The sequence below is a fragment of the Dromiciops gliroides genome, chromosome 1 (assembly GCF_019393635.1).
Source record: "Dromiciops gliroides isolate mDroGli1 chromosome 1, mDroGli1.pri, whole genome shotgun sequence".
NCBI classification, from domain to species: Eukaryota; Metazoa; Chordata; class Mammalia; order Microbiotheria; family Microbiotheriidae; genus Dromiciops; species Dromiciops gliroides.
The window spans coordinates 197,783,112-197,855,200 of record NC_057861.1 but is presented as its reverse complement, the minus strand read 5'-3'; positions in this window follow the sequence as shown (position 1 = coordinate 197,855,200).

Below are 72,089 nucleotides of genomic sequence, written 5' to 3'. Positions count from 1 at the left end.
GGTTCTACCAACAGTGAATTATTGTTCTATTTTTTCCTGCATCTCCTCCAATTTCCTCTTCAATCATCTTAGCCAATCTAATAGGTATACAATGATATCTCACTGTTTGAGTTTGCACTTCTCTAATCAATAATATTTGGAGTATTTTTTCATATGCCTATAAATTGTTTTGATTTCTTTATTGGAAAACAACCTATTCGAATCCTTTGACCATCAATTGGGTAATGATTCATATTCATATAGATTTGACAAAGTTTTTTATACATTTGTGATATGAGACGTTTATCTGAGAAACTTTATAAGATGTTTTCCACAATTTTCTGCTTTCTTTTTGATCTTACTTACATTTGTTTTCTTAGCAAAAAAACAATTTAATTTAATATAATCAAAATGATCTATTTTACACATTATACTGCTCTCTATCTCTTGTTTATTCATAAAGTGTTCACTAATCTATAAATCAGATAGATAATATATTCCATGTTCTTCAAATTTTCTTGTAGTAGCACTCTTTATATCTAGGTAATTTATCAATTTTTACTTCATATTGAAAAATGGTGTAAGATATTGGTCTATGGCCAGTTTCTCCCAGTTTTCTAGTTTTCCCAATACTTTTAAATAAATAATGAATTTTTATCCCCAAAATTTGTCTTTACATTTTTCAAATACAAGGTTACTATATTTATTTGTGTTGTTTAAAATCTAAATGTGGGTTCTAATCTTCCCCCCCCCAGTTTGGGGGGGAGAGCTGGCTAAAATCACTAATAAATTCAGCAAGAGTTTAGGCTTTTAAGGATTTATTAAAATATATTAAAAGTTAGTGAAGAGAGAGAGAGATTGAGAACAGATTCTTTATAGCATGGAAAATCCTAGCTTGGATCTATTAAGTATAGCCAGAGAGAAAAAAAAAAATCCTTTCCTAGCAGGCCACATGAAATCCCTCAACACTCCAAAAGTCTTGGATGACCAGGGGGACCCTCCTTTTAATCCTGTCTGCTCCCACGCTGGTTCCTCCTGTAACGATTGGAATAACGCCACCTGCTGGATACTTACTGTAGAGGAGTTCTGCCCATGAAGGGAAGGTCTTTGAGGGCAAGACCAGGAGTCAGGAAGTGACGCGGGCTAGTGGGAGGAGGAAGGAAGAGACTGGCGCTGAGTCTGGCGCTCTTTCCTCTGGACTCTGGCTGAGAAGGGAGCTAGAAATGTGCTCTCCCTTTAATAGATAGGAATCTAGGCCTTTTTCTCTCTCTTTACCAAATTCTTATTCTCCTTAATAAATGCTTAAAAGTCTAACTCTTGCTAAAGCTTATAATTTATTGGCGACCACTCATTAGATATTTTAGACAGACTAGCTAGAATTTTAACCCTTAACAGATGGCAACCACGAAGAGGAAAGGTAAACCTCAGTCTTCTGATCTTCTGGTTGGGTAAGAAATTTCCCCTACCCTTTAAACTGCTAAGTACTGGTGCACTGGCTGTGTTTTCCCTTTAAATTTTTTCGAATGGACCTTTTAAACTCCCTAATTACCCTATTTTTGATTTTAGTCTGTTTAACCAGACAAATGGGAGATAAGATCATGTTAATGCTTTGTTTTTGTGGATTTTCTATTTTTCTTTTTATTTTTGTTAAAAGAGCCAGCAACTTACTCACACAAGGAAATATCTCTCCCTCTCCCAACCATGCTTTTTCAGAGAAACCTGAAGAGATTCCTGCTGCTTTTCCCAGTTCCAACACTAATTGTTGCTCTAATTTTGCATGCCTGGAGGCAATGACCCACCCTCTAGAAGCTTTTAATCCCCTAGCACCTGGAGGCAAAGTGGGGGAAGAGGAATCCAGGCCTGAGTTCAAAATCAAGTCGGATTCAAATTGCGCTGGTCCCTCCCCTCCTCCCCAGACCCCACCCTCTACTCCTCCTATGGCCAAGCCCATAGCTTCCCCTGCCTGGGAAGTCCAGAGATCTGATGCGCATGCTCAACTTTTTCTACCTGCATTTGCAGCTTCAGGCTCAGCCCTTCCCCGGCCTGGCTGTGCTTTTGAGACAATCTTAGAAAACTCTTTAAATTCCAGATATGCTTGTTTTGTTCATAATTTTGCTAACCTGCTTTTGTCTTTAATTAGTAATCTTATAAAGCATTTGTATGGTGAAAAGACTGACAGACAATATAAAGGGGTTAAAGAAGAAAAACTTAAGCTGAATAAGAATGACAACCATCAACATAATTCAAGACTCTGCTTCTTTTGCCATGGAAGGGTATATATTTTAGAGAAATGTAGAAGTAAGCAGCAAGGTATTGATATGAGTGTTGGGGATTTTAGATATCGGAATCAAAAGTGTTCTGAATTCACTCAGAGTATTAATGTCAGTTCAGAGGTTACATAGGATTTCTATGCTATTATATATACATTTTGAAATTAATGGTATGGGTTTATTTTCATAGAGATTTTCATGCTTTTGAGATTGTGTCTTATACTTAGTTTTTAAAACAAGGAGAATATTTGTAAAAGCTTTTTATAGTCATGTGATCAAGTTTATATTTTATAGTACTCTTATTAATATTAAATTCATATTCATTTAGATTTCCCTAGTTTGAATTTCATTGTCTTTTATTATTCCACGTGTATTTTCTTCTATTCATTCATCTATCTAATTTTGAAACATGGTTTTGATTTCATAATACAATGTTAATTCTAGGAGTATTGTGCTCCCATATTCTGAGTTGTTTGTTTTTGTTATTTTTTTTTCCTCAACTGATTATTTGATCAAACTCTTTAAAGCATTTCCCTGGCAAATTGGTTGCCATGGCAAGTGTAAATTGATTCTAGAAGTATTATTTTTGATAAGCATATTCCCAAAAAAAAAAAAAAGAGGGGAACATTTGTAAAAGTTTTCTTTTTTCAAAAAAAAAAAAAGTTCTTTGAGATTCTGTTGTGCTTTAACTTGTATTTAAGTATGTTCTGATTTTTCACAAAAGTAATTGTATACTAAGTAAAAAAAAAGGGTATTATTTGAAATTGTTGCATAATTATATATTATATTTTTAGTCAAGATGTATTCACATTTTTGCAATCATTTATTATCCTCAATTTTAAATCCATATGAGACTTGGATTATGGGAACTTATCATTTAAGACATTAATTGCCTTTATTCTGAGTTATCAGATGCCAGTTGGCCAAGATGCCATCCAATCACAAGAGGAATACATGCAAGAGCAGACACTGAACTGTCACATGAGGGGAGACATGCATGAAGTCAAGGTATGGCCGAGGGAACGGCTTTTGACAAATGTTGAGGTTGGATTCTCTTGGTTTAATATTTTATTCTCTTTTTCCCCACAATATTGTACAGATGGCTGGAAGTATTCATCCCACCCATCTCACTTCTACACCTGGCTTCTATGCTCCCTCCTATATGCCTGATGCCATGGACATCTCAATCCCATGCATCTGATTAAGTCTGACTCAGTTTCTTCCAATATGTTCGGTGGCATGGACATATATTCCATCCACCTATTTTAAGCCTGGCATACTGTATGGGCAGTACATATTGCTCAAGTGTGGGAATGCTCATATCCCATCATTTCTCTGTTCTTTTATGGTAACCCCCATAATTATCTCAGGTGTCATGATAAATACAGTGTTGAATTTGGCCTTGACACCTGTTACCAATTATATTAGATTTTTTAATTTCTCATAATGGCATGAGGATAATTAGGCAGATGATGCAAAAAGTGATGAAACAAAGATAAAAATTATTTTAAAAAATTAATATCACAGCAATTGTCTTCTCAATTACCCTCCATAAGGGGGGACTATAGTAATATTATAATTTTAAAGAATGTTTCAATTTTGTTTTATTATATGTTTCATGTGTAACAACTAAGATTCTGAATTCCCTTAGACATGTTTTTGAGAAATTTCATTGTTTGATTTGATTATTGACAAAGCTATTTTAAAGTTGTGTTAAGCTCAATTTTGTAGGAAATTTTCCTGGCTGATTACCAGCATCCACACATCAACCCCTGAAAAGACTTCGATTCTATGACTACACCTAGAGGACATCTGAGAAAAGACTTTCAGAGACTTTAAATGAACAGTTTTGATTTGTTGTTTTTGTTGTTTTTTTTCTCTTTCTGTTATAATATACACCATCTGTAACATGTATTCTCTGCAGAGGCCCTCCCTTTGCAAGACTAATGTCAAAGCGTCGGTTCATGAGGACAAAAAAAATCGCCCCTCTGAACAAAACTTTCCTCTCTTCCTTTTCTATATTGTTGTTCACATATTATTAGTTAGCAATAGTTATCATATTGTTTTTACTGTTCCGTCAAGGAAACATTTTGTTTCTTGAGGAACAACAGGGGGGACTGTAACGATTGGAATAACGCCACCTGCTGGATACTTACTGTAGAGGAGTTCTGCCCATGAAGGGAAGGTCTTTGAGGGCAAGACCAGGAGTCAGGAAGTGACGCGGGCTAGTGGGAGGAGGAAGGAAGAGACTGGCGCTGAGTCTGGCGCTCTTTCCTCTGGACTCTGGCTGAGAAGGGAGCTAGAAATGTGCTCTCCCTTTAATAGATAGGAATCTAGGCCTTTTTCTCTCTCTTTACCAAATTCTTATTCTCCTTAATAAATGCTTAAAAGTCTAACTCTTGCTAAAGCTTATAATTTATTGGCGACCACTCATTAGATATTTTAGACAGACTAGCTAGAATTTTAACCCTTAACACTCCACAAAAAAAGAAGCTTCAGTCAGTGAGCCTCCATTTCCTAGTTCCTCTCTCCCTCTGCAAAAGGGGAGGTCCTTCAAGCTGATTGGTTGAGAATGATCTCCTGCTGACATCAGTAGTCCACAGCCTCTGAGAACAAGCCACTCAGGGCCAGCCAGGTGTGGTCTCCATCCAATCACCCTTAAGTAGGTACTCAGTCAGTTTCTCAGTCTCACCCAATTCAACCAATTCCAAATCAATCTTGAGTTGGGACCCCTGGGCATCTTCAAAATCCCATTATTTTATCACATTCTCCCCCTGTGCTTCATTAAGAAACAATTGTTTCCTTAATGAAGCAATAACATTAGATAGTTATGACTAACAAAGTAAAGGCAATGAAAAGAGAGAAAAGAAATTGAGCAATGCATTAACAAAAGCTAAAAGGGGGCACTCCCCTTTTATCAAGAGGACATTTTGAGTTCCATATTCTCTTCCTCCTTCCTGCCCCTCCTCCACACAATGAGAATTTAAGAAATATATCGCTTATATATGTGAAGTTATGAAAACATACTTCCATGGTAACCATGTTACAAAAGGAAACACAAACACAAATAAGAATGTTTTTTAAAGTATACTTCAATCTGAACTCAGAGCTCATTAGTTTCTTCTCTGAAAATGGATAGCATTTTTCATCATGGGTCCTTTGTAATTATCTTGGATTGTTATCTATCAGAGTGGCTACATCTTTCATAGTTCATTTTTACTATATTGCTGTTACTATGTACAATGTTTTTCTGGTTATATGTACTTCACTTTGCATCATTTCATATAAGTCTTCTCATGTTTTTTCTGAAACCATCCTGTTCTTTATTTCCTATAGCACAAAAGTATTGCATCAGTATCATATACTACAACTTGTTCAGCCATTCTCCAATTGATGGACATCTCCTCAATTTCCAATTCATTGCCATAACAAAAAGAGCTGCTATAAATATTTTTGTACAGATAGGGCCTTTTTCCTTTTCTTTGTTCTCTTTGAGATATAGAGATAGTGGTGGTATTGCTAAGTCAATGGGTATGCACAGTTTTATAGCCCTTTGAACATATACACCCCAGGCACAATCTACCTGGGAATAGCACTGCCCTGCACAAGTGCCCTTTTCACTCTGCCCTGAGTCTTCTGCCCAGGACTGGGTAGTGGATGACAAAACTACCATTTGACACCTATTCCCTTCATAGTGTTCCAGTGTGGGTGTGCAGGTGCTCTGAAATGGGTCTAAGACCTCTTCTTGTCCTGATAAACAGTCCCTTCCTAGGTTTAGCATGCTCCTGGCCCTACCCATCTCCAGTGTCAAAAAATCTCCCTGTCTGCTTGCCTATGCTCAGCTGGACTAGACAAAGGACTCACAGTGAGTTTTTCTGTATTGCTCCTATCAGAAGTCAGTCTATGGCATTTTCTAGATCTGTTATGCAATGTTTGTAAAAAGGAGCTTATCTACATTGTTTCCTAGTACTCAGCCATCTTAGTTCCACCACCCCCATCTTTTTATTTCACAGTATCTTACATATAATATAGGGAATGTTTTAATAAATGTTGGCTGCTTGGAATTGAATTTAATGTCCTTCACAATGTCTTATATGATACTTTTTACTTGCAAGTTTTTGTTGTTGAAATCAACCTGACACAGTGTATCTTTCCATTGCCCATGCACAGAATATGTATTACTTATTTTGTAGATAGCAAGAGTGGGCAGTATATGGAATGTCTATTCTATAGTATATAAATTAGAATATGCAGTTAGAACACAAACATAAATATGTAGCAGATGTCCCATTTGACAAAACAAATGTCAGATTCAGTGTAGAATGTCTAAGATAATCTTTTTTTTTTAATCCAGATCTATTTCTTCAGTGGATATTGCTTAGCACAGAGTCTGATCCATAATAAGAGCTTAGTAAATGTTTGTTGTTGTGAAGATGTTGGTGGTGGTGGTAGTGGCAGAAACTCCCTCTATCAATGCAAAGAAGAACTTATACTGCAAGTCATAGGTTTTTGAGAATTGCATATTAAAATGAGAGATTAAATAACTTGCTAATGGTCACATAGCCTGTTTGTGTCTTCCTGACACCAAGCTCACTTCTCTGTGTTACTAGTGCCTCTTAGAGGAAAGGAAATAAGCATACTTATGCCAACACAAATACTGAGAGACTAAGCAGCTACCATCAGTCTCAATCAAATACCATTCCACTGGGACAAAAGGAAAAGGTAAAAAGAAGGAAAATAAAAGAACCGAATAATTTTCGTCTCCTATGAACAAAGGGATTCAGCCTTCCACAGATATTCAAAATGGTAGAAAAGGGAGTTCTCTAAACAATTCACACTTTGATGTGAGGGAAAATCAATTCCAAAGTGACTCTCAAACACACACACACACACACACACACACACACTTTTAAGTTTAATCTGCATTAATAACAATTTCTCCATTACTTTATTAAGTCTAGACAACTGACAAAAAATAAATCAAACCCTAATTTCTAACAGTTGCCAGTTTCCAAGGTATAAATGCTTATATTTAAAACTTAACAAATGGCTCTCAAAAGTTGGTTGGAGCTGGCTCCAGCACACCACTGGAGTATATTTCATAGCCATAACACTACTGGAGCTAACCTCTCTCACCATTCTGTAGTGCCTCACTTTCACTTCACTCTATCTCTCATGTTGCTATTCACTGCTTCTTCTCTAAGATACTGATACTATTTATTGGAACTGTCTGCTATTAGAACTTCTTGGAGATGGGAGGTTGGGGTGAGCATGGGGTGGAGTTTTGTTATTGTTCTTTTGCAAGGCTACCCTAAGCCTTCATGCCTGGGAGTCATGTTTGCAGCCTGTTATTAAAAAGTATTTACTATTCCTGGCTAATAGGAAAAAGAGTCACTCAGGACTTTTCTGTTCAATGCACATCCATTCAATAGAAAGTACCTCAGTCTCCATTCTAGGTTTGTTTAGAATAAGTAAATGCCTTTCTGTTCCTATAAAATTCCCTAGCTCATAATTTTAAATTAACTCCTATCAGCTAATATCCAAATTAAATAAATTACTTTGAATCTTCTGTAAGCCTCAAGGAGACACTTAACAATGGAAATGGAGGGAACTCTGTTGACATTTGCCTTGCTTTTCTGATGCTCTGACAAATGCCCCTATACTTCTTACAAATAAAATAATTCAGAAGCATAATTAGGAAACAAAAAGATTATTTAAAAATAGGCTTGAAAGCAAGTGGAAAGCTCAATGCAGATAAGTCACTGAAAGATCTTGCTGATTACCTGAAGCTTATCTGACATTCCAAATGCTCAAAATCACTTCTTCCTCCATTTTTCTTTTTATGCTTCCCAGCTGAGCTAGGGGCATCTTGAAATATCACATGAGCTGAAATTTCCTTGGAAGAGAAGCAATTGAGAATACATCACAGACTCAGGTGAAAATCCAGAACAGAACACTGCAGATTTGACGACAGCCTTTCAGATTCATTAAAAACCCACTTGGACTATAGAAATAGAATGACTGGCCTAGAAGATAGATTTTAAGGACACTTTAAGCCACTCCTATTTTTACCAATCTCTCCTTCCTTTTGAATGCCATAGGGTTTATAAAGCATTTGTTGACAATGATCAGCGGCATTATGAAGGATATTAAAATGTTTACTTTCTCACAGTATTCATTCTTTCGATTTGGCATAATTTCTTCTAGGATCCAGCTTCATTGGTAACTGATATTTTACACAAAGAATAATTATGGCAGAGTTTTAAAATGATTGAAACAGGAGGAAGGAAACAAAAAAGAAGATTGTGTGACAAAAGAGTTAGTGAGAAATAAGGGAAATGTAAATGATAACATGAACTTCATCAGGTTTGTTTATTTGTTTCCTTCATAAATCAACATTTGTTTATTCAACAAATATTTTATAGGCACCTACTATGTGCAGAGAACTATGCTAAAGGAAATGAAGGGTACAAAGTTCATAAACTATGGCTCATATTCTCTTTTCTAGGACTTAAATTTAATAACACTTGTATAGCCATATCTGCATAGTTAGATCTCTCTTACTTTTATCAAACATAGAAAAACAGATGGTAGATTCTCTTTAATTCATCTGATCCAGATGCTATCTCTAAATAGTTGGAAAAAATAAAACATTATGGGTCATTTCCACTCCATTTTTTCTACAGCTAAAGAATCAAAAAGGGCATCTTTATAATGTTGGGGAGTCAGGGAACAAATAGTGGTAGGTGAATAGCGAAGGTTAGAGATAGAAAAAAGTGGACGTGGTAGGAAGAAAAGAAGAGGTAGAGGAAAAGGAAAAGAGGAAATGCTCAGAGGCTATTTCTTACAGGAAGTTGGTTTTTGTTTTGCTTTGTTTTGTTTTCCTGAGCCACTAGTTGCTTTCTGCCCTCAAATTATCTTGCATTTACTTATCAATTGATGTGTTGTATCCCACAGTTGAAATAAGCTGTTTTTAGGGCAGAGATTATTGTTCTTTTCTCCCTTTCACAGTGTCTAATAATATGTCAAAGGTAGTAGGTTAATACTCATTGAATGAAATCATTAAAAGAAAAGGTCAGAGAGAGACAGAGAGAGGGAATGAGAGAAAAAAAGAGAGACAGAGATCAAACAATATACTAATGGTAGTAGGCAAAGAGAGACATTATAGCTTTTCATTTGAGACATGGGGGAAAAAAATCAAATCCAAATTCAGTAATGAATCCTCATTCCAAACACCAGCATATCATAGATTTCTACCTAACAAAATGCAACTTAATCATCTGTAATCTCTATGTGCATGTGAGCATCCTGGTAGCTGAGAGCTGCTTTCACTTCCAGTATGTATTCTGATGGTCAGTTGGAGACAAGATTCTGCCCATTTTATTTGGTCACTTTGGATGTCAGAAAGTTCTGATGATATATACATAACCAGGTGCTGCTCTTAACTAGGTATCATTCTACACCTATTGCTCAAATAAATCTAAACGGCATCTTAAAGTAAAGGAGACACTGCCGCAGTAACATTGACAGAAGACCTAGCTATTAAGCTGTCTACAGACTCTAGAATCAGTGAAATGTTTGACAGCCACAGGGACAAATATGTATTAGCAACATTGCTTAATCCATGTTTCAAGGGCAGAATTTGAAACCATGCTTTTGGCCCACTGATTGTTGGAAGGATACTGTCATAAAAACAAAATGCCAGAGGCCATACTATTAAGTGCCTCCTCTTCCCCCTCATCTCTCTCCCCAACTCCCCCAAGCAAAGTATATCCCATGAAAGAGAAGAGAACCAAGTTCCTAGAACATATGAAGCAGAAGAAAAGTCATCAGAATGACAATGCCCACAGTTCTGGGGCCACCTATTATCAGCTCTTAGTAGAGCAGCAAAACTTAATCTATCCCATTGTTGGAAGTGTACTTTATACATTCACTACAATGGGAGATCTATAGGTTTCACAGCCAACAGCTGAGGCAATGACTTCTGTAAACTCATTCTTGCTCCTGTTCATGCCAACACAGCCCCTCCCCCATAAAACCCAAGCCACAAAGTTTTAATCTTCCCATTATTCTCCACAACCTGAAACGGCATGGTTATCCTTCTTGGGTTTGTGGGGAAAAGATTCATGATATTATTATTCATTGTGGGGAAAATGATTCAACATAAACAACAGAGGATAGATCTTTGTTTTCTTAATTTGTATTGAAAAGCAGAAGTTCTTATCCTAGAGTCTATGAATTTGTTTCATTTTGTTTTTAACATTTTGATAATGATATTTTAATATAATGGATTTTGTGGCTTAAAAATCATAAATATTTTTTGTTGTATTTAAAAATATTATTCTGAGAAGGGATCCATAGGCTTCACCAGACAGCCCAAGGGGTCTGGGACAGAGAAAAAATTTTCAAACCCTTGGTGCATCTCCAATAAGTTGTTGGTGGTGGTGTTGTTGTTGTTGTTGTTTTTCCCAGATCTAAATTCCATAGCAAGCTTCACATCGTCCATGAAGGACTCATATGTATGTTCGCTTAAACCTAGCATGGGGTATGCCAAGTGAATACTATGTTTCAAGGTGCTCTATCTTGTGCAATAATATGAATATCCTTATTTATAAGAATAATTTCAGAAGCTGAGAAATACAACAGTTTCTTTTAGATTATTTGCCACTATAGGATGTAGTTCTAAAAAGTCAGAAGGTAAGCAGGAATGGAGCAAAGAAGAAATTGTGGTTAATGCAATAGTGCTCTCTTGTAAGAGGAGAGTCTTTGCACAGCATACAGTATTTCTATTTTTGTGCAGTAATTATAAAAAAAATCCTCTTCTTGTTCTTCCTCCAATCATTTGACTGGCAAGCTGACAAACAGAGAATCAAACATTTCTCTGAGTCAGATCTCAGAGGAGTATTAAAGGAAACCTGAGGGAAAATGGAAATGGGGAAAGGATAAAAAGTGGGATCACAAAGGGGTGGGTGGGGAAAAGAGTGTGTGACAAACATGGGCAGCGCTTATCCGAGGTAATGGTTCAGAATAAAATCTGAACTTTTCAAAGAACACCCCTGCCTGAATCTGACAACTATAGTTAGAACAAACTGAAATGTAGTTGGTAGAAGAAACTTAGGGGTCCCAAAGGGTTGGTCCTCAGAGAACTAAGTCTACAACAAAGGTGTTAAAAAAAGACCCAGCTGACCAGCCTTTCCACAGAGAGCCCTTCCTGTATAAATTGCAAGAAAAAAACCATTATGGTAGGGATCTTAATTTGGATGTGTAGCTAGTGGCTCTGTGCTCTGGTCAGTGGCTTTTATTGGTCAGTGTGCCTTAAAATCAGTTAGCAAAATGATCATCCCTCTCACAATTAGAAAGTGCCTTTTTAAAAAAAAATCACGATGTATTCATTCTTTGTTTTATTTTTCCTAAAATGTACAGCAGCTTTGACAACATATTAAATAATTTCTCAATCCTGACAACAAAGTAATCCATTCAGTCACAAAGATATGACTAAATCTTTTCCAGTAGTGACTGGGCTATATTGACTTGCCAGCCCGAACAATGCACCTGAGAGACAATCACTTGACAGCACACTTGATGTGACACCACATCCCTGTCAGGTCTCTAAATATCATGTTCTCCTTGCAGTGTCACTTAACTGTCAGATGATATAGTCTGAGGCTTGTAACGACTTGCTTTTACCTGAGCAAGTCTTTGAAGACGTGCTATACTGTAGCAGACTGGCCAACATTTCATTCTCTTAGCAAATCTACTCTGTTTTCATTTCTGCCAATTATAGCCCATGCAGTAGATACACTCACAGTGGATAAGTCCCAATTCACCCGACGTGAGAATTGTAAGAGCACAGATTTAGTGATGGAAAGGACCTTAGATAGCGGCCATTCCAAACCCCTCATGATACCAATGATGAAGATGAACCCTGAGAGAGGTGAAGAGGCAAGCCCAAGGTCACACTCGTAAATGAGTTGCAGAGCCAGGATCCAAAGGACTCCACTGTACTCCTCATTGCCTCAAATGAGGCTAAACATATGAATGAATTTAACTCTAATTCCCAGCCAAGTATGGGGCATTTTGCCTGCTGCTGAATATGTGAAGAGACTCCAAATTGGTAATGACGAATGCTGACTCAGCATTGTGTACCACAGTCAGGGACAGAGTTGGTTCCAATCTTTCTGAGAGACAGAGACAGAGACAGACAGACAAGAGAGATAGAAAGCCAGAGAAAAAGAGACACAGACAGAGACAGAGAAAGAGAAAGAGACACAAAGACAGAGACAAAGAGAGACAGAGACACAGAGAAAGAGACAGACACCAAGACAGACACAAAAAAACAGAGAATGTCAGAAGGATACAGAGAAATTCATATTTTCAGACATTTGGGGGGGACCAATTCCAGATGAAAAGAGAAAAAGAAAAACTTCTGAAGCTGCAAACGTATAGGGAAAACCAGAATCTCATCAATATATCCCTGATTTCCAGCTTCCTTTTCTAGAAACTTTGGAGAGAGACTTTCCCCTTGGGTGAGATTAGAGTATCTCTCCCTGGGTTCAGAAGGACTTATTCTCTCTAGTGTATTTTTCTATAAATTCTTATCTGTATAACCTCTCCAATTTCTATTTGCTGTTTTACTTTGTTAATGGTTAGTATCTGCCTTTTGTAAAAGTATTGTGTGTTACCAGTCCAGAGACAAAGGGGGAAAACATTAAGAGTCATTATCTTTCTCCTGTTTTCCTCAAAGTAGTAATAACAGTTTTCCATATAGTCGGTCAGTCATTAAACATTTATTAAGTACCTACATACTATGGTGGCCTGCAGCACACTAGGGATGCAATGAAAGGCAAAAACAGTCCCTGTCTTCGAGGAAGTTATCTTCTAATGGAGAGAAATCATGCAAACAACTATGAATAATAAGATAAACTGAAGTTAATCTCAGAAGGGATGCACTAGAATTACAGGGACCAAGAAAGTCTTCTTGTTCAACATGTGCTTTTAGCTGAGATTTAAAGCCAGGCTAGTCAGGAGACAGAGACAAGGAGGAGGAGGATTCCACACATAGGGAAGAACCAATGAAAGTTAGGACTTAGGAGATGCAGTCTTGTGTGATGTACATCAAGAAGACCAACGTTGGAGGCAGCTAGGTGGTGCAGTGAATAAAGCACCACCCCTGGATTCAGGAGGACCTGAGTTCAAATCCAACCATCTGGCCTCAGACACTTGCCCCTTACTAGCTGTGTGACTCTGGGCAAGTCACTTAACCCTCATTCACCTGCAAAAAATGAAAAAAAAATGAAAAAGATCAACATCAGCATCAATAGATTTTAGAGTACATGGAAGGAAAGAAAGTATACAGAGAATGGAAGTGAAGGAAAGCAGGTTATAAAGGGCTTTTAACATTAAATGGGGATTTTATCTTTTATCCTAGAGGTAACAGGGAGCCACTGGAATTCATTTAAGTGGGGCTGAGGATTATAGCTGAGGGGTAGATGGACCAGAGAGGGGAGATTCTCAAGGCAGGGAAACCAACCAGTATGCTATTGAAATATTCAAGGCTTGAGAAGATGAGCAGGATTCCAGAGACATCTATCAATGCTTCTCTCAAGCTGCATTTAAACAGCTAATTGGAACATACATACATATCTTATATGGGCACATGAACTCTTCCAGAAGCAAGCTTCCATTTCAACAGCATTTCAGATTTCCTGCATTCTAAGGGAGTGGTCACAATGAACCAGATAAGAAAAAAGAAACCTGGGCTCTTTGTTTATTTGAAATCATTAAATACCCTCCTAATTTAAAGAATCTCACATTTTAAATGAAAAGGAGCCTGAGGATCTTAATGAATTTTAAGTGCTAAGTTAAAACATTATATAGGTTGGGAATATTGATGGATTTGGCACTTCAAATGCTCTGCTTAACACCAAATAGCTATGACATCCCATCTAAATATCCACAATCAAAAAATGATCATCAATATTTTCTTTGTATTCTGAAAAAAACAATGAAGTTTACATTTATAACATGCAATAACCCAAGAGGTTTGCATAGAGCCAATGATGGTACAAAGTCTGACTCAAAAGATGGAGACACGACCTCCTGGGCTGACAAAGAACTGTCCCTTTCCATCCAGGTCGATGATCTACAGGTGCAATCAACCTTTTGTGATGATGTCAGTGGGGATCTAGCCTTGGCGAACAATGTTGCAAACTCGCCAACTCCATCCAGCTGCCAAGCATGTAGCCACATCCTCGCCAAACCATCCGGGAAGAGGGACTGAAACCGTACTGAAGAGGCCTGTGCCCAGTGGTGGGCTGAAAGTGGCTGATAATGAATGAGTGATGATGCCTAACCAGCATTATTCTCCTATCCCTCGAAAGACTATGGTCCTGAGCCAACGCACCCTAGCTCTGACAGGAAATCATGCGGCCATGCAGCAAACCAGCTTTGACAGCAGACTGACAGCTTCCAACTCTCAAGCCAGTGGATAGGCACAGTTCAGACCAGAAGGCAAGGAATAGACTACCCACTGCCGAAGTCACTCAGAGTAGCCCCTTCCACTAGTTGACACCTGGCACTATCTGGTTTGGCAGTCAGGAGCTGTGACAGAAAACGGTGAAAGGAAATCAGGATGAGAAACTGCGCTGAATTCAGAGGGGGGAACTGAACAAGGGAAAATAGGGCAGGTTTCATAAAGCGTCTTTTCTCACTAGCTCACCAGCGTCCTCAGAAAGATTAAATGAAGAAAGAAGCTATTGATCTGTGAAACATAATCTAATTTCAAAAGAAAAACTCTCTTGATGCTGCATTCATTCACTGGATGGCAACAGCAACAATCTGGTCAGTTGCCGCTGGGCAGTTTTTTCCAGGACTTAGCCAGTCTTTGCTATATTCACAATAAACCTGCCTCCTAGAGATGAGCAGCATATTTTCCTGAGGGTAAAAGTAAAAGACACAAAGATATACAAAAGAGTAAAAACTTGCACTTACATTGAGGTGGCAATTGTCCTGGTTTATACAGCAGGTACCTTCTGAGGGGTACTACCAGTCAATCAAATTTATATTATATATCAATTTATGGATAGATGTATATAAGTATAAATAGATGCACATAATAACTATATTAAATTCATTTGATCATAATATATTATTAAATCAAATAATATTAATAAGTAAAATATTAAATTAACTTGAACATTAAATTTATTTTATCATATAATATATGAAGGTACATATTTATTATATATACATGTGTGTGTATATAATAAAATATGTAATTCACTGTATGTGTATATGTGTGTGTATGTATATGTATATGTATAGGCATATAGTGAGTATGTGTGTAGTTTGACAATTGGGTGGTATAGTGGAAAGAGAACTGGGCCCAGAGTCAGGAAAATCTAAATTCAAATCTGACCTCAGACACTTACTAGCTGTGTGACCCTAGACAAATCACTTTACCCTGTTTGCCTCAGTTTCCTCATCTGTAAAGTAAGCTGGAGAAGGAAATGGCAAACCATTCTCTTTGCCAAGAAATTCCAAATGGTTTCACAAAAAATCAAATATAACTAAAACAACTGAATAACAACAGTATCTACATATACATGTATTCACTTATAAACACATATACATACAAGTGTATATTTTGATTATAATATACATATATTATACATATATATATATATACACATGTATACACCTACACACATATATTCACATACTTGTGCATCTGTATATATGTATATGGGTGAATATGCAAATGTATGCATTTATAGGTATACAGAGAGACATAAAGACACACACACACACACACACACATACCCTTGGTTGGGTCCTCTAAATAGGTTTCTTATCCTTGTATCCAAGTTATGTTTAGGGCTATTGAGGGGAACCCCTGGGATGATGACTAGCCACTGCAGGCCACATCCAAGTGTTCAGAATATGCATTTCCTGTCGGTAGGGACATTTTTTCCTTCATACTTTTATTAGCTACGTTTTATTAGGCGCATTGCTCTTGTGACTCTGCCTGCAGCTCCAGCAGCAATGCCATTAGCTCCAGATGAAGCTTCACCCCCTCTCCTTGTGGCAGAGGTAAAGGCATCACAATAAAAGCAATACCAATAAACAGCATGTTTCAGAAAATTAATAAGCAACGCACTGATGAATTGTTGGCAACCAGTGGAGACTATTGAACAGATAACCCTTAGCATCTAGTCATCCTCACTTCAGTTTGCTAAGTGAGGATTTAACGGTCTCAGTAGCAGGTTGCACAACAGAGGGAAGAAAGTGTTAGAACATTAGATGAAGGACAGAAACATAACTCCTGAGTGAGTTGCTGTAATTTCTGACACTTATGAAAGGGGTATCATTGCCCTGTAGTAAGTAACTGGTGTATTGCTCCTTCCTCATACCTTGCAGATATGCTTCAGACAGACGCTTACAATTTCACTTCTAACAAATATTGCTTCTGATGTGTCTGGGAAGGCTAGGTGAAGAATGCCTGGAGGCTGGGGGATGAACAAGATGACCTCTAGATGTTCCTTACAGTCAAATATGTCTAAGGAAAAAATATTTCTTATTCAAATATGTCAGACTGATAACTTTCAAGGTAAAATTCAAAATTAATTAAGAAGCATATAACACAGTACCCTGCTTTGTTTCATAAGGCTTTTGAGTCTCTATAGAATAAAATCTGTAAATATGCAGTGGTGTGACTTCCTGAACAATAAGTCTTGATCCTTGCCTGGTTCTATTCAGTTCAACACAAATCAACAAACTTGCATCAGGAAGCTATAGTGTACATGAGAGTCTCAATGGCAGTAGTGAATATAGGGGTAGCCTCAGAGTCAGGAAAACCTTGGTTCAAGTCCCGCCTTTGATATACACTGACTGTGTAGTGCAGGTCATGTAAATTAACCTCTCAGTACCTTAGGCAACTCTCTAAACCTAGACAATGATAATCTGTAGGAGTAGAGGAAGTTTTCTTAACCTCAAATTACTTACACCAATGAAATCACAGATTCAGGCTTCCCCAACCCAGTGTTTCCCAGGGAGTGGCATTACTTTGTCACCAAACTGACTATTCACAAACCTACAATCTGTTCCTCCAAGACATAGTCTGGCTCCTCCATTTCAGATCACATCTCCTATCTGACCACAGCTCTCAATTATAATCTTTACTTATAATTATAATTATGATTATAATATTTATAATATAAAGACTGCCTTTTAGGTAAAAGTCCATCTCTCCATACCTAACCATACCCAGTCAGCTGGGAAGACACAACCTACTTGACAACTCATGACAATCCTTCACTCATCTTGCCTAAACATTGTATCCCATCCCATACTATCTATAATTTCCAAGCCATTATTCGTAATCCTTAGACAACAGATAACAGTCTACATGATAAGAGACTCTCTTGAGAAACTAAAGGCACCTCCAAGAAGATTCTCCAAGTCATTGTAGAAGATAAGTCACTCTTCAATAGGGGTTCTTAATATTTCTGATGATGTGGACCTTTTTGGCTATGTGGTAAAATCACCAGACCCCTTCTATGAATAATAATTTGCCTACATTCAAAATTGAAGATAATGATAAATTTTGCATAGAAGTTAGTGAAAATAAAGATATAATTTTTCCCCATCACAAATCACAGAACCCCCGAAATTTATCCATGGATGTTGGGGGTGTCAATGAAACACAGATTAAGAACATTTGATTTAAAAACAGATAGCTGATTGTCATTGAACCCTTGGAGAATACTTGGTGTTACCAGGTATAGCTCTCTACTTATAACTTTTCTTTTACCTATACTTCATAGAAGTACACTCTCACTGCATCAGATCCTTCTTTTTTAATTTTAATTATTTAATTTATGGAATAAAACAAACATTTCTATAACAATATAATACAAACATGATTATACATGAATTTGAAAATTAATTATATACAATTTGTTATTCCCTTTAAATATATAATAAAGTTATCATATAAATTTCTTTTTTTCTTCCCTCCCCTATCCTCAGCCTAGAGATGGCTATCATTTCACACAAATAGGTATACATGAATGTGTGTGTGTATACATATATATACATATATATGTATGTATACATAGACATATAGACATAGACATATATCGAGCAGAGCCAAGATGGTGGAGAAGAGGCTGTGACTCCTGCTAGCTCCAGATAAACCCTTCCATTCACTCCCAAATAATGACATAGACATATATGTCAACTTATTCTATACATACTTCTATTTATCCATTCTTTCTTAATAATACAGGACAATAAGTACTGTCACTTACCATGAGTTTATATATACTGAATGCATTCTGTTCTTCCCTGATCCCTGCTCTATCAGGCATACCCACATGTGTGAACACCAGTATTTTCTAGTTGAAAGAGAGGATGAATTTGCAATCATCTCCATCCTAGACTATCAGGTATATTTCTAGTGCTATGTCAATAGTAAGGTATTCCAGAATACTAAATCCCATTGGGGATTCATTTTCTGCTGGTGAGAAATTTCCATCACTGACATCCCAATCAAACTAAAGGACTAGATTCTAAGAAAGCATATTAGTCATGTCAACTTCTTTTAGAAGTCAGAAGAGGTATAACATGTATTTAAGTGGAGCCCACAATAAAATGAAGTTCACAAAGGTTAACATAATTGCTTATCAATCTGTCTATTTCCTGTATTCTTTATTAGCTTTATTATTCTGTATAACTTTATTCTTTTCTTCTGGCATTTTACCTTGGCTTATATCTGGTTCTTTCTCTTGTCTTATCTTTCTTTAATCCATTCCACCCTCAGTTCCCACCTTCTGTGGCTACTTTTTAAACTGGATTCCTTGGTTGGTTGGCTGTTGTCCTTTGTTCTCAAAGAGGACCTAAATGACATCACCATGTTAGAGTCAAGTTACAGTGTGTCCAATTATGTCTAATCAGACCAAAAAAAAGCTTGAAATGCTCTATCACAGGTTAGGGAAAATATTCCATATGAATCCTTGTGGTGGAGATTTCTCTAAATTTGTGCATCTCATGTTTCTTTTGAGCTACTACAATTCTGCTTTGCACAGCACCTTCTTTGATGTGGGTGCACCATGCTGGGTTGTCCTTTGCCAGCATCTGTAATGTCACACAATCAATTCCAAAGTTCTCCAGAGAGAACACGAGAGTGTTCTTGTATGGCTTCTTCTGACCACCATGTGAACACCTTCCTTGTGTGAGCTCTCCATAAAATAGCCTCAGTAAAATTGATTATGACTCCTTTCCACTTAGATGTCAGATACAGCAACAATTCTGATGTATAGGAAGTTTAGAGGATAAGTTTGATTCAACTATCAAAATGATAGTTTATAATCTCATAAGAGCACCAAGAAAAGTGAGATTTAGCCTTAGCAGTTTTTTGTTTGTTTGTTTGTTTTGCAGGGCAATGAGGGTTAAGTGACCTGCTCAGTGTCACACAGCTAGTAAGTGTCAAGTGTCTGAGGCCTGATTTGAACTCAGGTCTTCTTGAATCCAGGGCTGGTACTTCATCCACTACACCACCTAGCTGTCCCTAGCCTTAGTATTAATGGCCATTTGTGACATAGATTCACACATGTCACTAGTCACTATCAGTACAGTTGAACAATTACATATTTCATCATATTTTTATTTCATAGATTTCAAGAGTGCTTATAGAGATTATTTTTTTCCAAAATTAGGGATTGCTAACCAAATATCAGATGGAAAAAATGAAAGAATTGATATATTTTATTGGCCATGATTTTTTTAATCACCTGATTTTCCACTGGGAGTTTACTGGCTAATTTACCAAAACAAACACACATGCACACAAACAGAGCCATAAAAAAGAATACAAGCACAGTGTGTGCAGTATCTCATCCAGATGTCAGTTCTGCAGCTCTGTGGTCAACCCAGTTAATGAATGAACATCTGTTATTTTGCTGCAGAATGGTCAGGACTTTCTTAAACACATTCTTCTTTACAGAAAATGATATTAGGTGTTTACCGTCATTGAAATTGTGTGCATAGATTTTTTTTATTTTAGAAACTGTAAGGTGATTTTTGTCATTTCTCTGCTTCATTAGTAGTGAATACATTCATCACAAATGTATTTTAAGCAATTTAATGCTACTTGTCAAGATCAATACTTTCCTTAGTACATTCTCTGATTCTCTAGAGCAAAGTACCTTAATGGCTACAAGAAAAAGTATTTATTCATTGTATTCATATTACGTTACATACAACCCATTTCTCATCAGAGTCTTGTTGATTTTTAAGTTTATAATAGAGATTGGAAGTAAATAATGGACAAATGGAATTCATGGTAAGGGAAAAAGGAAGAAACCAAGCCCTTGCATAGCATCCAAATGACCAGACTTAGAGACAAGAGAATCCTACTTCAGTCATTTAGTTAGCTCTGTGACCCTAAATAAGTTGCTTAATCAATTTCTCTAAGCGTTACTTTCCTCATCTGAAAAATGGTAATTGATAGCACTAAAACTACAAAGTTGCTTTGAGGATCAAGTGAGATGATGCCTGTAAAATGCTTTTCAAACTTTAAAGTGCCATATAAATATAAGCTATAATGGTTATTATTAGGACATAGAAAAAAATCATTTTGGTCATATTCAGATGGAAATAGTCTTTGGACAAATAGCTATGCTTCTATGATATGTATCTCCTCCTATTCCCAATAGATTTTTATTTCTTTGGCTAGGTCTCTATGATTTGAAAGTTTTTCATTCCATGTGGAATAGAAATTATTAATATTTCATATGGCAATTCTATCTGGGCATTTATATGTGACAGTTCAGCTTGCGATAATACTGCAGATCTAGCAGATTCTGTTGGTTGAGTTCTCCAGAATCTGTTATGGTTGATATCTGTACTATGGGAGTTTGTCATCTGTTAGTCCATGAAAGGTAGCCTGCTTCTGGTTTATTATTTTAGTTAACTTTTCCATAGTTTCTGGTGACAATGAAGTGAAGAATTTTAATAACAATAGCACCAGCAAAATCAGTAGAAGCAACAAATACTATAAACATCTCTATTTCCACAAACAAATCCATATGACTCAGCCACTTGTTGACTGCTCCTATGCAAACATATTGACAGCTGAGTTCATGTGAATGTTATCCATGGAGAGTCTTTTGATTCTACTCTTGTTTTTCTGGTACCCCATAGGGTCCATTCATACAAAAGCCATTTAAAGTTACATTCACTGAATCCAATGATGTATACCATTTATCAGCCTTTACAATTGTTCAATGAAATAATATCTGCTTATTCCAAAATGTATTTCTATCTATAGGTGTTTAGACTATTTTATATGTATTAAGAATAGCTTTCAATACTCTTCCCTTTTTTGGCAAGGAAATGTTTATCTTTCTGTGGCTTCCTTAGGTGGTTGTGCCCTATGTTTTGTTAATATTTTACAAGATTATGATAATGTACTTTACTAATTTATGTTCCATTTTATGATTTGAGTAGTATACATTAAGTCTGATATTGTGTGTTAATTGCTTTAAATGTGTTTCCGCTTTAATTTCAGAATGCCAGTGAATCTCTAATGTATTCAGACATTCCTTGATATCTTTATGCTCAATGTGTCCTGTTGGTAGGAGATCATGGTATTTGTTTGCATAGTAAATATCAACTTTATCCATTGATTCAGTGTGACTTCTGGATTCAAGCTCAAGGCCCTTATTCTCTATCATTCAATGGAGTACATTAATAATTTTACACTTATCAAGTCCAAATGACGTTTTGATATCCAGAGAAAGAGGCCATATAATTATGGAGTTGTGTAATTTGCTATTTGGTGGATTCATGTAGCTGAACATCATCCACATACATCAAATTGTTAACACGATGTTTTGGTTTAATTCCTTTAATATGGAAGCTAAATTTCTATATAAGAGATAATATAATGGATGAGGGAGTGGAGAGAATTATAATAGGATGAAATTGTTACCCAGAAATACTATATTTCATATGAATTATTTTTGACATCGTGTTGATGTCATGTTTTAAATAGAAACTCATTTTCCATGTAGACACGAAATACTCTAGCATTCTCATCCTACTTTGGTCTACTTTATTTATTTATAACTAGTGAGTAAAACAGGAACAGATATTATTGTTATTGGGTTTTGTTTTTATCATAATTATTATTAACTTTGCTTCACAAGAGCTATAACATCAGCAGTATTAACTTAGCTCAAATAAATTCAGAGATTTTCTTCCTATGGTGATAATTCTGTCTTTGCAAATATGCTTCTTTGGCTCTTCTTTAAAATATTGATTTTCTTCTATTTCTCCACTCAGGTTTTCCTCTGATACAACATCATGGTATAGAAGTGACTCTTGGTTTTTTAAAGCTATGATACTGGATGAAAAATTTAGGCAGATCCTTCCAAACTGTAAGGACTTTGAATATAGGACTAGTGTGGTTGGTTATCAGAACATCCTAAATAAGTGCAGATAAGTGTATCATCCAAAGGTTGGCCAACAGGTAATGATTTTTTTTACTGAAACAAATCATAAAACTATGTTCTATAATATGGACAGATTATAACCTGTGTTAGTAGAGGGAACATTATTCCCAGGAATAAAATCACATATCTTTGAAGAATTGAAATAATTCACTTCATTATATTTACTTAGACTTTACATTTAATTAGATTTCTATTTAGTTAGATTCTATTTACTAGACTTCAGACTTTTTGCCCAAAACATCACAAAGCTCATCTTTCTTTCTTTGCTAATTTTTTTTTGGTAAGTGCTAAATCTATTTTTTGTAATACAACCCCAGGAATAATCCTTGTTGCAGTTATCTATTCCTTCCCCATACCATGGAAATCTGAATTTTTTGTATATAAATCTGCCATACTTTTCATCTTTTTCTCACCAGTCAATGATTATGTATCTCATAGAAATATAGATTCACAGATATAGGAGGGATCTTAGAAGTTATATCCTAACAAAAATCTGTTAACTCTTCTAAAATATGATTAGTGGTGGGGAAGTCAATACTCCAAGAAGCAGCCCATCCCATGTTAGATAGCTCAAATTGTTTTTGTTTTTGTTGTTTGTTAGTTTTTGTTGGTTTGTTTGTTTCTGGCGGAGCAATGAGAGTTAAGTGACTTGCCCAGGGTCACACAGCTAGTAAGAGTCAAGTGTCTGAGGGTGCATTTGAACTCAGGTCCTCCTGAATCCAGGGCTGATGCTTTATCCACTGCACCTCCTAGCTTCCCCCCAATAGTTGCAATTGTTGTTCTTCCATATATTGAGCTAAAATTTGCCTAACTATTTTCAGCCTATTGGCTATATCTCTTTTCTTTCAAGAAATAAATGACACGTTTACTTCCTCTTCCATATGATGTCACTTGAAATATTTGATGACAGCTATTGTTTTGCAGGAACAATACTCACATTTTTCAACTATTTTTCATATACCATCCTTCTCCAGATCCAATTTAGCTTATTGATGTCCTACTTAAAACTTGACAACCCAAAGTGGTTGAAACAATATTCAAGATGTGTGCTGATCAGTCTGATCAGTATAAAAATTCTAAAATGATAAACTGTACATCCTGGCATGGCAATCTTGCAAACTTCACAAGTGAAAGCAGCCAGGTGGCATAGTGGATAGACCATTTGCCTTCAAGTAAGAATTTCAATCTGACCTCAGATACTTACCAGCTGTGTGTTTCTGGGCAAGTAACTTAACCATTGTTTGCCTCAGTCTTCTCAACTGCAAAGGGTTATTGTGAGAATCAAATGAGATATCTATAAAGCATTTAGCACAATCCCTGGCCTCTAGCAGGCTCTATATAAAAGATAGCTATTATTAGTTATTATTCTTTAATGTCCATCTGAAGTCCCAAATCCAGGATATGGGACAAAAACAAATCAGAAACATGTGGGGGGCGGGGGGAGGAGGTCCAGGAAATATATAGCATTTTGGATCCAAAGCCTAGATAACTCAATATCAATCTAGTATTTCCTAGTCTAACCTCTGTCCCATGGTCGTAGAAGCCAGGTTCTTGTCTATCTCAAATTAATGAAACCCATACCTTGTATCCTAGATGTAGTAACTAGACCTCTCTTGCTTATTCATTTCTGAGTTTCTGTCTTGGTAATCTGCCCATATGTGCCGAGAACGAGACCCTAACTTTCTCTTGACATTCTTCCTGGAGATTGGAATCCTGTTTCTGAATCTAATTCCCCTAGTTAGACTACCTACTTATTTCCATGACTTCCCTATAGCATCCTCTTATCCAAGATTCCTCTTCTTTCCTCATTATAGGCCCTTCCTGCATCACATGGCCAATCAAAGTGCCTCTCATGAATCCTAGTCCTTCTTGCCTCTGGTCATTTTATCATTATCCAGGTCCTCGCTTTGTCGAGTATAGTGACATATTATTTAAATTGATTTAGAAGCTTCTTCAACACTTTGATGGATCCATGATCTCAACTTTTTCAGCATGCTTTCCTTTGGAACACAGTGAAATTCATCTATGTCATTATGTCCTATGCAACGGTTGTCCATGATGTCTGCTTGAAGCCTTTATACAACATCAAACCAATGCACTGGAGGCTTTCCTCTACATCCTTTAACATGTTGTAGTTAGCAGTGCAATTCCTGGGATATCTGTTATCCTGTAGTATCCCTTTCATCCCTCCCATTCTTACATAATAAAATCACTTCCTTTCTCATCTATATATTTCTGGCCAATATTTTTACAGGAATTCCTATGCACAAGTCATTGTTGGTACTATGCTTTGGTGTCCCTACACACTAAATGTGCCTCTCTTTTACCCTCTGAGTCATCTACAGTTTTAAGAATTTGGAGATCATGATTTGCAACTATGCACCATTACTAGGTGAATGTAATGGTTAGAAAAGTGGATTTTTGTGTCAGAGAGCAGCTTGCAGGCCATTGAAAAAACTACATAATTTCCCCAAATGAAATCCAGAACTCTCTCTTTAATTCTTTGCCAAACCTATTGTCCCGCTGCAGTGTTAGGCCAAGATATGTGTCCTGTGGACTAATTCAATTGACTACACATCCAATATCATGTCATAAACTAGGCATTCTTCATCCACTGGGTTGTATTACTAAGCCAATGCTCTTTAGAGAAATTTCTGATTTCACTGAAGAAACCCTATGATATTCTGAGCTGAACAGTTCTGCTTTCAATCAATTAATCTTTCAAATCACTTAAAGTATTTTTTGTGTTCAAGACACCATCTACGGACAAAAATTAAACAATCCCTTTCCTCAGAGTTTACATTCTGCTGGGGGTGGGAGTACATAATGGGTATAGATAAATAAGTGCATGATAATTTGAGAGGAAAAAGAGAACTAATGACTGGAGAAGTCCAGAAAGTTTCCCACATGAGAGATATAGCAAGGACTAAGCCTTGAAGGAAGCTAAGACTTTTAGGAGATAAGAATTAGAAGAAGCACTTCCCAGGCATGAGAAATGCAAAGGAATGAAGGCAAGAGATGTCATACCAAATTTGGGGAACAAGTTGCAGTAAACTTTAGCTGGAATTTATAGTGTGTGGTGATAAGTAATATAAAATGTCTAGAAAGATAAGTGGGAGCCAGATTGAGTGGAGTTTTAAATGCCCAGAGAATTCGGATTTTATCTGAGAGGCAATAGGGATCCATAAAAGATTTTTGAGTAAGAGAGTGATATGGTAAAACCTATGAATTATGAATATTCATTTAGTAGTTATTTGAAAGATTATTTATGTAAATATGTTTTGTATGATTGTACACATATATCCTATATCATGGCTTTCCATTTCATAGAGGGGACAGAAAAGGAAGGAAAAGAAGAAGAGAAAGAACTTGGAACTCAAAATTTTTTTTAAATATATTAAAAATTGTTTTTATATGAAATTGGGAAAAATAAAATATTATCTTTTTTTTAAAAGGGATGAATTATAAAGGAAAGCAAGTAGAAACAGGAAGTGCAGTTAAAAAAACACACAATTTAGGGGCAGCTAGGTGGCGCAGTGGATAGAGCACTGGAGTCAGGAGGACCTGAGTTCAAATCCAGCCTCAGACACTTAACACTTACTAGCTGTGTGGCCCTGGGCAAGGTACTTAACCCCAATGGCCTCACTAAAAACAACAACAACAACAAAAAAACACAATTGAAATTGTAAAGGCATGAGGTTATAAGACTCTGAACTAAACTATCATCTTTGCGTGTGGAGAGAGGGGGACAGATGCAAGAATTATTGTGGAGATAGAAGAGATAAGGCATTGTATTCATTAAATATGGGCAGTGGGGCTGTGAACCTGGATTGTTAAAAGGATGGTGCATCTTTAAAAGAAAGAGGGACATTTGGAGGTTTAGAGGGAATATAAAGTTTGTTTTAGACATGTTGTGTTTTAAATATTCATGAGAACTCCAGGTAAAGATGACTAGAAGGTAGTTAGCAATGATCAAATAGAGCTCAAGAGAGAGATAGAGATATATAGCTTTAGGGGTAATCTGCAGAGAGATAAAATTTGAACCCACAGGAAATGATGGACTTACTAGAAGTGTAAAAAGTGAAGAGAAAAGGCATGTGGAAAGAACCTAAAAAGCTACCAACACCTAGTTGGAGAGAAGCTTTCAGACAGATAGGAAGAGAACCAAGACAGTAGTATCATGGAAGCCAAAGAAAGAGAGAGTATTCAGGAGATATAGGTGGTCAATAGTGTAAAAAAAAATGCTGAAAGGTAAAAATAGGATGGAGGCTAAATTAGTTGATTCAATGTTGCAGTTAAAAGAACATTGAGAACCTTAAGAGAGTCTCATTCAAGTGGTGAAAGTTAGAAACCACATTAAAAGAGGTTGAGAAATTATTTCAAGGTGAAGAAATGGAGGCAACCATTGTAGAGAAAATGTTTATTTAGGAGTTTGGCTGTTAAAGAGAGCACAAGTATAGGATATTAGCTTGAGGGGATAGCAATGTCTAGTTAAAGAACTAGGTAAACAAAGAAAGAGAAACATGGAAGAGACGAGCTCTTAGTAGAGATGGGAGGGGTTACAATCAAGTACATAAGGAGAAAAGTTGGCCTTAGCAGGAAAAGGGTAATTATCTCATTAGAGAGAAGCTGGAGGTAATAGAGGTTGAGAAGAGACTTTTAATAGGTTGAGGATGATTGAGGAAGAAAGTAATATACAAAGATAGGTGGTTATGAGTACTGTTTTGTTGTTGTTCTTGTTCTTGTTTTAGACTACCACAACCCATATCTGTATTCCATGACATTGAACTCTGATTTTCCTCACTCTGTTCATAACAATATATTTTAATCAGCTCTGTTGATTCTGCTCTTCCTTGGATCTGGAACCCCTGTCTTTCCCCTTCTCTGGAGCTGCAATATTGGAAAATCCAGACCTATGCTATATTTATTGGGCCTAGCCGGTCACTCTTGGTCCCTACATATGGGTAACCAATCAAACATGTCCTAGCAAGCATACACCATCCCTATGAACCCTCTGGCACTTTGCCACACTGCTGAGCATTCTGGTGTTGAAGACAAATCCCAGTCAACCACATTCCAGATTGGAAGAACTAATGTGAGCTTGTTACAACTTGAATATGTCAAATGAAAAGTGTAGACTCTCATAGAAGCATCAACCCATTTCCTTCTCCTGCAATAGATAGTATATTTGATAGCTAGCAAGCAATTCAGAGGCCATCTAGTCTATGAGTCATCAAAGTGTGGTCCATAAACACTGGGGTGACATAAGAATCTTTCAGGGGATTTATGAGGCCAAAAGTATTTTCACAATAATATTAAGAAAAATTAATTTGTAATGCAGTAAATATTGATAGATATAACCCATATAAACAGGAATGGGTTCTCCTCAATAATTTTTAAGAATAAAAAGGAATCAAAAAGTTTGAGAACTTCTGATCTAGTCCAATCCCTTCCTTTTAGAGATGAAGGATATCAAGGTCTGAAGATCATCTGACTCAAGTCCCAGTGACTGATATCTGACTGCAATATTGTCTCTCTAGTGACAGAGAACAAGATATATTCTTTGCCCTCAATTCTTTTCTTGTCCCTACTTCTTCATGCCTCTTAGCATTTCACTTTTTGTCATGTTTTCCTTTTTTTAAATAATTGTGTGGTAAATAAAGTCCTTTTATCATCACTGGCTCTTTTGCCTCTTCTGTGAAAGCCTCTAAGTCCTTAGGCAGTTGCACACACTGGGGTAAGGATGATGGTGAGATATAAGAAGTAACTATACCAATAGATGGAAATGGTGGGATAAAGATGTTAGTCAGAGGATCTGAAATGCAAAATAGAGTTTCTAGGAGTCAGTCAATAAATGTCAGTCAATATGCATTTATTAAGCACCTGCTTTTTGCCGAGCACTATGCTAAGCACTGGGGATACAAAAAAGGGCAAAAACAAACAAAAGAGAAAAAATATTTCCTACTCTCAAAAAGACAAAGTGGAAAAGCATTTATTAAGTGTATGACAGGCACTGTGCTAATTGCTTTGCAAATATTACCTCATTTGATCATCGCAACAACCCTGAGATAAGTGCTTTTATTCCTATTTGATGATTGAAGAAACTGAGGGAGAGAGAAGTAATTTGCCCAGGGTCCCATGGCTATTCTGTGTCTGGGCCTAGATTTGAGCTCAGATCTTCTTACTTCTAGACCCAGCACACTATCCACTGAACCACCTAACTGCCTTCTAGGCATTTAGTCTAATGGGGGAAGATAGCATGCAAATAACTATGTAAAAACAAGTAATATATAGGATAACTTAGGTCATTGGGGGAAGGCACTAAAATTAAGGGGAATTGTGGAAGGCTATTTATAGAAGATAGGATTTTAGCAGAGATTACAAGAAAGCTTGTGAAGGCAGGAAGCAGAGATGGGGAGAACATTCCACTCCAGGAATGGCCTAGTAAAAATGCTGAGTTAGGAGATGGGGTGTCTTATTTGAGGAACAGCAGAGAGGCCAGTATTATTAGATTAAAGAAGACAGGAATAAAGTGTGAGAAGACTGGAAAGTTAAGACGAGGCCAAGTTATGAAGTGTTTTAAACCCAAATAGAGGATTTTATATTTGATCTTGAAAGTGATAGGGAACCATTAGAGTTGATTGAATGGAGCGTAACACCATCAGTCTTATGCTTGAGGAAGACCAATTTGATTGCTGAAAAGTGGATAGATTAGAGTAAGGAGAGGCTTGAGGCAGATAGACCAATGAGCAAGCAGGCTTTTACCACAATCTAAATATATTTATACAATAAGCATTTAATAAATGTGTTTGTTCATTTATCCATGACACAATGCATGTAAATATTCATGTATATACACACATATGTTATATACATATGTGTGCATGTAATGTTTTCCCTTCAATCCAAGTATTTTTTTCTTTTTGCTTTGTCCAGTCAGTACTTATCTTGCCATTTCAGATCTTGCCCATTCTTTGAGGTCTCTGTCCTCTTTCACATTACCTTTTTGTCTGGGTGAATCTCTCTATAGAGCTGATTATCTACTCTCATTCAAATTCTTCCTCAAAATTTACTTTTTCTGTAAAACCTTTTAATAACATCCTGCCAATGCAGAAGCCCTCTAGGACAAAAGGGACATGAAGGAAGGTCCAGAACAAAGAGAGGGAAACAATTGAAATGAGGGACCAATTATCTTTGACCTCTGAGAATCAGCAATCATCAAGCAATTTTATATCTTGTCTTCTTTTTTTTTGTTGTTAATCTTAGGTATAAAGTTACGGGACATGAACCAGGAATATAACCCTAGTACAACATAAAATATCTTTATAAATATACACTTTTATAAACAATGAAAAAATAGCACTGTTTTCTTTAACCCCTCCCTCACTAAACACGAATCTCTAGGCTCTCCCCCTCAACCCACTGCTCCCCAAATTCCAGTAATTCACTCATACATTTTGCAAATAAACATACAGAGAACTCAATGTATCACTCTTTACCTCTTAGAGGGCAGACACTATATCTGACATACTCAGTACAGCACTGCAAACACTGATCATAACCATGTCCAATTAACTTGTTAGAGGAAAAGTAGGACAATGGACCCCAAAAATATTTTTAAAGGTTTTCTGTAACTGGTAACCCAGATATCAGTCAAAGCAAATAGAAATGAGAGAACATAGAGAGACATATATTTTGCACTTAAAGGATGTTTTTTAATGCTTACCTTCCAGTTTGAGTTAAATGACCCAATTACAGTGGAGTCAACCATTTTATCATATTCAGTATGTTGACATATTTTCTGTTCCTGATTTTTAACTCATTGTGTAGTAGAAAGAGTGCTCAATTTGGAATCAGAAGACCTGCTTTGCACTCCAAGTTCTGCTAATCACCACCTAGGTGACATTGGTCTGGTTATTTAACCTCTCTGGGTTTCGGTTTCTTCACCTATAAAATGAAAGGGTAGGAATCAGACTCTAATTCCCTTCCAGTCCGAAACCCATGGTCCTGTGATTCTAACCCTTCATTTCATTTCTCACTTCCTTCACTATTCATATGTTTTAATTATTTAGGCCACTATTGTGCTTCTCATTCTTTAGTTGGCTAGATTTCACTTTTTTAAAAAAATTCTTTACTTATTTTTTCATATGTCAGTTTCTTAGAGAGTGTTAGCTGGTCCATGTATCTTATTCCCCAAGATATTTCAGTAAAGAGATAAAATCTTACCATCGTCAATGTCCCGAGTACCAGCTTTGACCTATGCATCTCATTTAATCATTGATAATTGTCCTTACTAATGACATTATATAATATATGAGATTAACAGTCTATTGAAAAAAATGTTTAAGTGACTATAAGCAGGGCTTTCTCATGGGGGCAAAAAGGAAATTGTTCATCCCCCATAAAGAATTAAGACAGCATCCCTTTTCAGGACAAGTATGATAAAGCAATAGATTCACAAACAAGAATGAGCCAGGGCAGAACAGTCATGAGAACAGAAACCACTAGTATATACAAAAAGACAGCAGTACAAGGCTCAGTCTGACAGCCAGAAAATAACTTAATAAGCTAAGAGGGAAATATCATAGAAATTATTAACAGTAACATGGAGCCTCCTGCCCCCTTCATGGGCTGTTTGTAGTAGTCACAGCTATGTTGGCAACCGCTGCCAATTTTGACCACCGTGGCTAATTCTCTGAGTTGCTGGGAACAGTTTTGGTTCCAGTGGTACAAGCATACACATCTGCAACTTTTCCTACAGTACTGGCATTAAGACAGTAACACTTTTCTCTCTATTCTCTCTAAGTTGTCTACATTTTTGGTAGAACTAGGGTACCACAACCCAAATAATGGACTGAAAAGTTTAATTAAAGACCCAGAGATGGGATCTGTCTCAGAATGCAATCCTTATTCAGATGAAGCTAAAAATAGCTCATGGAAACTTTTTCCCCTTGGCATGGTATTCTATCAGCTTATACTCAATCTGCTGCTGTATGTATGTGTGTGTATCTTGTCTCCATCAATATTCCATATTCCAGCTCTATCTTGGCTATTTAATAAGTAGATGCATATTATTTTTTCAGATGAAATAGTTTGCATTTCCTATCCTATTTTTTACAATTTTCTAAATTATGCCCAGTCTCTTTAAAGCCAATTGAATTTTTACCAGTCTTTATTGAGATTAGTAATATCTCTTAATTAAATACCATCTGCAAACTTCATAAATTTGCTGTTTTATCTCCTTCTATTAGATCATTAATTAAGATGCAAATTAAAGCTAGCAACACCCAGGCTACTCCACTGGCCCTCCTTGCCATTGGATGAATTGCCATTTGTATTAAACTCATGTTTACAGCCTCAGTGTTTTCAGTCAGATTGTCTAGATCATTTAAACCAATGTGAGATCAGTAAACAAATTCTATAAGATTGTATTTTAGTGTTTTATCAAAAATGTTCACATAATATCACTTAAAAATTCTTCCCCTACTAGAATTATAGTTTGATACAAAAAATGAACTCATCGTGTTATTCTGTCAAAATCAATTATTAACCAACCCAAACTGCTCATCAATTATGTTTGTCTATAGATGGTTGCAAGTTTTCTCTTAATAAAACATCCATTCCAATTATTATGATCATCATAATAAAACAGTTATTGAGTGTGACAAGGCTCTATGGTAGGCAGCCAGGTATTGCCTTTAGAAGAGGGATAAAATGAAGCCTCTACCTTCAAGACATCTACTGACTAGTTGAAAAAGCATAAAGATGAAAAACAATATGGGTAGCATTCATTAACTGTCAAATTAAGGTATACAATAAGTGCCATAGGATTTTTTTTAAAAAGGAGATATTATTTTGGGTTACAAGGAGATGCGGGAAGCTTCATAGAGGAGGGAGGAGTTGGGCTTTTTATTATAATATTTTCCTGTATTGTGGTACCACTTTTGTCTACTGTGGGACCCTGTATTCACATTCAAAACGAACTTTTGTTTCCAAGTAGAATCTTACATTTACATAGCAAGCAAAGGAATACACTTGTTTTTTTAATTTTGTTTTGTTTTGTTCTTCACAATCATGTAAAATATTTCCATATAAGTCATTTTGAAGAAAATAAGAATAAAAGAAAAAGGGTGAAAAATAGTATGTTTCAGGCTGTATTCAAACAATATAAGTTCTTTCTCGGAGGTCCATTGAGATTGTCTTAGATCATTGTGCTATTTAGAATAGCTATCAGTGTTCCGAAGTTATGATTGGACAATTAGTATCTCTTCTATTCTTTATCTTCCTTTATTTCTGTTGAGTTTTGTAGTTGGATTTATATAAGTCCTGAGTTGGCTTGGTAAGTGAATTCCCAGATATTTCATATATTTTATTGTAATACTTAATGAAATTTTTCTGTCTCTTTATTTTTTACTAATAATATACTGAAAAATATAGGGGTAAAACACGTCCTGCTCCTTTACTATAATTATTGATTTTTTTCATTGAATCTCTAAGATACTCTAAGAAAGACATAATATTAGCAAACATCAATAATTTTATTTTCCTTTTCCTTTGTTTATTCCCTCAATTTCTTTATCTTATCTCATTATAATAGATAACATTTTAGAATTACATCAAATAATAGCATTTGCAATGGAGACCCTTATATTTTTGTTTTCTTTAATATCTTCTATCTTTTCCCTGTAACAGATTTAGTTTTAGACAGATATTATTAATTGTAGCAAGAAATGTCCATTGATTACTATGAGGTTTTTTTTAGTAGTTTTAGTGTAAATAATTTTTAGGCTTTGTCAAAAGCTTTTTGTGTATCTGTTGATAACAATATTTGATTTTATTGTTTTTGTTATTAATCAGGCCTATTACTTTAAAGTTTTCCAAATGTTGAACCAACCCTATATTCTTAGTATAAATTCAACCTAGTCACAATGCATAAACTTTTAACTCCTTTTCTATTATTTTACCCAACATTTTTCTAATAATCAGTTCTGTTTTCTAATGATATTCATTAATATAGATACTCATGTGTCTACATGTATATGTACATATGCAATGTGCATATACACATATACATGCATGCACATGCATGTGAATATGTATAGCACGTGTACATGAAATGCACATATACATGCCTATGTTTCTGCTTTATCTCTTCTTAGTTTTGGTGTTAGGAACTTATGAGTTTGACTGGATTTTTTTTTCTCTGTTGCTGCAAACAGTTTAAATGCTTGATAAAATTAATCTTAAAATCAACTTTTTGAGAGTTTGATTATAGTATTGTCTAATTTCTTTTTTTTTTCTTTTTTGAGGTTTTCCCTTTTGTTTTGATTCTTCTTTCACAACATGACTAATGCAGAAATATGTCTAAAGGGATTGTAAAACTTATTTTTTGGGAGGTGGGGCAATGAGGGTTAAGTGACTTGCCCAAGGTCACACAGCTAGTAAGTGTCAAATGTCTGAGGTCATATTTGAAGTGAGGTCCTCCTGAATCTAGGTCTGATGTTTTATCCATTGCACCACCTAGCTGCCCCAATGTCTAATTTCTTTTCACAAAATTGGTCTATTTAAAATCTGTTGCCTTCTCTGATGATATGTTTTTTTTTATAATTAGTAAATATTTATGCATATTATTCAAAATCTTATAAAATATTTTTTATTTTTACATCTTTTGAGAGAACCTTCTTTTCTATTTTGGTAATTTGGTGTTTCTCTCATTTAAACTATGATTAATGGGTGAGCAATTATAAGTTTACTTATTTTATTATTATTTAAATCAAATCCTAGTTTTGTCTGTTCAAAAGGGTTAGCCTTTCTTTTTATCTTGTTTGATGAATTTCTATTTTTAATCTAATAGGAGTATTTTAATTTGTTACTTTTCTAGCTTTTTTTCTACATTTAATTCATTGACATGTTGTTTCTCTCCTTTGTGAAGAGACAAACATTTCTTCCTAATGGCTGTTTGGGCTATATCCTAAAACTTAGGGCATGATTACTAATTGTCATTTTTAAAAAATAAAATTATCTGTTGTGTCTATGTTTATGACTTGTTCTTTGACTTATACATTCTTTTTTTTTTTTTTTTTTTTAGCGAGGCAATTGGGGTTAAGTGACTTGCCCAGGGTCACACAGCTAGTAAGTGTTAAGTGTCAGGCCAGACTTGAACTCAGGTACTCCTGACTCCAGGGACAGTGCTCTATCCACTGCGCCATCTAGCTGTCCCCGACTTATACATTCTTTAATATTATATTGTATAGGGGGCTGCTAGGTGGCACAGTGGATAAAGCACTGGCCTTGAATTCAGGAAGACCTGAGTTCAAATTCGGCCTCAGACACTTAACACTTACTAGCTGTGTGACCCTGGGCAAGTCACTTAACCCCAATTGCCTCGCTAAAAAAAAAAAATTATCAAAAAATAATGCATTTTGAATTTCCCATTTCTTTTTTTTAAAGCATTAATAGTTTATTTAGAACAAAGCAAAATACAACAGTGACAAAAATACCCACCCCCTGCCTTTTATTATCTCCTGAGTCATTTGATTTTTATTTATTATTCTACATGCTCCAATGAGTACAATTTCCTTATATGCTTGAATATGTAGATCATGTTGGTAATACTGGCTTAAATTTTGTCTTGCTTTTTATGAATTCATTACATTTAGACCTTAATAAGACCTTATAGATCTTATAGTTTAACCCCCTCATTTTACAGGGGAAGGAATCCAATCTATTTCCAAGGCTTATCTAATCTGCCTAGACAACAACTCTCACATCTTCCTCTTCCCTTTAGTCATATGATCAGCACCCTAGTTCAGACCCTCATCACCTCTTTTCCTAACTATTAAAAGGACATCCTCTCTATATCTCAGCTTTTTCTCTTTCCCTCTCTGATCTCTTTTCCATATAGCTGCCAGTGTGATCTCCCTAACACACAGGTCTGACCATTTCATTCTCATACTCTATCTATGACAGTAGTTCCCTCTTATATCTAGAATGAAATAGATTCCTTTGATATTTAAAACTCTTCACCATCTGGCTTCAAACTACCTTTCTGATATTATCACAGAGTCCTCTCCTTCATGTACTAAAGTATAGTCAAATTGTTCTTACAGTTCCTGACATGTGACACTCTATCTCTGATCTCCCCACCTTTCCAAGGGTTTTCTACAATCCCTGGGAAACACTTTCTCCCCATTTCCACATTAGAATCCTTAGTTTCAGTCAAAGCTAAATTCAAATGTGACATTCTCTATAAGCCCTTTCCTGATGCCCCAAACTACTAACGCTTTCTCCCCCTCAGATAGATACATAGATACAAAGAAAAAAGAGAGAAAGAAAAGGGAGGAAGGAAGAAAAAAGAAAGAAACAAAGAATCTAGATAGAGATATAGAGTACAAACTCTTTAACATCAAGGACTATTTATTTTTGTGTTTGTATCTAATTAATTGATCAACTGAGGTAACTTCCCCAAGGTCACAAAGGTGGTACACAGCAGAGCTAGTATTCAAATCTAGATTTTCTAAATCCAGAGTCAATACTTTTTCCCCTGTGGCACAATGTGGTGGTTTTTTGCAGGACCTCAATTTATCTGTGAAACTCTAAACATCAATTTAGCATTCAGATATTTTAGACTCAGGATTAAATTGGGGCCCTTACTCTTACATTAATAGCTTTCTTATTCTCTCACATCTCTACAGATACCCTTTTTTATACTCCCTTTTCCAACATTAAATTAAGCTACTCTCCCTATCCCTCTCTGATTCTCTTTCATACACACATAGACATATGAACACAAACACATTATTTCTAAGGGCATAAATATGAATACATATGAGCATGTGTGTATACATGTGTATATATGTATGTACATATATATCTATACATCCATACACATTCTTATCATGGGCTTTTATAAATATATATTATATGTAATCAATTTCTAATAACCCTGGTTATAGACAATAACCTTAAATTTGTATATAAATGAATTACAAAATTAATTTTCATTTAAGATATTTAAATGTCACATATCAAATCATGACTGGCAGAATAAAAACAAGTTATTTTCCTCTAACCACCAAAACAAAACTTTCAGAAAAAAGAACATTTTATACAAGTTTTAGGATAACTGAAGCAGAATCTATAAAATAAGAAGATCCAACAGTAAATAAGGGTTATATATATATATATATATATATATATATATATATATATAAAATTAGATCTGAGAATCTAAAAGTTTTGACATTCCACTTCCAATATACTTAATCACAAGTAGATAAATCAACATAAAGAGACTGATAAAGTCACAAGGAAGAATCAATAAAGACTAAAAGAGAGGTCATAATAATATGAAAGCAAATACCATACTTTAAAAGAATCTGAACCAGGTACAAGAAAACTTCCCAGATACTTAAAAAAATGGACAGTAATCAGTGATCAACAGAGATTGCCAACAGAGAAAAAATGATTCAAATTCTAAGGCATATATTGATAAGATATTATAATGTTATAACCACCAACAAATTTTGGAAATATCTACAAGAAAGGCCTTTAAATGTGAATAAATACTAATTTGAGTAATCTAGGATTATTCCACAGTCATAATAAATTTTAAAAGACAATGGAAATTGTGGAATGGAAGGGAATTAAATGTAAAAATCAAAATCTGTAAAGTTGAGGATGATGATGATGATGGTGATAAATTTTCACCAAAAAAAGAAGCATTTGAGGTATTCTGGAAAAAGAAAACAGGAAAGAAAAACTTCTATTGAGGTATGTTAAAGAAACACAAGAAAGATAATTTTTGTAATATAATTATCAAGAAAAGAATAAATTGTGAAAATCAATTTTCTCATGTTTGTGAGCAATTAATTTAAAAAGAAATTAAACTGAAGACAGACCGAATAATTAAGGATAATTTAATCAAAAGAAAGAAAGATAAAAGAAATCAATTCATACTCCATGGATAAAACTCATAGTCACCTATATCAACGAATCAATATCTTTTGTGGGAAGAAAAACACAATGTAAAGAAAAAGGAAGGTAAGAGACAGAAGGGAGTTGTAGATATTTGTCAATCCAGTACATAGTCGAATAGTGAAGATATAATAATTTATTTCCTCAGCAAGAATAGAATTAATGAGAATATAGGTTAAAAGCAATGGAGGTAATACACTGGGGTGATATGGGGGTGGGGATTGGGGAGGGCAGAACAAGAATCTCTTCCAGACAAAGAAAAGATTGACATTGGAGAGATGTGTCTTTAGTAAAAGATAGGGACCTTATAATGTGTATCACCCAGCAAAAATTTTCACATAATATGATCAACTCCAAAATAGACTAATAACTCCCAAAACTACATTTTACCCCAGAAGAGGAAAAGTTCATGCCCCCAGGACAGCTTGGTGGTACAATGGATAGACAGAGCACTGGGCCTAGAATCAGGAAGACCCGAGTTTAAATCCTTCCTGAGACACTTGCTAGCTGTGTGATTCTGGGCAATTAACTCAATTTCCTTTGCCTCATCTGTAAAAGGAGCTAGAGAAGAAAATGGCAAACCTCTCCAATGTTTTTGCCAAGAAAACTCAAAAAAGGGGGTCACAAAGTCTCAGGCATGCCTGAAAAATGACTACACAACAAAAACATGCCCCTAAATACAATCAACAACCAGGTTTGTATTGGGGAATGAATATAGAACTAGAGATAGAATAGCCTAAACTTTGAAGCAGTAAATAAAGATGGTAAAGAAAGAGGGAAGGGCTAGTTTTAATGACTTGGGACGCAGTGATTCCAACCACACAAAAAAGTGAGATATCATTAAATGACATTTCTAAGAATCAAGTACAATGGGGGAAAAGAATGGGGTTAGAACCACAAATGTAATTACATAGAAATGAAATAGGAAATTAAATTTGACATCCCATAAATCACATACTGGTGAAGGTGAGAGGAAATAAAAAAGAAAGCAGGTAACAGTATAATACCTAAATTTGAAACAGAATTTAGAACAAACAAGAATTAAAAAGAAATAACAAGAAGGACAAAGCAAATGAATACTTCTTAGAAAATGTTGAGGGGAAAGAATGGTAGTTATACTTTAAGATTTAAAAGGAGGGAGGAGGAAAATTTTTGAACTACATGCTAAGCTCAGTAGGGAAAAAGAGTCAATATGGGGAGAGAGATAAAAAATGAATTGGTAATTTAAGTAAAATCAAGAAACTTGTTATAGGGAAAGTAAATGGGAACAAAGGGAGGGAAGAATACTTATGGAAATAAATAAGCATCAAAATTCTATATACAAAGATAAAATGCTGACATAAGAAGAAAGGGATAAAAATTACTTTAAATAATTAATTGTAGGAAAACATAAACATAATAAATACAACTTTATATTAATTATAAATGTATATTAATTAATTGATTTCAAAAGACACATCTACAAAGAAGAGAGCCAACAAAATTTATTATATATCATGTGATTTGCTAAAGAAAATATGAATTGCACTCATGTTATCAGACAAAGTAAAAAATAGAAGAGCTTAGTGTCAACCGAGATAAACAAGAAAACCACAATATGCTTGATGGTGACATATTTATTGAAGCACTGATAACATAAAATATGCAGTAGATCACATAGCATTCAAATTCATGAAGTAAAACTTTGCAAGAGCATATAAATAACAATACAATAAAACAGATCATTTTCATTACATGGAAGTGGAAAACCTTTGCATGTTCAAAACCAGGCAGTTAGAGTAAGAAGAGAAATGGCCTATTATTTGGGAAGATAATATATTAAATAATTCTTAGAAGAGTTCTATAACTAATAGGGAAATAACACAAAGATATGATACCAAATTCCATTCTCTGGGGAATAACTGCTTAGAGGACTTAAACAATTCTCAACAAACTATTAACAACTATATAAAATATTTTCCCAATAATTAATAAAAAGAAAAATACAAATAAAAACTAAAGTTTTACCTCACACCCGGTAAATTAGCAAAGGACAAATGATGCAATACTTAAAGTTGGAGTGGTTGTAGAAAGACAAACACCCTATTTTTGTAAAGGGACAAAAATATTCACACACTGCTCTTCATATATATCACAATAAAGTCCAAGAACTTATTGATAAATTCCACATGTGATATTTTGTGTGGAGTGAGGATAACATGAAAGCCAAAACAAAAACATCATCTTGGAGAATCATCATAGAGCTTAGGAGTCATTGTGATGTTTATTGTATAAATACACAAAAAGTATATATACATACACACATATACATATACACACACACATATATACACACAGATAGATTTGATAGATAGATAACAAAATATTAATAACCCAGTATGAAAAGCCAAGTTGCAAAACCATTTATTACCTTGTATTTTTATGTTAATAACTATCATTTACTTGATTTTGCAAGTATCCTGCTTTCATTATAGGCATTAGTATTTGTCATGGTATATAAAAATGATTGTATACCTGTTTAGAAACATTAATATGGTTTAATAGACACAGAAGAAACTTTAAAGATCATGTAATACAACCTCTTTCTTATATTCTGTTTAAATGTATTTAAACTTTTATCTGTTATGAAGAATCCATGTCAGAAGCAAGCTAAATTTAACGTTTAAATAGTAATATGAAAAGCATAAGTTAGTCACTAAACACTTTAATACAGACTAAGTAAAGTGCAGTTAGGAGAAAATGCTGTTTAGAAAAAGACAGCATCACTGTGATGATGGAGACCAGAAACTCATCTCTTTCCTTTTTATCCTTTTTCTTCCTTTCTTCCCTCTTCTCACATGCATTTGGATGGACAACACATAGAGCTTGTCCATCTATGTGTAGATCTAGGACAGATAGTACAAATAGACAAAGAGTTGGACCCATAGTTCAAGAAGGACGGTGGGTTGGTTTGCCAAGCTCTTTTACTGAACCTAAGCTTCCTGTAACTGCAATGGCCCATTTTTTAATGCCAAATTCTACCCATGTTTCCATTAGGCTACAAAAAATTAGAATAAAAATGTCTTTAAAAAATTAAAAATGAATATCCTGTAGAATACAACAGTGAGATGTCTGAAGAGTCTAAGAAGAATATAACATATAATCAGTGAGGAATTTCAAAGACAAGCTCAATTTAATCACATTATTAAGGAACTGTATAATTGGAAGAAAAGATAGACTGGTCACATGGTGGCCAAAATGAATGACATGTGAAGAGTCAGCATGAGACATAACCTCATAATGTTGAAAGAAAACAAGACAGACCTCGAGCATATTGGGGCACACTAGTGGGAGCACACAAAATAAAAGTTACATGGGATGTGCAATGAGGAATTAGTTCTGATCTGCATCATGGGAAGGAACTTCCAAAGGGATGAAATAATAGATAAATTTGGAGTCTTTGAATCTTTTTTGCCATTACCAAAGATATGAAAGCAAGAGGGATGGTGAAAAATATTTTGCAGGTTAAAAAATTGATGAACAAAAAATAGCTGCTTGTATCTTGCTAATAGAGAAAAGACTTAGGGCTGATATATGTGCATATATGGCATATATGGCAAATGTAGCCTCTATCAGTGTAGAACTAACTGCTATGAGCATGTCCTCACATTGCATGCAATTCTAGTTTATATACTCATTCAAGTCCTCCATAGAGGATCTCTAAGCCAATTGTAATGCTGCAGTAAGCATTAGCAAGATTTGGAATCCATTTAAAGATGGAAGGTTATACCTGATAAACTTTCATACTTCAAAGAGCTATCATTTCATCAGTGTGGGGGATACATTCATTGTTGTTAATCACAATCCCCAAAGGGGAAAGGGACCCACATGTGAAAAAATATTTATAGCTGCTCTTTATGTGGTGGCAAGGAATTGGAAGTTGAGGGGATGCCCATCAATTGGGAAATGACTGGACAAGTTGTGGTATATGAATACAATGGAATATTATTGTGCTGTAAGAAACGATGAGCAGGAGTAGTTCAGAGAAACCTGGAGGGTCTTGCGTGAGCTGATGATGAATGAGATGAGCAGAACCAAAAGAACATTGTACATAGTATCATCAACACTGAGTGTTGATCTACTGTGATGGACTATATTCTTCTCACCAATGCAATGGTACAGAAGAGTTCCAGGGAACTCATGATAGAAGAGGATCTCCAAATCCAAGAAAAAAAACTGTGGAGTATAGATGCTGAATGAACCATACTATTTCTTTTGTTTTTGGTGCTGTTGTTTTTTCTATTTTGAGGTATTTCATCATTGCTCTGATTTTTCTCTTATAACATGACTAATGCAGAGATAGGATTAATGTTATTATGTGTATATATACAACCTATATCAGATTACCTGCTGTCCAGGGGAGGGGGGAGGGAGGGGAGGGAGGGAGAAAAATCTGAAATTGGAAAGCTCGTATAAACAAAAGTTGAGAACTATTTTTACATGTAACGGAAATAAATAAATAAATAAATAAAAATGGGGAAAAAAAAATCACAATCCCCTTACAATATCATAGATACTCTTCTGCTCCTTTACCAAAAGTTTTTTCTGTATCTATTGAAATAATCATGGTTTATTTTACTTTTGTTATTGATATAAACAATTATATTAATAATTTTCTTTATTTTAAACCATCCCTGTATTACTTTTATAAATCATTGTAAATTCCTGGTATAAATTCCCCAATTGATAAATGGTCAAAGGATATGAACAGGAATTTTTCAGATGATGAAATCAAAACAATTTATAGTCATATGAAAAAATGTTCTAAATCATTATTGATTAGAGAAATGCAAATTAAAACAACCTTGAGATATCATTTTACACCTATTAAACTAAAATAATTTAAGGGGAAAGTAACAAATGTAAAAATTGGGATGCATTCACTGTTGGTAGAACTGTGAACTGATCCAAGCATTTTGGAAATTAATCTAGAATTATGTACAAAGAGTGAATAAAAACTACCTAGACTCTGACCCAGTAATAAAACTACTAGGTCTATTTCCAAAGATGATTAGAGAAAAAGGGAAAGATCTTATATGTTCTAAAATATTTATAGCAGTTCTCTTTGTTGGGCAAAGAACTGGAAATTGTGGGTATGCTCATCAATTGGGGAATGGCTGAACAAGTTGTAATATATCATCGTGATGGAATACTACTGTGCTATAAGCAATGCTGAACTCATTGATTTTAGAAAAACATGGATAGATTTGCACAAAATAATAAAGAACAAAATGAGCAAAATGAAGCAAACACCATACACATTATGTTTTAAGAAGAATATTGAATGACTAAGTCATTTTGACTATTATAAATACCCAAATTAGCTACAAAGGATCTATGAAGAAGGATACCATCTGCATCCATAGATAGAACTGGCAAATGGAAGTATGTATAGAATGATTTTTCACACACGAACAGACACACACAGATGCATATTTGTATCTTATGGTAGCCATCTTGGAGGGAGAAGGGAAGAAAAAAAGAAATTCATATGATAACTTTATTATATATTTAAAAGGAATACCAAGTTTTACATAATACATTTGCAGTTTCATGTGTAATTATCTTTAAAAGTTCTACTAAGTTATGGAAATGCTTGTTTTATTTCATGAATTTGAAAAATTATATATTTTTCTAAATATTGAACTATATATAATATACAATAACATAATATTACATGTTATATAATATTATATTATTGTATATATTCAAAATAGTTGCTTCAACTGAAATGGTCATTGCCTATTGGCTAGCCTTGTAATGAGTTTCTCCTAACTTTGTTAAACATACAGTCTTTTGCTGGGGACTGTATTTAAAAATGTTAAAACATGGTAAGATGTACCTGAACTTGCCCTCAGTTGACAGAGCTTTCTCCATTGCACAGTGAGGCATCAGAGTAGAGAATTTCAGAGCAAGCCCTATGAGAGAGGAATCAGGAAGGCCTCAGTTAAAATCCTCCTTTACTTACTACCTGTGTGAGTCTAAGCAAGTCACTTAACCTCTATGAATCCCAGGCACAGGAATGTGTTCTTAAGTGTTTAACAATTGGCTTTCTGGGGGGAAAAAAAGAAAATGTAGAGAGGATACTGTAAAAATATTTTTACTGACTAGCCTAATTTGGGGGGCTAATCTGACTGGAGGACTAATCTGGGACTGTTGACTAACTGTGCTATCTGACTGCCGTTAATTTAGTATGGGCCGTTTATAAAGTTCCACCACACTGCTCCACTCCCAAAATGATAAGCAAAATATTAAGAAGCCTCTTAACTAAATAATCAAAGCAGAGTTTATTTATGAGATACTATTGAAAATTAAGAATACAGGGAAATAAAATGTACCACCTGATTGTTGTGGCACTTCTCTTTCCACTAAGTCTCTTTGGAACTTCTTGAATACAATAAGGGCCTTAGCCGCCTCAGGGTACTTTCACTTTTATTCTAACTCCAAGCCCTTTTCACTTTGTAAATCTCCCTGCTTCTAACCTTCCTCTCCTTACAGCCACTGCTGAACCCCTGTGTTTCTCTCTCACCGACCTTCTGTCTGTCTGCTCCATCGGTCTGCCCTTCGGCCTCTCTTTTCTCTGCTCCTAGTCCTTCTCGTCTTCTCCTGCATCCTTGTAGACCCACCTCTAGTCTCCAATCTTTGCCGTCTCCTCAGCTGCCTCTTGACCTCTTCTTGTCCACCCGAACCTCTTCTCAGCCTCTCTCATCCGCCCCCCCACCCCCCCCACCCCCGTCCGAACAAACCCTCTAATCTCCTCAGCCCCACCCCGAGTCTAACTCCCAGGTCTATATATACCTTTTCTTCTCTATATATACCTTTTCTTCTCTCCACTTTTCTTCTCTCAGGGCTTCCTGCGCCCCTACAGACCAAGCTAATCTGCCAGCCAGGGCTGCGGCTGGTGGCAGGGCAGGGGAGGCGGGGAGTGCTCCAGCATCCCGTGCCTCAGCACAGGCTATCCGGGATCTTTCAGGTTGGAGGGAGCTGAGGGCTTTTTTCCCCCAGCTGTCTGACCTGGAGTCTTGTACAGCCCACGGGGCTTTATGGCTCACTTGAAGCAGAGGGGGAGGGGAAGAGACCCTGAAGGCCTAAGGCTTTCTAATCTCAGCCTAAAGGTAGGGTCCCCAAATCAAAATAAATTTCCACAATACACAGTTTTAAGTTTTGTTGATGAGTTGTTTCATTCATGTTCAACACTTTATGACCCCATTTGGTATTTTTGTGGCAAGAGTACTGGAATGGTTTGCATTTCCTTCTCCAGCTCATTTTACAATTGAGGAAACTAAAGAAAACAGGGTTAAATGATTTACACAGGGTCAGGTAGCTAGTCATGTCTCAAGCCACACTTGAACTCAGATCTTCCTGACTCCAGTCCTAGCATTTTATCCACAGAACCACCTAGCTGCCCACTTTTAAGTTTACTCTTCATTATTAAGTTCCTTTATTACTTTCTTAAGCCTAGACAATCAACAAAACAATAAAGCTTTAATTTGTAGTATTTGCTCATTTTCAAGGCATAAATAAAACACTTAAAAGTTAACAAAGGGCTCTCTCCAGTCAATTTGAGCTGGCTCCAATACACCCCTACCTAGGCAACTGCCTGGAACCTCTCTACTAAGTCATAAATAGGTGGGTTCTCCCCTGGAGGAAGGAGTTCTCACACTAAGAATTCCTCATGATGACAAATAACAGCTTCTTTGTTCACTTCTGTATGGGTTATAGATCACCACCACCACCCAGAAGGGAAAGGGGACAATTTGATAAATATATAATTATACATAGAACCCTTACACACACACACACACACACACACACACACAGTTTCCTACTTATAACTAGATTATATCTTTGAAATTCATTAATAAACCAATTATTTGGAAATAAGAATGTGTTTTGTAATGAATATCAGCTTTGAAACTAACTGCATGAAGTTGGGCGAGTCATTTAATGTCTTTAGCCCTGTTTCCTCAGGGTAGAATGAAAAGTTGGACTAGATGACCTCAAAGGTATATTGTATCTCTCTGTGATCATATAATATAAAAATCTAAATTGGGATTAGATATTAATAATAATAATAGCTAACATTAATAGATTGCATTTAAAGGGTTGCAACAAACTAGCCATATATTATCTTATTTGAATGTAGCTCACAAAATCTTACTTACTCATAAGCTCATTCAAGCACTACCCTATAATATAGGAGAAATACAACATTCTATAAGGGAACAAGGGAACTGAATTTAGAGATATGAAACCTAGATTTGAAGCCTTTCTCTGACATATATTAGCTATGAAACCATGAAGTCATGTAACTTTTTTTTTTTTTGCGGGGCAATGAGGGTTAAGTGACTTGCCCAGGGTCACACAGCTAGTAAGGGTCAAGTGTCTGAGGGAGGACTTGAACTCAGGTCCTCCTGAACCCAAGGTCAGTACTTTATCCACTGTGCCACCTAGCCGCCCCAAGTCATACAACTTTTAGAACCTCGGTTTTTTGTTTATGTTTTTGTTTTTGTTTTTGTTTCGTTTTAATGGGGATAATTATGTTCCTATTGTTTATCTAGCCTTTTGTGGAAAAAAGACACATTGTAAAAAGTAAAATGTAAAGCCACTTTGTAGAAAGTAATATGTAAATACTAATTATTTAATTTTTAATGAAAATAGTAGAAAGTATGAAACAAGAAATTAAATAAAATAAATAAACTGAAAAGAGCATTGAACTGGAAGTTTAAATACTTAGATTCTAGTCCTGTCTTTGCCACTAGCTAGCTGCATGGTAATAATTGATTAAGTTTCTTGGAACTCAGTTTCTTGACCTGTAAAATGATTAATTTCTAAGAGAATGGATGGATGAAAAGGGTTAGGAAAGTTGCAAGTAATAATAAATGGCATTACTATAGAAAATTTTTTAAAAATTCAAATTTTATTAGTGAAAATTTGCCAAGTGAGTTGTATTAATAATATTTTTGATCTTGAAGACATCTCTATGAGGTAGGTACTAGAGGTGTTACTGTCCCCATTTGACAGAAGGGGAACCCAGAGCTCAGAGGGCTTAAATAACTTACTTGTCCAGAGTCACAAAATCATCTAAGGTATGATTTGAAGCTAGGATTTACTGAAACAAGAACCCAGAGCATCATATAGTTGGCCAAGCCAGTTCTACAGAGTACAATAGGGTAGATTATAGAAGTATAAGAAATTGTCTAAGGCGAAATTAGTTGAATGGTAGAAAATACAATAAAGAGGAAAGTGTGTTATATACATAGTCCCCCAACATGGGAAACAAAAGGAAGAAGCAGAGATGACCCCAATATTGGCCTCCAAGTGGATCTGCTAACCCATGACAGCCTGGTTGCTGTCCGTAGCCATATAATGGGAAAAGAGTAAGAATGTGAAGCTTCTATGTAATATGCATGTGTGGGGGAACATGTATGTGTACTTAAGAAATATTTTGGGGGGCAGCTAGGTGGCACAGTGGATAGAGCACTGGCCCTGGAGTCAGGAGTACCTGAGTTCAAATCTGGCCTCAGACACTTAACACTTATTAGCTGTGTGACCCTGGGTAAGTCACTTAACCCCAATTGCCTCACTTAAAAAAAAAGAAAAAGAAATATTTTGGAACTATTCCATACCAGAAAGTTCTTTTGAAGTTAAAAGGAAGTAGAAAAAGCCATAATAGTTCTGTCAATGTTGGATTAAGTTACTCAAAGTCACAAATACCTAAAAACCTCTTTCTCTAGGTCCTAGTTAGGTATAAGCATATCTTTTACAGCTATCCCTGTGGATTGTGTGTGTGTGTGTGTGTATCAGTAAGTGGTGTTCCATATAATTTAGAAACCTCTAATACTACTTGTTTTGCTGTATTTGTAACCCAACAGATGCAGTTAGCTTCAACAATTGCAGTCCCTGGAGTGTGTTAATCCACTTAGAAAATGTCTAATTGATTTTTCAGTGAAAAATATAGCAAGGCTCACTGGTTCCAAGCCACAAGGTTGTTGTTCTATAATCACATGGGTTTGACCTTAGCTAGCCAGTCAGATAATTCCCTGTTATCCCTTTATTTTAGGGCTTCTTAAAAATGACACTGAAGTTACATTCCAATTGGCCGGTCCCATTAGATATTGCACTCTCACAACTTAACCACAAATTGTTCTCCAGAGGCCACTGCCAGGAGACCATCAGCTTAAAAGGCTTGTTGCCACTTTGTACAAGGCTCCCACAACTTTTCTCTGTTACCCTAAGTATATTTGGAAGCAAAAGTCAATTAAATACTTTGGCAAATACTTTTTAAAAGTATTCAGTTATATGACTTACATGTGGAAACTTTTAACAACATGCACAGATTCTGGGTTATGAATACATTTTGGTGAGCCCTAGTCATGCTCCTGAAAATGACACTCTGCCTCCACCCACATGTCAAGCCATTCCCTTTCTCTCTTTTAAAACTACTCCAGCCCACATTGAACTCTCCCTTTTCCAAACTCCTATTGCACTGACTGTCTGTACCACATAGCTTAGCACTTTATTATAGATTGTCAACTATCGTTTCTTCATTGTCTCCTGAAAGTAAGTTGTCTCCAACAACCATAAATCAGGCAATATAGAAAATAATAGAGCAAAATGAAAGAAGTCATCACATACTGGTTAAATGGAAAGGACTTTCATGTTAAAACTGTGTTGGATTTCATATGGATAACCATTGACAGACAGCCCATGAGGTCCTTTGGAATCCTCATCATAAGAGAAAGAGTGGAAGATCCCCAGCAGGTTTGAGATATTCCCTATGCAGAGCTTATAGGAGGACATAGATGAGGGTAACAATGAGTGGACAGACACTGATATGTTATGATTTGCGCCATTGGAGGGAATATTTACATGGATGAGATCACAGATCTGTTTGGGTTTTGAATGATTCAGCAATGGCCATAGAATACTCAATATTTAATAGAGTCCTAGAATGTCAAAAGCCTGAAGGAAACTTACCAATCATCTAATCTAACACCCTCATTTGACACATAAGAAGACTGAGACTAAGAGAGGGTAAGTGACTTGATCATGGGGATAATAAATGACAAAATCAAGACTACATTCTGACTCTCAAATCCTAGGTCATTGTTCTTTCTGCTATATCATAACTATTCGTCATGAAATCAGCCTAATCGAACATACCTCAATTGCCCAATTGATTCTACACATAGATGGAGCCATCATGACCCACTGTGCTTTAGTCTAAGGGAAGGAACAGACCTGATCATGTTTCATCCCTACTCAGATAACCTACCCTGATTATCTTATTGCCACCAGAATAGAACGAAAACTCTTTAGTCTGGCATTCAAAGCCCTTCACAAGTTGGATCCTATCTACTTATCCAGCCTCATTTTACATTACTTTCAGTCACACAATCTACATTTCAGACAAGCATTCAGCTATTTCTTTAATTTGGTATTCCTTCTCCTATCTCTTCATTTGCAAGAACCCCCCCTGTGCACTGAATGGAGTTCCTCAGCTCCAGCTCTTAAAATTCTTATCTTCTGTCAAGGCTCAGCTGAGAGCTCTCTTCACAGTTGTAAATGTTCTCTCTCTATACTGAAACTACCTTTGGATTATGTTATCTGTATACATGGGCAGCTAGGTGGTGCAGTGGATAGAGGGCCAGGCCTAGAGTTGGGAAGACTCTTCTCCCTGAGTTTAAATCTCGCCTCAGATACTTACTAGCTGACTCTGTGCAAATCACTTAACCCTGTTTGCCTCAGTTTTCTCATCTGTAAAATGGTCTGAAGAAAATGGCAAATCACTCCAGTATCTTTGTCAAGAAAACCCCAAATGAGGCTACAGAGTTGGATATGACTGAAACAATTGAAAAAAAAAAAAAGATCTGTATACATGTTTCCAGTGCTCAGATTTTTTTGTCTTTGAATTCCTAGATCAAAGGGGTCTGTGGTCTGTGACCTTGATTTTTTTTTTTGTGGGGCAATGAGGGTTAAGTGACTTGCCCAGGATCACACAGCTAGTAAGTGTCAAGTGTCTAAGGCCAGATTTAAACTCAGGTCCTCCTGAATCCAGGGCTGGTGCTTTATCCACTGCTCTACCTAGCTGCCCCCTGACCTTGAATTTGTAATACTCTGACATTCAGTTTAATTGTTTTCCTTTGTAATCTGATTTATTTTATTTTATGCTTTTTAAAATATTGGACTAAGAAGTTCATAGGCATCACCAAACTGTCAAAGGGGACTATGAATAAAAATAAAAATAAAAATAGAGTAAAAAATTTCTGCCCTAGAACCTAGCATAGTTATTGTACATAGCAAGCACTTAATGAGAGCTTATTGAATTGAATTTTGGGGGAAAAAAGTCAGTAGATAAACATTTATGAAGCAGGTGCTTATTAACCAGATGCCAGGCACTGTGTTAAGTGTTGGGGATACAAAAAGGGGCAAAAAGACAGTCCCTGGACTCAAGATGCTCATCATAATCCAGATACACTCCTTTGGGTTCACTCCATAGTAATAAGTGTAATAGACTTTTAGTTGGGGGCCCTATTTCCTACCTTGGGCCTTATGCTTGTGTGTTAAGCTGTCTTGCACCACTTAGCACTTGTGTGACATTGAGCTAGTTAACCAATCTGGTTCTCAGTGTCCTCTATAAAACATAGGGGTCTCAATAGTGGATTTTGAAAACCCCTTTTATCTCAAAATCCTATGAGCCCAATAATGTCCTTTTTAAGGGCTAAGGCACACAGTGCTGAGAGACCCTTGTTGAAATGCAAAACATTATATGATAGGGTTAAAACCATTGGTGCCACTGATATAGTAGCAGGTATTAATTAATTTGGCTAGTGTCACCTTGGATGGCAGAAGAAAGGCAAAGAGGAAAGGACACAAAAGACAGCTAATTTTGGAAGGATGAACAAAGGAGAAAATAAAAAGTCTTTATCAAGCACAGGACTCTGAACAGATTTGGATATGTCTAAGTGGAGCATCAGAAAGAGAAGGGTGTTCTGAAGGTTCTGGGTTTCCGAGGAAGGGGCCATTAAAAAGCAAGATTAGGGAGGTGCTGGAGGCACATTTCATATAAAGTTTCAGTTTTATAAATACGCCGTATCTGTATAGTCTACCATGAAATGTGTTTTCCCTCAAGGATGCCATGAGAATAATTGATTAAGGATGCAAAGAGAAGCTATGGGTTTCTCAACTCTTTTTGACTAAGTCACAGGTTCTCTGCATACAGAATCAAACATCCAAAGGATAAGTATGATGCCCAGTCAATCAGGGAGGCTGTCCACACAGTGCCAAATAGAGAAGTATCACAAACATTCTTTGTAGACCAAAAAACAATCAATTTTTTAAAGAAAAGTATTTTATTATTTCCCAGTTACATGTAGAGATAGTTTTCAACATTTATTTTTATAAGATTTCCAATTTCAAATTTTTCTCCCTCCCTCCCCTCCCCTCTACAGCAGGTAATCTGATATGGCTTGTGTGTGTGTGTGTGTGTGTGTGTATAATAACATTAAACATATTTCTGCATTAGTCATGTTAAAAAAGAAGAATCAGAGCAAAAAGGAAAAACCTCAAAAAAGAAAAACAGCACCGAAACCAAAAGAAACAGTATGGTTCAATCAGCATCCATATTCCACAGTTCTTTTTTTCTGGATTTGGAGAACCTTTTCCATCATGAGTCCTTTGGAACTTTCTTGTACCATTGGATTGGCGAGAAGAATCTAGTCTATCACAGTTGGTCAACACATAATGTTGATAATAATATATATAATGTTCTTCTGGTTCTGCTCATCTCACTCATCATCAATTCATGCAAGTCCTTCCAGTTTTCTCTGAAATCTGCCTGCTCATTGTTTCTTACAGCACAATAGTATTCCATTACATTCATATCCCACAACTTGTTCAGCCATTCCCCAATTGATGGGCAGTCCCTCAATTTCCAATTCCTTGCCACCACAAAAAGAGCAGCTATAAATATTTTTTACATGTGGGTCCTTTTCCCTTTTTTATGATATCTTTGGGGAAAAGACCCAAAAGTGGTATTGCTGGGTCAAAGAGTATGCACAGCTTTATAGTCCTTTGGGCATAATTCCAAATTGCTCTCCAGAATGGTTGGATCAGTTCATTGTTCCACCAACAATGCATTAGTGTTCCAATTTTTCCACAGCTTCTCCAACATTTATTATTTTCCTTTTTTTGTCATATTAACCAATCTGATGGGTGTCAGGTGGTACTTGTTTTAATCTGAGTTGTTTTAATTTGCATCGCTCTAATCAATAGTGATTTAGAGGAGCAGCTAGGTGGCGCAGTGGATAGAGCACCGGCCTTGGAGTCAGGAGTACCTGAGTTCAAAGCCGGCCTCAGACACTTAACACTTACTAGCTATGTGACCCTGGGCAAGTCACTTAACCCCAATTGCCTCACTAAAAAAAAAAAAAAAGTGATTTAGAACATTTTTTTCATATGGCAATAGATAGCTTTGATTTCTTCATCAGAAAACTGCCTGTTCATATCCTTTGACCATTTCTCAATTGGGGAATGACTTGAATTCTTGTAAATTTGATTTAGTTCCCAATATATTTTAGAAAGGAGGCCTTTATCAGAAGTACTGGTCATAAAAATTGTTTCCCAGATTTCTGCCTCCCTTCTAATTTTGGATGCATTGCTTCTATTTGTACAAAAACTTTTTTTTAATTTAATGTAATCAAAATCATTCATTTTGCATTTCATAATATTCTCTATAATCAATCAATTCTTAAGTTCCTACTATGTGCCAAGTACTATGCCACGTTCTAGAGAAACACAGACAAAAGTGAAATAGTCCCCTTATTCAAGCTTTCATTGTATTGGTGAAAACAACATCTACATACCTAGGCATATCCAAAATAGGCACAAGGGAACTTTGGAAGGCAGTGCATAAGTAGCTGGGGAGATCAGAGAGGGTTTCATGAAGAAGATGGGGCTTCATCTGAATCTTGAATGGAACTAGGGTATCTAAATGGTGAAAGTGAGGAGGGAGTGACCCAGGCATTTGGGGTTGCCAGTGCAAAGGCATAGAGGCCAGAAGATGGAGTGTTGTATATAAGGAACAGTATAATGGCAGGTTTAAGTAGACCTTGGAATATCCAAAGGGGCATAAGTATAAAATTTGTACAGAAATGTAGTTTAGGGCCAGATTGTAACTGGCTTTAAATGCCCAAAAGAGGATGTCACATTTGATTCTAGAGTAATAGGGAGCTATTGGAGTTTATTGAATGCGGGAGTGTCTGAGTTGTGCTTTCAAGATCTCACTTTTTCAGTTTCTGGAAAAATGGATTAGAGAGAGGCAGGGGAAAAATTGAGGCAAGGAGACCAAGTAGGAGGCTATTGCCACAGTGTAGGCAAGAGATTCCTTGTCCTCAGAATTCATAGCATTAGATAGGAGTCACAGTCTTTTCAATTTGGTTCCATTAGATATAAACAGATAAAGCACTATGTTGCCTTAGGTCTATGGTGCTGAAAGGTGATTATCAGAGACATGGATATAAAGTAGTCTGGAAGGCTCTTTATGACTGTTAAAAATCCACAGCCCTTTGGGGGCAGCTAGATGGTACAGTGGATAAAGCACCGGCCCTGGATTCAGGAGGACCTGAGTTGAAATCCAGCCTCAGACACTTGACACTTACTAGATGTATGACCTTGGGCAAGTCACTTAACCCTCATTGCCCTGCAAAACACACACACACACACACACACACACACACACACACACACACAATCCACAGCCCTGCAGGACATGCACAATTGCCAAAAACTTCACATGTGGCTCAATTTGGGGCAGTCATAGAGACCCTCACCCTGGAGCATTAATGGTATTTAAACATTATACTGATCATTCTACTGCTTACACACCTTTTTCTAAAGGAAACAACTTTAAACAGCTATCATAAGCTCATCTGTTATTGGCCCTGAACCCAAGAGGTTATTCCATTACTTTTTAAAGGCACTTCTTTATGCCTTATCTACCCGCTTCCCAAGACACCCTCACTTATCAAATATTTATTTTTACTGGCAAATGCACAAGCTCCCTCTTTCCTCAGTTTCCAGTCCTCCCTATTCCCCAGCTCTCCTCCCAGTTTTGTGTTGCTTTTTAATTAAAAGGAAACTTTAAGATGTAATCCAATGTGTCAGTTTAGAAGAAAGACAAAGGATCTGCAAGGGAGAAAAGAAAGTCACATATTTGCAGATTTTTAATGAAGAGATTTAAAAAATATTTTCTTACATGTGCAAAAGGAATGCTCCGGTAGGTGAGTTGTAAACGCTTCTATTCGCTCCATAATTATAAGTGAAATGTTCTTTAATGTGCAATAATAATGTTCAAGCTGTGCTATTTTGCAGCTAATAATTATACACAACAGCGTGGGGCATGATCGCTAACAGAAAGTTTTCCCCGCTTAATGTATTACCCCCATCTCTTCTCTCCCTGCTACCTGCCTGATTTGCCATGCCTTGGCTTTTTCATCCACTCTTTCTTCTGCCAATAGAAGGAATGAAGCACTAGTTAGCTACTTTCTTAAGGAAAGAGGGTGAGGAAAGACTGCTGACTTGCTCAAACTGTTCCCATACAAAGAGAAGACTATAATAGATTTGCTTTTTTTTAAAAGAGGAAAGGAACACACACACACACACACACACACACACTCAAACTACAGAAAAGCTTAAAATGTGCTAGCTTGAATCCACAGCATTAAAAGGTCAGAAGTTTTCTTTGCAGACTAACACAATGTTACTGAAACAAGACTAGAAAGTCGGCAATAAAAGCAGAGGTCATCAAGACCTGGCACCGTACATCAATTTTCCTCGCAGATGAAGGAATGAATTTATCATTGAAAGACCTACATTAGTTATTGTGGACATGTGCTGTTTCCAAGATTTCTCACGGGGGGAGCCAGCTGTGTATCAGGGCCAGTCTCTCCATTAGCTTTGCAACCACAATGTTTTCTGGTTCTGCCTATTATGTTATATGCTGGTTTGGGTTTTTGTAGTCTTTTTCCTTAATTTTTATTTTAAAGTAGAAGTCACAGCCACAAGGATCCAAATAGCAAAACAGAGGTCTGCATGAAGCCATTTGGGGAAGGCAAGCTCTCTTAAATGGAGAATTTTATATGGTAGAAGGAAATTAAATTCTGCATAAATATGAAACAAACGATAAATAGAACACAACCTGGACATAGCTCTTGATTCAGCAAAAAAAAAAAAAAAAAAAAAAAAAAAAAACCCAAAACCAAGCATTCCTTCCTTTCAGTAGAGCTAATGCTGGTTTGGAAAGATGCCTGAACCTCTCCAACTAACATTTAGCTCATTTGCAGCTGCTCTAAATACACTTCCTCCTTAATAGTTCACAGTAAACCGGCCACATGGGTTAATACTAAGTCAATCTCTGATTTCCCTTCATTATTAGCCATCTCTGAGAAAGTATTTTTGGCACTGAACCTGTGGAGTGTGCTAAGGAAGTCTGCAAAGAGAAAAGGACCTGTGAGTTTTATTTGCTAAGGGGCAGGTAAAAAATACAGGTCAGAATGTTTACTCCAAAGATGAGTGTGGAATGCGTGAATATTATAAAGTGTTGCTGTATACATGGGAGGCCTAGAATTGATTCTGTTGAGAATTCCATATTAAAAGAAACCATGGGCAGCTAGGTGGCGCAGTGGATAGAACACCAGTCCTGGATTCAGGAGGACCTGAGTTCAAATCTGACTTCAGACAGTTGACACTTACTAGCTGTGTGACCCTGGGCTTAACACTCATTGCCCTGCCCCAAAAAAAAAGAAGAAGAAGAAGAAACCATATAACATTCCTTTTTCCTGATGGTACACATGGTATGATTCGTTATGCAGTGTCCTTGGGCCTAGAAGAATACAGTACTGCAGCTCAGTAAAGAATCATAGATTTTAAGAACTGGAAGTGACTTCAAAGATAACTTAGTCTAACCCTTATTTTCACAGAAGGGGAAAGTGTGGCCCTGAGGGGTGAAATGACTTGTACAGAATTATACATTTAGCTAGTAGCAGAGAAGGAATGAGGAGTGAATCTAGAGTAATGACAATATGATTGGCAAAAAGAGTATAAATATAGGAGCTAAATATGGGAGATCTATTGCATTTATAATTCCAGCGCCAGAAACATATGTTTAGTAACTCTTTTTTGCTAGGTTGATTGATTAATTTTTTCTCCAAAAAATATTCTATCACTTAAAAAATTTAAGTTCCTCCTCAAAAATTACTTTTGAATCCTAACATTTCTATTGGTATTAGTTTTTCTATTCTAGTCAATAAAGTTGGGAAACTTTTTATGGCATCGCAAAGAAATTCTTTAAGGCAGATGAACAACAAATGATATTAAGAGCTAGAATCAAGAGTGCCAAAGAACCCCAGAATCTCTCTAGCTGTAATCCTTTATGACAGCCAACGTAATGTTTCCTTAAACTACAGTAAAACCTTGATTACTAGAGTGTTCAATGAATTCACTAATAAAATGAACTCTGAATTAACCAAATAACAAATTTAACTCTTGTTGGAAAATCTAGTGAATATGTGCCAGTTTTCTTTCTTGACTTAGTAAATAGAAGATAGTATACTTAACATTTTCTCAGACAACTGAATATCTGGGCAGTCATTTTGGACATGATTCCTATTCTATAAGATGCTAAATAATTGGGTGGGTATAAGGAGTTTTGGTTAAATATTTATCCATCCCAGGACGAACATGGAAGTTTTGTTAGCATCTGCTGCTCATCCTGGTTTCAACTTCATACAAAATGCCCCATCCCCAGGATAAGCTCATCATTTGTTATCCCTTTGCCATGCTGCTCACTCAAGCTTTGATTGGCACCACCTCCCTCAGCCTCCTCTCCTTTCTGATTGGAGGGCCAGAGGTCAGAATACCAAACTCGTTCTAAAGCCTTCCTAAATGGACAGCAGAAATTGGCCTTGCAGCTCACTCCATTTTGCATCTGCTTCTGTACTTGGTTTCAACTCCACAGACAAAAGTGCCATATACCCACTGATGTCCCCACCACTTTTTAGCTTCTTCCCCCAATATATATTAAGTTCCTTGAGGGCAGGGAAAGTCTTTATTTTTTTTTATTTGTATCCCTCATTCTTAGCACAGTGCCTAACACGTAATAAGCTCTTAATACATGTTTATTGGATTGAAAATGAATTATTAGGGGGCAGCTAAGTGGTGCAGTGGATAAAGCACCGGCCCTGGATTCAGGATTACCTGAGTTCAAATCCGGCCTCAGACACTTGACACTTACTAGCTATGTGACCCTGGGCAAGTCACTTAACCCCAATTGCCTCACAAAAAAAGAAAAAAGAAAATGAATTATTGTTCAATTCCTGATAGCAACTTGTTTCCTTTCACTTGTCTTTAGCAAAGTTAAATTAAATTAAATGCAATCAGAACAAAATATCAAAGCATTCTAGTTATTTGAAGTCTTTTTCAACTATGTATTGTAGTAATAATATTAATATCAAAATGTACTGAAATAGTATTTTATAGTTCACCAAGCTTTTTGCTTACAACAACCTGTGAAATATGTAGTGCAGGTTTTGCTATTCAATTTTACAGATAAGAAAACTAAAACTCTGAAGGGACAAGCTATTTGCTGGCATTCTTATAGCCAGAAAGTGACTGAGGCTGGATTAGAACCCAGGTCTCCCAATTTTAGTCTAGTGTTTTAACCATTGGGCTACGCAAAAGGAACAAAAACTTTTAGTTTGGTAAATATACTTTGTAAAGTATAAAACTGAGTATGTCATCTTTTTTTTCCTTGTGCCTAGCAAAAATAAATTTTTAAAAAAGATGGGGAGCTGTGTGACCCTAGGTAAATCACTTAACCCTCATTTCCCCACAAAACAAAAAGAAGGGGCTAGGACAAGAGCCAAAGTGTATAAGAGTATATATAATGCTTAGATAATCTGGACAAACCAGGAAACAATAATTCTTGCTATACAAGATTATAGCACCAAACCATGACCACAATAACCCTTCAGACTTACTGAGAATGTAAAACACGTTGGATTGTATACAGGATGTCAGAACAAGGCCTGTGTACACAAAGGAGCTTACATCCTAAATTGATTAAGACATTGTTTATAGCAGGACTATTTGATCAAGTACATACATTATTTGAACCCCAATGACATTTCGTGTTGTTTCAAAAATTTCTATATCAACCCTATTTATCTGGTTGTAGTGTCAATCTATTTTATTATCCAAAGATACAATACAATTATTACTTCATACCATATTATCTTTATTAACATCCTCTACTGTTCCCTCTTTTTCTTGTTGTTGAAATTAAAATATTTACCTGGAATGGTAGGAAAGAAACCCCTGGGTAATATATCCTTTTATTAGTACATGTAAAACGTTTTTTATCAGATTATTTATAGGCATCAAGGATGGGGAGTAGATCTTGACCAGAAAAAACTCTGGGGTCATTATAGATAACAATAACACCATGGTAAAAGAGGCCAGGTGATGCTCCACAGTAGGGAGTCTTGGATAGTCTAGATAAAAAAGTGGTAGCATTTTACCAAAGATGGGTTTGGGGTCTGGGTTCTGGACATTGAGGCACTCCATAAAGGCATGTTACAAGGAGTAAGGTGGAATTAAAGGTAGTTGATAGAGGACATCAGCTATAGGAAGATACTCCAACTAAACTTGGGCTGCTTCCCAATTTTTCTGAGGGCCAACTCTGACCACAACCATTCATGATTACAAAAACTCTCCTACCTAAAATTCTTTAAGAAGCCTTTGACAATGATGTTCAACTTGATTGATCTATTATGGAAACTCCACTAATTTTCTCCCCTTTCTGAAGGAAATTGTGGAGCAGGGAATGACCATTAATAAGAACTGTGAAAAAAGTATATTAGCAAGGATGATTCCCCATCCTTCTCATAAATGTTCACTGGAGAATATTACAAAAAATTAGCAGAATTCTTCCATCAGATCAAGTAATTTAAACATAATTTCCAAAAATTTTCTTAATGAATAATGATCACTCATGAATTAAGAGCTATCCTGATAAAAGGTCAGTTCTATTACACCTTTACAAGCTTCCTAATATCCAGCAAGAAAATGAAAGGAAGGTTGGATTTAGTAGGATTTGGAATGAGTGCATTATATTTAATATATTGTTTTTTAAAGATATGACTGACAATATACAGTAGAGCAGCTAAAACAATAATACAGTTAATAATAAAATAAAAGGACTAAATAAATGGAACTTATAAAAAATTCTATGGCATAGAACACTATGATTAAAGCTGCCATTTGATCATATCCTTGTGGCTTTGAACAATCTTAGTTCTGTTTCTGAGATGTAAAACTTAGACTCAACCCCATTTGAATTGACCAGCAAGTAAACCAAAGATCAGATAGAGCTGAGGAAATATGATGGCCAAACCCTAGTTCTAATTCCTAAATGATGCAGTACAGAAGCAGATTGACATTTTGTCAAGAAAATTAAAATTGCAATCCTCCATTCATAGTAATTTTATAGTAATATAATGTGCCTGATTGAGTGTTTGAGACCATGTGTACAAAAACAAAACAAGCCTAGTACTAAGAAAGTATTATGACCACACTTGTCCCCCAAAAAAGAGATAAAAAATGTACCTCCCTTTCTTTGCAAAATTGGGGAACCACACATGTGAAAAAAATGAATGAAATGTCAGAATTCACTAGTGTGTTGGTTAGTTTTGTTGAACGTTGAAATGGCTCTCTGGAAGGAAGAAAGATATATTGAGAAATGTAGTTGACATAAAAAGAAAAAATATCAATAATAAAATTTTTATTTTATAAAAAGATACTCTGTGACTAACTAAGATTTTGTCATCTTTGGGGACAAGTTGGTTATTGCTGCCATGCCAGTGTGAGAAAATAATGGGTTTTGCCAACACCCAAAGGCCCCAGCTTGAGGGGATTGATTTGGATTGATTGGATTGACTGACTCTGCTGATAGATTCACTTGAATTTGATTTGATTGAAACCACACCTGCCTAGATCTCAAGAGGGTGTGTTCCCAGAAGCTGTGGAATCTGATCTCAACATAGGACTGCCCTCAAGTCCAGTGAACCAATGGATTTAGGTGATGTTAGCCAATTAGCTTGAAGCAGTGTGTAAGGACTGCCTCTCCTCCAGATGCAGAGACAGCTTGCACTTGCAGTGTCTCTCTTGAACAGGCTCATGGTGGAGGACTTAGAGGAAGAAGCGGACCAGGCTTGAACTCTAGGCTAGATAGGCCCTTTCTTAACTTTCTTACCCAGGTGTTCTCTTTTTACTAACATTTAATATATTTTAATAAATGTTTAATGCCCCAAGCTGGTGCTAAAGCTTCTAATTTATAAGTAGCAAATGCATTAGAAACCGCAGCTAATTTCCCCTACACTTGGGACAGGAATAAGTTAACCACACATTAGATTTTACGCATCACACCAGATAGACAAAAGAGAAAAGTACTTAATATTATTAACAGTCTAATATGATTAGAATTTTCTCCATATTGTATCTCAATTCTAGGTAAGAACTAAGTGGATCAAGCCTTTAGGATCTAACAAATATCACTGCCATTCAGATTAAAGACATTATACTATAGTGGTCATACTAATCTGGAATCAGAGAATCTGAGTTTGGATCCTGGCACTGCCAATGGTTACCTATGTAAACTTCGGTAAGCCTCACCTTCATCATCTGTATAAAATGCAGAATTTTGACCAGATGAACTAAAGGAAGCATGTGTATTGGAGGCAGCACTAGATTTAAATTCAGAAACATGGGTTCAAATAAAAAATCTCTAAACAAGTCATTTAGACTCTGTGTTTCAGTTCAGTTTTCTCATAAGAAAATAAGTAGAGTAGATATAATGTTCTCTAAGGCCCCTCATAACTCCAATCTATGTTCCTGTTAACTCTAAGTTTCCTTCTGGCTCCAAATCTTTACTACTATGTGATCTATGGGAAATTTTGGAAAGAGAGGCGCCCTAAGACTGGAAACAGACTCTGAAAACTACAGAATAATAAGCTGAAATTGGCGCCCAGAAAAATTCTGCAACAGATTATTAAGCAAGATGGTGTGCTAAGATCTTTTAAATTGATGATCACTTGGAGCCAACATGAATTTACTAACAGCAATTTATATCAAAACTAATATCATTTCCCTTTCTGTTGTAGTTTCTAGGATGGTAAGTCAAAGGAATGTTGAAGACAAAGGGTACCATGATTTCAGCAAAATATTTGACAAAATTTCCCATAAGATATGGATAAGATAATGAAAAATGAATTACATTGCAGTCACATATTTACAAATCATTGAACAGTCATCCTCTGAGTATTTCCCAGGCTCTTGGCAGTATTCTCTGAGTGAATATTTTTTTCCAAAGGCTCATAAGTATGTTATGGCTCCATGTTAATGAAGAATTAATTCAACAGAGTGTGAGTCTAATCAAATATTGGGTTGTGGTCTACTTTGAATGTGAGGAGTTACTTGGAGGAGAAAACAGGAGAGACATGAAGATACAAAAAGACATTGTATGTAACTAACTCTGGAGGGTTCCTGAATTGTTTTACTTACCTTTAATTAGTTAGAAAAAATGTTCTACAAATGTTGTAGAAGTAGATGAGCTGGGAATATTTGGTCTGGAAGAGAGAAGACTGTGGGTTAGGGGGAAGGAAGGGACAGCACTCAAAAGTTGTCTTCAATTATTTGAAAGGCTATTATGAATGAGGGTACAAGAAGCTTTGGTCCCAGAAGAAAACTAAGAATGTTGGGTGAGAGCTGCAGAGAAGGTGGTGTAGGTTTGACACAAGAACACATTTTCTATCAGAGTGGTCAAAAGAGTGGAATGGATTGCTTCAGAAGGGGATGATTCCCTCATCATTAGAGTTCTAAAGTCCTGGAGGCCAGGGATCATGTTTTGTTCTGAGTTCTTGTTCTCAGAACCTATCAGGCACAGTACCTTTTATATAGGAGGTGACTTGATAGTCTTATTGTATTGATTAAATTTGGGGGCTTGTTGTAGAGAGGATTTTCATTCAAGCTTAGGTTGCATTGGGTATCCTAGAAGATGCCTTGTGGTCTTCAGAGTCTACATTTCCATTATGGCAAAGTTTACGTATCAGTATGTAGTTAGCACTATCCTTATTTACAAAACCATTTGTTTTTAACCATGTACAAACCTTAGGGAGGTGGGGGGGACTGTTGCAGGGAAGGGACAAATCAGTCCACATGGGAGGTGAATAGTAATATCCTCACAATTTGTTTGTAAAACTTAATTTAAAAATGGGAATTATTCTTTTATAACTAACAAAAACCCTAATAGTATTTCCCACAGCTGCTTATCAAAGGGTAAAAGACCTCAACCTCTCCCACTCTCAGCTTTTTCCCTTGTAAGGTATCACTGCTTTTTCCATTTTCTGAGGTACATAAATTCCTATCTCATCATTGACCATATTATGCCCTATAACTGTATTTATTATTACTGCATATTTTAGACAGGTGGTAAGTATTGGCACTTTTTATTATGTGATAAACAATGTTAGACTGCCAGGTAAAATGTGTTGTCAGCAGTGATTTCTCACCTCTCTTCAGCCTCCTGTGGATTTCTTTCTGGGCTTCTGTTTTGAAACTCCAACTCTTTGCAGTGTCTGCCACATTCTTTCTTCTACCATCAGGTTTATGGGGTAGGAACAGAGGTGGGGGGGGCTGCTATCAGTGTATCTTATAGGCATGCATCCAACCACGGTGCAAAACTCTTCAAGATCCTAGAAGATTTTATTTGTTCTTTGCCATTTTAAGTAATCCAAGTTTCTTCACTAAGACATTCTGGATCATGGCAAAATATAGCCAATCAGTCAGTTAATAAGTATTTTTTAAATAATTACTATGTGTCAAAAATTGTGCTAAGCACTGGGGATACAAAGAAAAGTAAAAGACTATCTCTGCCTTCAAGGAGCTCATAGTCTAATGAGAGAGTGACCTCATGCAAACAACTATGCACAAACAATATATACAAGATGAAATAATCAGCAGAGAGAAGTATTAGAATTAAGGCATCTTGGGAAAGGTTTCCTATAGTAGGTGGGATGCAGATATGTGGTCTCATCACTTGAATTTATAGATAATAGCTCTGGCCAAATAATGAGTTAAACAGGAATTTTGCCAAATTAAATAAGTCAGCTCTGGTTCCTGATGCAGGTCAATAAGAATTCACCAGGCTAATAGAGATAAAATTTTTAATTTCTATCACTAATAAGGATTCTTCATCTCATCTACACCATGGCTGGTTCCAAATATTCTGGAACAAACAGTCCTTTTGGTCAATTCCATCAAAAAACTGAATTCCCAAGGGGAAAAGCCAATTCAATCATTCACTTGTTGAAACTATTTCATTTAGTAAAAATAGTACAGGCAGTAGCAATATCAAATTGAGGCCTTCCATTTGTGGCAAATAAAACTATATTGGTCACCTTATTTCTGTCCCAAGTTTGAGGAAAATTAGCTGGGGTTTCTAATATATTTGTTACTTCTAAATTAGAAGCTTTAACACCAGTTTGGGGCTTTAATCATTTATTAAAGTACATTAGATATTAGGAAAGATAGAGTACATTGGCTCTGAAGGATATGAAAGCCTAGCTAGGATCTAGGGAAGAGAATAGAGCTCAGCCTGGCCTTCTACCTAGAGGAAAAATAGAGTCGAGCCTGGCCTACTTCTTCCTCCAAGTCCCCTGCCACCAAGAGTGCTTCTGAGAGAGTCTAACTGGGAGCAATTGTGTGGAGAAGCTTTTTCTGGGTCTGGAGGCAGTGCTTTCACAGTGCTTTAAGCTAATTGGTTATCATCATGCAAATCTATTGGTTTGCTGGACTTGAGGGTGGTCCGTGTTGAGGTCAGAGTTCACAACCTCTTAGAACACACCCTCTTGAGGGCCAGGCAGGTGTGGTCTTAATTGAATTAACTTTAAGTGAGTTAAGTCAGTCATTCCAATCAATCTTAATACAATAAATCCCCTCCAGGGCCCTTAGGGCATTCCCAAAACCCTATTATTTTGTCACACATTTATGAGTACAGATTTAGAAAATTCTGGACCAACCTCTCTGCATATGGCTTCAGGAGTTGAAAACAGTTGAATTATCTCCAATTAGGGTCTCATAGTTAAGCATCTGGCTGGCCATAGCATTTTCTTAGGCAGAGGCTCAGCAGTGAAATTTAGTTCCATACCATTTTAGCACAATTCTCAATATGGGCTTCAAAGCTTGGATTTTTAAAATTACTATTTCTATATACTTTTACTCAATCCTGCACCACTGATTCTTTGTGGCATAGTGCTGAGCCACGCATGGTGTAGAAGAGATAGGGAATCTGACTTGGTAGTCTGCTCCTTCCAGCTATTAAAGAAGTTCTTTTTCTTGAAGGCCATAGCAAAGGATCAGTATCTAGGGGAAGGTCAATCAGACTCTGAAGGTCCCTATGATAGATTTGATCTGAAGGCCAACCTAACTAAGCACAGAGAAATCAAATACCAGAAGGTTAGTCAGTAAATAAAGAATTCTTTCACTATGGCAGCTCAGCTGAGATAAGAAATGAGATGAAAAAATGAGAAAGTTCTCAAACTCAAATTGTGGATTTTAAAGGCTTTAGGGCTGATTGTCAGTAAACACAATGAGCATGCTATTCTCTCTGTTGTCATAAATTGTAAAAAATATAATAACCATGCAGTCCTAAAATGGAAGCCCGTGTTCATGTAGAAGTTGTCCATCAAAAAACATTTATTAGGCATGTGCTACATGCCAGGCATTATGCTAGATACTGGGGACAAAGAAAACAGTCTCTGACCTCAAGAAGATTATATTTTAAAGGGGGAAACATGGCCAGATTTTTATATGTGTGTATATCTATCTATATATCTATCTATCTATCTGTGGTGTGTATACATACACACATATACATATATGCATATATATACATATACATATATATGTACAAAACACATTCAAAAAAGATATAAATTAACTTTTGGGTTATATTTATTTGTTAACATTTCAATAACTCAGCAAATATTTAGGAAGCACCTACAATGTGCAAAACCTCAAGACTTATGTTATAGCAGTTTATGTTACTTTAGTAATGTTATGTTATGTTATAGTAGTTTATGTTACTTTAGTTTAATTAGCAACAGTTTTTGGACATGCCTACTTTTTTTTAACCATAATAGTCATTTTATATAAAAAGACTAGTAAAAAAAAAGAAAACACAAAATAGCATGCTTCAGTCTGTGTTCAATCAATACCAGTTCTTTCTCTGGAGGTAGATAGTATGCTTTATCATTAGTTCTTTGGGATTGTCTTGGATCATTGTATTGTTGAGAGTAGTTAAGTCATTTACAATTGCTCATAGAACAGTAATGCTGTCACTGTGTACAATGTTCTCCTGATTCTGCTCACTGCACTATATATCAGTTCATATAAGTCTTTCCAGGTTTTTCTGAAATCATCCTGCTTGTCATTTCTTATAGCACAAAAATATTCCATTACAATTATATGCCACAGCTTTTTAAGTCATTCCCCACTTGATGGGTATTCCTGCTATGTCCAATTCTTAGCCACCACAAAGAGCTGCTATAAATATTTTTTGTATATTTTTTTTTCCTTTTCTCTTTTTCACAGTACCTATTGTTAACTGTTTCACTCAATCCTATTCCCTTCCCCATGATATTTACTCTATTATCTATCTTCTTTTACCCTATTCCTCCTCACAAGTGTTTTGCTTCTGACTGTCCCCTCCTCTGCTATGCCCTCCCTTCTTTCACCCTTCCCTTCTTATCCCCTTATCCTCCTACTTTCCTGCAGGGTTAGATAGATTACTCCACCCAATTGGCTCCTTGAGGCAGCTCTGATGATATTAAGGTCATTGAGCCAATTATTATGAGTGTAAGATTCATTCACTGCCCTGCTCCTTCCCCATATCCCCCGCCTACTCCAAAAGCCCTTTCCTGTTTCTTTCACGTGGGATTTCACCCCATTCTACCCCTCTCCTTTCCTCTGCCCTAGTGCAATCTTGTTACTCCTCAATTTTACCCTAAAGATGTCATCATGGGGCAGCTCGGTAACACAGTGGACAAAGTACCCAGCCTGTACTGATGAGGACCTGAGCCAAATCCGGCCACAGTCCCAAGATACTCACCCTAGGTATGTCACCCAACTCTGAACACCCAATAAAAGAAAAAATAAAAAAAATAAATACTTTAAAGATATCATCCCTTCATAATCAATTCCTACCTGTGCCCTCTGTCTAAATTTATTTCTATCATCTGCCCTAATACTGAGAAATTTCTTATGAGTTATGTGAGATTTAAAATTGGATACAAGAGCATTAAACTCCCCTTTAACCTTTCCCTTATATATCTCCCAGACCAGTAAGTGAAAGAAGCCTCTGAGCTTTAGTTAGAGCTTTTATTGTTTGGGAATTAATTAGCCAACAAAACAAGGTAATGTTGATTAGAGGGATAGGAAAGTAGAAATACAAATAAATAGTCTTAGATCTAAGCTTAGTCTATATTCCATATAGAACTCACCAAAAACCCAAGGCCACTTCTGAGGCTGAGAACTGCGTCAAACACGTGCTGTTACAGAGGACCAGGCCGATCACCAAGGACCTGAGTCAGTGTCTCTGTGTGCCGAGCGAGCCAGTTGAGCAAGAGAGCAAAAAAGAGCCCAACTTCCATTCTCTCCTTGCCTTTAAGCTCGCACCCTGGAAGTGGAGTGCTTAGCAGACACACGGGCGGTTCATCATGGTCTCCTCCCCGAAAGGGTGGTCCTTCAAAAACTGGCGTCTTTCAGTTATCCTAACCAACTGTTAAAAGCTTTCACTTTTTACCACAGTTAGATGTATCATCTTTCCATGTAGCATTATAAACAGTTTAACCTTTTAACACCCTCCTAATTTATTTTTCCTGTTTACCTTTTTATGCTTCTCTAGGGTCTTATATTTGAAAGTCAAATTTTCCATTCAGTTCAGGTCTTTTCATCATGAATACCTAAAATTCCTCTTTTTCATTGAATTCCCATTTTTCCCCTGAAATGTTATACTAAGTTTTGCTGGGTCAGTGATTTTTTGGTTGTAATCCCAATTCCATTGCCCTCTGGAATATCATATTCCATGCCCCCCAATCCTTTAATGTAGAAGCTGATAGATCTTGTGCTATCCTGACTGTGGCTCCACAGTATTTTAATTGTTTCTTTCTGGCTGCTTGCAATATTTTCTCCTTGACCTGGGAGCTCAGGAATTTGGCTATAAAATTCCTCGGAGTTTTCACTCTGGGTTCTCTTTCAGGAGGTGACCCGTGAATTCTTTTGATTTCTATTTTACTTTCTGCTTCTAGAATATCAGGGCAATTTTCCCTGACAATTTCCTGGAAAATGATGTCTAAACTCTTATTTTGTTCATGATTTTCAGGTAGTCCAATAATTTTCAAATTATCTATCCTGGATCTATTTTCCAGGTCAGTTGTTTTTCCAAGGAGATATTTCACATTGCCCTCTATTTTTCATTCATTTGGATTTGCTTTATTGTGTCTTAATTTCTCATAAAGTTATTTGCTTCTATTTGCTCAATCCTAATTTTTAAGCAATGATTTTCTTCAGAGAGCTTTTCTACTTCCTTTTCCATTTGGCCAATTTGGCTTTTCAAGCTGTTGACTTTTTTTTGTGACCTTCCCTCATCACTCTCATTTCTCTTTCCATTTTTTTGTCTACCTCTCTTACTTTTCCCTCTACCTCTCTTATCTTCAAAGTCCTTTTTGAGTGATTCTATGGGCTGAGACCAATTCATTTTGTTCTTTGGAAGCTTTGGATGTTGAGGCCCTGATGTTGCTATCATCTTCTGAGGGTACACCTTGATCTTCCTTGTCACTAAAGAAACTTTCTATGGTTCGTATCTTTCTCTGTCTGCTCATCTTGCCCCTCTTTTACTTGACTTTTAACCCCTTCATAAAGTGGGGCACTGATTCCAGGATGTATTGTCCCAAGCTTCAAAGGGTCTAAGGTGGCATGATTTAAGGAGAGGCAGGTTCTTAACTCACCTGGCCTATTCCCTGGTATGTAGATAACCCCAGGCCAACTTGCTAATTAACCAGATAGTAAAACTTTGTGTGCTGTGGTTGTTAGCTCTGGTGAGCCTGCACCCCTTCCCCACCTGGGCTACCACCACTCAAGCCTACTTCCTGGTTCCCGGCAAGGGTGAAACAGCCAAGTTCTACCTCAGCACCAGCAGAGACCCCTGTAATTTCCCCCCAGCCAACCACTCAGCCCTCCCACCAGACCGTGAGCTTAGTTCCAGATGACACTGGCACTGCTGCTGAATCAGAGGCTCTGGGGGTCTCTTTTTCTGGCTCAGTCTGCCTAGTACTGGATCTGTGTCAGTGTGACCTCAGGGTTGGGCTCCACTCCTGTCCTGGCACAACAGCCCCCTCCTGCCAACCTTCTAAGCCATCTTTAGCTGGAAAATTATCTCAGCCTGTTCTTTTGTGGGTTCTGCTGCTCCAGGAATTGTCCTATTGCATTATTTGGAGGTTTTTTGAGCAATTATTTTGTGAGTTCTAAGAGCTTACTGCTTTTCTTCCACCATCTTGGCTCCACTCTGGAAATTCCTTGGACATGCCTACTATAGTGAAATCACTGTAAAAGCATACCAGCTATAACTATTTATGACTTGGTTTACCTTTAGTTAGAAATTATTGTTCTCAAAATCATATTATTGACTATCAAAGCAGAAGGCATCTCAATCCCTTTAATTTAAAGAGGAGAAAATTCAAAATCTGAGAGAGTGATTTGATAGACCATCTACTTAGTGGTACTGTCAGGACATGGACCCAGATCTTCAAACTCCAAATTCAATGCTCTTTATATCTCACTGCTACTGCCTGCCCAGAAAAGCTGTGGCTAATGACTGGGAGATTTTTTAATAGCTCTCATTATAGGATTGTCTTCTTTCCATTGAACATAATTCTCCCTCACTATAATTTCTTTTGAAAATTTCATTTTTTTAAAAAATCTGAACTTCAACAAAAAATTAGCATTTCCACATACATTGTAAAGAGGAGAGGACTGTACATGAAACTACAAATCCTTATTATGTAAAACTAGCTTTTCTTTTTAAGCATATAATAAATTCAATATGTAACATTCAAAACTTCCCTGCTTGTCTGTGATTTCTTCTGGACTTCATTCTGTTTTCTCCTCACTGTAGAAGATTAAGATGGAGGAGAGCATTTCATCCCTAATCTTCTTCTCCTTCCTTCACCAAAAAAAAAGGGGGGGGGATTGGGGGGCAGGGGTCTAGCATAACATATTCCCAAATTGGCCATGTCAAACTATGTAAGTTGATCATCTTTCTGTCAGGAGGTAGATAGCATGATCCCTCTCTGTATTTCTGGTCCTCTAGAATTGGAATTGCTTATTGGGTTGATGAGGATTAAGTCTTTCAAAGCTATTGGTCCTCCCTATACCTTTCAATCATTGGTCTAGTTCAGTCCTTTTGAGCAACGCAGAACAAATCTCTAGGAAGGAAAATACGTGATGTTGCATAAAGGAGAATCCAGGAGGGGGCAGCTAGGTGGCGCAGTGGATGAAGTCCTGGCCATGGATTCAGGAGGACCTGAGTTCAAATCCAGCCTCAGACACTTGACACTTACTAGCTGTGTGACCCTGGGCAAGTCACTTAACCCTCATTGCCCTGCAAAAAAAAAATTATATATATATATATATATATATATATATATATATATATATATATATATATATATATATATATATATATATATATATATATCTCAACCATCTAAAGCAGAAACCAACACAAAGTTGGAGAATCCAGGCCCTTCCTTGACATTTTAGGCTAGAGATTAGAGGTGGATACAGTAATACTGATATCTCAATCGAATACATGCACACACACACACACACACACACACACACACGCACACACACACAAAAGCTAGTTTGATTGGTAAGAGAAAGAAGCATCATATGGTAATCACATTCCAAATAATTTTTTAGCTACCAAGTGATTGTGCTTTAGAATTTTACAATGCTAAGCTTGGAATTCAACTCAATTCAACATAGCTAAAGTATCTATTATGTGCCAGGGTTAGTAAATTAGGGATTAGGGATACAATGACAAAAATAAAATATTTCTTGCCTCGAGGAGTTTATATTGCCTTTAGGGGATATAATATGTAAAACAAAGTAAAAAAAAAAGTAATTTGAAGAGAGGGAGTGATAATACATGTGGGAGGGGGCTTCAAGAAAGTCCTAAAACAGGAATAACAAGATTTGTACTAGCAACTTTAAAAAGTTGTCATTTATAAAGTATTTTGTAAGGCATTTGCTCCTAAGAAGCCAATTTTCCTTAGAAGGGACTCTTAGCAACACTGAAACCATACTGAAGCTTACCTATGGATTTAACCAATTGGCAAGATAGGCTGCCATAGGACATCTGCTATCATCCTTCATGACAGGAGAAACTATTGAAGGCCAAATCATCTGGATCCAGGACACTTCCCAAATACAAAAGCCTAGAAGTATAATGTAGGATGCTATTACCATGTGAGTATATAGCGTAGGTTATTACACCATTTGAGGCATATGGCATACAATTGGTAGACAGAGACTTATAGAAAACATGGTTTGAATTTCTCTGCTAATACTTACAACTCTGAATTATATTTATTTTTTAAAAAAGATTCTAGGTTCTCTTGAATGGGAAAAAACCCGTTTCTATTGTAACTTCATTGATCAATTAATTGGCAAGCATTGATTAAGCACTTACTGTGTGCTAAGTGCATTGCTAAGAACTGAGGGTCCAAAGACAAAAACAAAATAATATCTTCCATCAAGGAGCTTGCATTCTAACAAGGGTGGCAATCAATGTGTGTATAAGTATATGCAGTTAATCTTCAGTATTCACAGTTTTAGTTTCCTGACTTTAAGCATTCATATGATTTAATTGGAGGTTATGTGCAGCAGAGAGAAAAAAAATGAGAGGATCAATGCGTGCAAGTTTGTGGAGCAGCTGGTATCCTACTAGATGTTTCACTGGTCTTGTTCACCCTACCATTGTAAAGAGCTCTGCTGTATTCATTGCCTATTTTCATTGTTTGCCTTTAAAACTCAAGTTGTGTTGCGATTATGTCCTCAAAGTGTAGTGCAAATCCTTTGCACTCTAAGCCCAAGCTACAGTCAGTGATGCAACTTATTGAGAAAATAAAGGTATTAGACAAACATTGGGATGGAATGTTTGCAGCCTCTGTGGGGCTAATTGACCAGCTGGCTAGGAACACTGAGGCTACCAATCCCATCATTGATCTTGGCCTCAAGGTTAAATGTCAACTGGCTTCTGTTATTCTCACATACATTGAGACCCTAAGGATCTCGAACAGCACACAAAGCAGATGTTGCTGATGGATTATTTCAAGCTGGTTCATCCTTCACAATCTTCCACTATCCACCAGCTGTGAAGGACAGAGTTGGAAGTGATGTTGAGACCATGTGGGCATCTTCTGACAACAGGAACTAAAATCCTAGCAACCTCTCCCTTTCTTTTCAGAGGGTGGTAGAGAGATTTACAACAATTTAGTACAATGTCACCACCTGACACAATAGAAGGAGATAAGGTTCACATTAAAAATGTTTTAGTTTTTAAGAATTTTATTTGCTGTACAGTTATTTATGGTATTGTAAATTTCATGTGCTATGAAAAATGAATATTGTCTAAAAATCAATGCTTATTTGTTTTAAATTGAGATGTTAGCACAAAAGATCAAAGAATTCTAGGGAATCACTAGTGAGAAAAAATGTTTTGCATGTTACCAATTTTATTTTTTGTACTGCATTTTATGGGTTATTTCATGGTTGTTGTGTTAGGGAAAGTACATATTATGAGAATTAATGTTTTTATAAGGAATTATATGCAGAAAAGTATAATTTCAGCAATCTCTACCAAAAGATTATAGTTTTGGTGGTCCCAGCAACCTAACCCCCTATTTCCCATAGGTTCAATGTATAAATATTTGCAGTTTTACTTTGGGGCTATATTCTAGGAATGTTAGCCCTATGAGATTTGAGGGTTCACTGTACTTAATATACAAAATCAAATACAATATGGTTTCAAGAAGAAGTACTCTAACAGCTAAGTTATCAGAAAAGGCTTCAGACTTAAGGTAGCACTTCAACTGAGTTTTGAGTGAAAGCGGGGATTTTGAGACTCAGA